The 54,144-nt window shown below is 43.1% G+C and overlaps 6 protein-coding genes across 17 annotated transcripts; all 6 read right to left on the bottom strand.

The window, feature by feature from the left end:
* Positions 1-3,127: 3,127 nt before the first annotated feature.
* Positions 3,128-4,311, bottom strand: mipb (major intrinsic protein of lens fiber b; the record flags this gene model as incomplete). The annotated part of the gene is made up of 4 exons (XM_079273735.1): positions 3,128-3,313; positions 3,403-3,483; positions 3,573-3,737; positions 3,952-4,311. 4 exons carry the CDS (start codon positions 4,309-4,311, stop codon positions 3,128-3,130), a joined length of 792 nt encoding a protein of 263 aa, XP_079129861.1.
* Positions 4,312-7,187: 2,876 nt separating this feature from the next.
* On the bottom strand, positions 7,188-10,357 carry LOC306781178 (aquaporin-4; the record flags this gene model as incomplete). Its single annotated transcript, XM_079273921.1, has 6 exons — positions 7,188-7,400; positions 7,899-7,979; positions 8,782-8,946; positions 9,037-9,198; positions 9,987-10,178; positions 10,343-10,357. 6 exons carry the CDS (start codon positions 10,355-10,357, stop codon positions 7,188-7,190), a joined length of 828 nt encoding a protein of 275 aa, XP_079130047.1.
* A 3,134-nt stretch (positions 10,358-13,491) lies between these two features.
* On the bottom strand, positions 13,492-28,812 carry baz2a (bromodomain adjacent to zinc finger domain, 2A). Of its 2 annotated transcripts, none has more exons than XM_079273709.1 (30): positions 28,712-28,812; positions 27,434-27,557; positions 26,444-27,322; positions 24,463-25,725; positions 24,065-24,340; positions 23,594-23,971; positions 23,412-23,475; positions 22,898-23,006; positions 22,690-22,791; positions 22,322-22,544; positions 22,119-22,180; positions 21,976-22,041; positions 21,486-21,878; positions 21,137-21,391; positions 20,825-21,039; positions 20,643-20,717; positions 20,377-20,551; positions 20,218-20,280; positions 19,989-20,133; positions 19,285-19,886; positions 18,905-19,199; positions 18,544-18,699; positions 18,231-18,388; positions 17,497-17,562; positions 17,107-17,390; positions 16,877-17,012; positions 16,590-16,736; positions 16,021-16,256; positions 15,769-15,912; positions 13,492-15,297 (listed from the first exon to the last, which is right to left on the bottom strand). In XM_079273709.1, exons 2-30 carry the CDS (start codon positions 27,555-27,557, stop codon positions 15,138-15,140), a joined length of 7,251 nt encoding a protein of 2,416 aa, XP_079129835.1. In that variant the 5' UTR covers positions 28,712-28,812; the 3' UTR covers positions 13,492-15,137. The 2 variants fall into 2 exon arrangements, with proteins under 2 accessions (XP_079129835.1, XP_079129836.1); XM_079273710.1 differs by having other exon boundaries at positions 26,444-27,319.
* A 1,492-nt stretch (positions 28,813-30,304) lies between these two features.
* On the bottom strand, positions 30,305-35,122 carry LOC306781072 (prostaglandin E synthase 3-like). Its single transcript, XM_079273738.1, has 8 exons — positions 34,975-35,122; positions 33,566-33,679; positions 33,387-33,456; positions 33,195-33,293; positions 32,984-33,073; positions 31,609-31,665; positions 31,448-31,475; positions 30,305-31,356 (listed from the first exon to the last, which is right to left on the bottom strand). Coding segments are annotated over exons 1-8 (480 nt in total). The 5' UTR covers positions 34,977-35,122; the 3' UTR covers positions 30,305-31,336.
* A 1,646-nt stretch (positions 35,123-36,768) lies between these two features.
* On the bottom strand, positions 36,769-45,657 carry naca (nascent polypeptide associated complex subunit alpha). Of its 11 annotated transcripts, none has more exons than XM_079273721.1 (10): positions 45,598-45,657; positions 44,936-45,010; positions 40,171-41,708; positions 38,925-40,020; positions 38,256-38,341; positions 37,924-38,001; positions 37,676-37,822; positions 37,348-37,476; positions 37,136-37,258; positions 36,769-36,888 (listed from the first exon to the last, which is right to left on the bottom strand). In XM_079273721.1, exons 2-10 carry the CDS (start codon positions 45,003-45,005, stop codon positions 36,874-36,876), a joined length of 3,282 nt encoding a protein of 1,093 aa, XP_079129847.1. In that variant the 5' UTR covers positions 45,006-45,010; positions 45,598-45,657; the 3' UTR covers positions 36,769-36,873. The 11 variants fall into 11 exon arrangements, with proteins under 11 accessions (XP_079129847.1, XP_079129848.1, XP_079129850.1 ...); XM_079273722.1 differs by having other exon boundaries at positions 40,195-41,708; XM_079273724.1 differs by having other exon boundaries at positions 38,925-40,194; positions 40,513-41,708.
* A 972-nt stretch (positions 45,658-46,629) lies between these two features.
* prim1 (DNA primase subunit 1) lies at positions 46,630-51,222 on the bottom strand. Its single transcript, XM_079273730.1, has 13 exons — positions 50,999-51,222; positions 50,107-50,264; positions 49,895-50,001; positions 49,742-49,815; positions 49,516-49,652; positions 49,030-49,088; positions 48,763-48,872; positions 48,522-48,613; positions 48,269-48,401; positions 48,105-48,174; positions 47,906-48,018; positions 46,958-47,056; positions 46,630-46,872 (listed from the first exon to the last, which is right to left on the bottom strand). The coding sequence occupies exons 1-13, from the start codon at positions 51,105-51,107 to the stop codon at positions 46,853-46,855; spliced, it is 1,281 nt and encodes a 426-aa protein (XP_079129856.1). The 5' UTR covers positions 51,108-51,222; the 3' UTR covers positions 46,630-46,852.
* Positions 51,223-54,144: the final 2,922 nt, after the last annotated feature.

Raw genomic sequence — 54,144 nt, 5'->3', positions numbered from 1 at the left:
CTGTTTCCAGGTCCTGTTTTGTTTTTTTTATGCTTTGCTAAGACATTTTATAACGTGGTGTACTATGACTTTTTATGACAAACTACCGGTACTCATACTTTGTTTTTTGACATACCATACCAGGATTTCTTCATGACTTTTTAAGACATTTGTATGAGATGCTATGCAATGACTTTTAACATAAATGTTTTTTACACACGATACTATGTCTTTTATTTTTTAACATTTTATGCAAACATTATTTTGACTAGTTCATGATATGTTTGACTTAATATATGACTATTTAGACTTACAATATGACTTTTCTTACATATTATATCATGGCTTTTTATGATCTGCCATATTGTGGCTTTTCATGAATTCATAATGACATGTTATACTACGACGTTTTATGACTTTTATAACCTGCTATATTTATATTATTTAGTCATGTTAGGACGTTACATGATGTTTTTATGACATTTTCACTATTTTTGACATGTTTATGACATGTTACACTGTTTTATATTTTTTGACGTACTTTACTATGACTTTTTGACATGTTCATGATATCCTATAACTTTTTTGTGACTTGTCCAGACATACAATACTTAGACTTTTTTTTTAACTTTATGACATTATTTATCATATTATGCTCCGATTACTTATTATATTTATTTAGGTCTTTTTTTGTATTCCATGTTTATGACATGCTACACACTGACTTTACATGACCTGTTAATGACATGCTGTATTATGACTTTTGACCTGCCATTTCTTTATAACATACATACAATGACGCTTTTATGACGTATCATACATTGACATTTTTCTATTCTATACGATGACTTTAAATGACATTTTTATTCAATGATTATTGGGACATGTTTTGGTATGCTTTACTTTGACATATTATACTTTGACTTATCAATATATTATACATAATTAAGAATTTTTTATGATATTTATTTTCATGATATATTGATGACATGCTTTACGATATCCTTTTCATGATTTTGACATATTTTACTTTGACTTTTCATGACATGCTATACTATGACCTGTTAATGACAAACTATACTTTGACATTTTTAAGGTATTTCACCACACAGTAGGCTACGTCTGTTTCTCTCCCACCTGCCATTAAACTTATATGATAAGGCCTGTGACATTTTATATGTTTGTTATTACCAACAAAATTCCATAAAAAGTCCTATTATTCCTATTATTCTGTGCCTCAATTCTTTGTTAATTGACCCGATTTTCTCTGGCTCTCAGCTCGTTCAAGACGTTCATTTAAAAAAAAACAGTTTGGCCATTTCACCCACAGCAGCAGTATGGCTCATTGTTTTCTTTTTATTATAGTGTTTACACAACAATGGAACTCTATGGAACAAAGGAATGAGGCTTTGGCTACACAGACAACACATTATAGCGGAAGCAATTCATTGTTGTTTTTCATGGGAATTGTTGACCATAAGGAAAATGTTGACTTATTCTTTAACTGTCCTTTTTGCTCGGGCTCTGGAGGTGGAGCCATGCTGTAGTTTATCAGCTGTGGTGCAGAAGAACAGAAGACGGTGGAAGATAAATGAGGGTGTTTCTTATCAAACACAAGCAATAGTCCACTTTTGGGTGAACCCTGTGTTACTCATACAACCCTTCCCTTATCTACATCTCAATATACACCTCAAACGTGTCTAACCTATTACAACATTGATTTTCTAAAAGCACACTGAACTATTTATCATCTATGATTCATTTTTGTCAAAAAAAAAATCATTTATGTTGCCTTAACTAGTTCAAATTTTAAAGGTGAGAGTCTGGCATGGGATCTTTTCGCCCTCTACCGGCCGAAATAATGTATTGCACTTCACATTTTCCACAAAGCCCAGAACCTCACAATATGATAAATTGAAAGGAACAAAAATGACTCCAACATTGTATCACGTTTTTTTATGTTTATTATCATTGAAATGTTTATTGAAACGCCTCGTGCTCCCAGTGAGACTCAATGTAAAGCTTGCACAGCCGATCTGCAGTGAACAGACCTACTGTCAAAGTCTGGGATACAACATTTCCTTTGGATTACGCTGGTTCAGAACAAAAAAAGCAGATGGTTTATGTAAAAATGAATATCATAGCAAATACCATAGTGAGGGGAGGAGAAATGATCATGTCTTAAAAAGTGATGACAAAATGAGCACAGTTATTGGTACGAAACAGGAGAGGGGTAATGCAAATAAAATGAAATAAAAAGTACTGTATCTGTATCTCACACACACATAAACACCTATACACACTAACTTGTAAACACACTTATACTCACAGGCAGGTACACACACATGCACACACTCACTCTCACGCACACACTTGCACACACACAAACACACACACACATGCTGCAGAGGTATCCACACACACACACAAACACAAACCCACAGATAAAATGTAGTGGTTGAAAATGATGAAACCTTGGTAAAATGTAATGGTATCATACATCCACATCTTGTGTCTGAAGTGCAGAAAACAAAATGAACTTAAAAAAAAAGAAGAAAATAGAACTAAAATGGAGATAAATTCAGATGAATATTGAAAAGCATGCCCATCTTCACTGGTCTAACCCAACTTGAAACGACCACAAACCCAGAGTGTTGCCCTCTCTACCCAAACCCCAACCCCCACCCCTTTACTCCACCCCCACCCCTTTACTCCACCCTCCACCTGCCCCAAGCCCTCTTACCCTTCTCATATCATACCCACATCCCCGCCTCACCCTCATCCTGCCCTCGGCCTCCCTCCCCCCTTTCCAACAGCTGCTGAGGCGGCTGCTGGTTCAGGCTCTCGTCACCATATATCAAAAACACAATGTCCAGTTCAGAATACAGAGTGAGGACTGGGGGGCAGAGGAGTCTTGTTGTGTGTGTTGAGGTTGAAGGTTGTGAACTTTGTTTGTGTGTGTGTTGTTGTTTTTTTACAGTGGCATTGGAAAAACAATCTTATCATGTTAGTCTAGATGTGAGTGTTTGGGTTAGTATTTTTGCGATGTTGTGTGAAGGCATGGGGGGCAGTGGAGGTGGGGTTGGCGTAGCTCAGGGCCTTGTCCCTCATCCCTCGGCCCCAGTCGGAGAAGGGGGCAGGGGCCGGTTTATAGGGCTTGCGTCTTGAGCTCGATGGGCTCCCCGCGGGTGTCCTGCTGGGTCTCGCTCTCGGGGGGCCGGCTGCCCTTCAGCGTGGCCAGGCGCTCGGACAGACCTCTCATGCGTGGGAAGAGCATGAAATCGTACAGGAGGGCGCCCATTGTACCGCCTATCATTGGCCCAACCCAGTACACCTGCAAGCAGCAAACATCAGTCAACACAGTGTTCATTCGTTTATTGTTCCTGCTCAGATTGTTGTCTTCGGTGAGACTGCAGGTCTTACCCAGTGGTTGATGAAGTTCCTGAAGAGCAAAGCAGGGGCAAAGGACCTGGCAGGGTTCATCCCAGCACCGGTGTAGTACATCTAAAACACAAGACACTTGTTACTACATTGTGGGGTTCTTTTTTTATTTGTCATTGTTATTTGATATCTATGTTTCTCTTGTGTCTCACCCCCATGAGATGTCCAATGGTGACAGAGAAGCCGATGGACAGGGCAGCAGATCCCAGGCGTCCGTTTCTCCTTTCATCAGTCACGGCGAAGATGCACACCACAAGCTGCATGGTGAGGAAAACCTCCACAGTGGTGCCCATTCCCAGACTGACGCCCGGCTGCAGCTGGAGATACACAGGTAGATGGAAAAATATTTGTAGAAGTCAAAGAAATCTCAGAGCTGTATGAAACATATACTGCTGAATTTCTCTTTTATTTAAGAAATATATAACTTACTGGAAATAATTTGTTTGGTTTCAATAGATTACTTAAACTTGTATGCCATGAAATCAACCTCCTCAAAGGACATTGCTGAGTTTGCGTGTGTTGGGTCCTTACCGTGTTCATCGCCATGTTGCCTCTCATGTTGCCGGGCGTGACCCCGTACAGCACAGCGGCCCCAGCCACAGCACCCAGGCACTGGGCGACCATGTAGAAAATGGCGCGGAAAAGAGACAACTGTGAGCCAATAAGGTAGGCAAAGGTGACGGCAGGGTTAATGTGGCCGCCGCTGATGTGGCCGATGGACTGAATGAGAGTGGCAGCTGCCAGCCCGAAGCACAGGGCCACATGAAGGACATGGTGAGGCCCGGTGGTCCAGCGCAGGGCAGCACCCATGCCGAAAAATACAAAGAACATGGTCCCGAAGAACTCTGCGAAGACTGCCCGCCAAAAATTCATGGACCGGAACTCCCACATGGTGACTGTTCACTTGAGGCTCGCCACCAGATGAAGAAGATTCTTTCAAGAAAAATCAGCCAAAAAAAGTCAGCTAACTCGGCTGACTCAAAAAAAAACACTCAAAACAGGATTTCAGAACGTCAACAGACGAATCCACCCAATGGATCTTTGCCAAGCCGTGAACTGGGTTGGTTAAGTCAACTCAGCTGCGCTCGCTTGCCACCTCTGTCCACCTGTCGCAAAGACATAGGTGTGAGATAATGTGGGAGTGTGGGCACAGAGATCTCAGGTGGGAAGAGTTGTCAAGAGGAGGTGGGCATCAATGCTAAAGGGATGTTTCGAGAGTAGAGACGGGGATAGACAGAGTGTCCGGTGGACCTTTTAGCCTCTCTGACGGAGGGGAGAGGGCCAGACAGGGGCTTTATAATACCCCCCCCGGGGGCCCCAGGTGACGCCATAATCCCCCTGTAGGGCCAAGGGCGGGGGGCGGCATTGCTGGTCATCCTAAATCAAACAAACTTAACCCCTCTGTCGCCCCCCCGAAAACAGAACGAGGCCAAAAGCGAGGCAGAGTCCCCGAGAAGAGAAACGGATAAAGCGAGAATGAGTGGAAATCAATGAAAGACATTTAGCGGGAGGTAGAGAGTGTTTTGGCTGAAGACAATACAGGAAGTGCTGTATCTTATATTCAAGGGGGGAGGGAGTGAAAAACCAAGAGGAACAGCCGCGATGAAGAGCAGCTTGTGAAGAGCGGAGAACGTTTTCTTTGGGGCGTATGTCATCTGTTGACATTTCATAACTGTCATAATCAGGGGACTCAAATGCTGATGGACAGACGTGAAAAAACACAAACATGCACACACACACGCACACACATAGACATATACACACACATGCAGATAATACAGTTGGGGCCCCGGACGGAAGTGCCCAAAGCTAACAGCGCTGAACTGACCCATACACTGAAATGCCTGACCCTGTGAAACCATTGTCTGTATGGACAGAGACAAGAAAAAAAATGATATATTAAACTAAAGAACAGAAGTTACAGCTAACTACGCGTTTCCTTAAACGCCAGAGTTTGTGATTTATCGCTTCTGTTTATTGTTCTTGAGATAATCCCACCACCAAGCACTGCCTTGAAGAGGAGTTAAGATGGCAGCAGTCAGTGCCGAGGCCTGTGGTTGTGAACACTGAGACCTGAACTTGACATTGCCTCAGAGCTCAACGTCCTCACTGGCACTGCTCCACAGCCAATGGCAGTGCAGTGGAGACGTGAGAGGGTGAAGAAAAACACGAGCAATGAACCAACAGTGATTCACATAACACAGCAGATTGTGTCTTCTGTTGTGACAAAGGCTTCTAAGAGGCAGAGCTTTGCATTATGTGTGTGTGTGTGTGTGAGTGTCTGTGTTGCAGGACGACGTTCGACCAGAGCCGTGAAATTTCTGTGCGTGTGCATGTGTAGCTGGGGTAAAGTGAGAGGTGCAGCAGGGTAGCAGGGATGAGTGGGGCACAGTGGGGTTACTGTGCCATGAATGCAGAATGCTGTGCTTGCCGTTTTGACTCCCTTTTATACATGTTAGAAAAAACACACAATGCAAAATGCTGGCGGCACTGTGGCAGTTATAGCCATTGTGCACGGGGTGTGTGTGTGCGTGTGTGTGTAAATAGTTTATATGTGTGTGTGTGTGTGTGTTCAAATTACACTGCCATAATGATTGCTCACATGGTTTATTTTAGATTTGCAGTCAAATCCAGATAGTACAGTATGTTTTACCTAAATTATGAATATTCATGTGTAATAAATATATTTTTTATTATATTCATTTTAAAGATACAGTTCATACAATAAAAAAAACATTTCCTCACTTATAACAAGTAATTAAGGAGACGGATATTGAAAAACCCATATGAAAGCCAATCTCTCTGCATGGTTAAATACCACTTGAAGTTATTGAGAAAATGTGTTTTTTTGTGGGGAATTTGAGTGAACTGACTCTTTAAATTACATATTTTAAGACGAGACAAATACGGCAATGATACTAAAATCATATTCATTTCATATTACAAAGCTTATTTCCACTGAACATGGTCTTTATTTAGAGCCATTTCAGTGGTAAAAAGGTCCATTTGATTGTGAAAGGGAGGCCGAAGAGAAGAGACGGACGCAAACAGGCACAGACATGAGAGACGTGATTGAGAGCATCATTGAACCCACAATGCAGCGCAAGGACCTCTTTAGCATTTCAAAGCATTCACAGACGCAGGATGAAACTGAAAATGGCCAACATAAGGGGGGTTTTCAACAGGGTTTCAATGAATCTCCATTATACATTTTAATGACGTGCAAATTTGAAAGTAACAAAATTGAATCTCTCGACCTTTACATCCACTAATGACAGCCAACGGGGACCGCAAATGGAACATTCATCGCCTTCAGAATGCAGCTTTCTCTTCACATGTGCAACAAAAAGCAGCGAGGAAAATATTCATTCTGGCCAAAATGTGTAGCCTCCATAATGTGGTGATGATGTTTCAGTGGAGGGACATTGAAAGGATAACTCACTGAACTGTGCAGGTAAACACAGTTATCACAGTAACCTTCCCTTTCTTACTGGATGTATTGACACCTGACCAACAACCCGGTCAACACCCGGTCAACAACCCCAAATCACCCGAAATTATTAAAAATGTGAAAGTGAGACGAAGAAGATATGACCAATTTACAAGCATAAAACATGTGATTGCTGAACATGATAAGCTTGAAGATGAAGGGTTCTTAGTTTGGTATGAATGATCCTATGGTGGCTAATGTGAGCTAGCAGCAGATATTACCAAGAGACGGATATTGCAGAATGCTTGTGTGTTTCTTTGGGTTCTTGCATGTGTCCTCAGCTGTTTTCTGGTTTGTTGGTCTGCTTGGCTCTCGCGCTCTGTGTGACTGTGGACAGAGATGATCCCGTCATGCTGGTCGCCTCCACAATCTCGATGTCCTTGCAGGTCAGACATGCCACCAGCTTCTGGCGAGAGGCGCTGCGTGCAAAAAAGAACTCATGGGACACTCCGCCCAGTATAGCACCGATCACTGGTCCGATCCAATAAACCTGGAGGTTGGAAAAAGAGATTGAGATTCAAGAGATGTGTTGCGACGGAAGAATGCTTTTAAATGATCTGGATGGTCCGAGACGAGTAGACATCTTAGAATCACCTGGATATGAACTGAGCTTTACAATTGAGGCAATATTGATACTTTTACAGTGTTGGAGGTAATTAATAGGTCATAATTTAGTGTGGCATAAGAATGTTGGGTAACATGTCACAGTATAGGCCACTAAGAATGGCAGTGTAGGATGCAAAAAAAAGTATTGCAGAACATAAAGAATCATAAAAATAGCACAGCATAGCAACTCATAAACATGTCAAAAATAACGACATAGTACAGTAGGCTATGCCATACAAAAGTGATAGAAACGTCTTTAAAAATGGCAGAGTATAGGATGCTGTGAAATACTAGTATAGTTTGCTATAACGAAGACATAAAAAAAAGTCGGAGTACAGTATGCCATGTTGTTTTAGTGTTTTTATAGAGACTGATCTCTCACCCAGTGGTCTTCCCAGAATCCAGTGACGATGGCTGGACCTAGAGAACGTGCAGGGTTCATACTCGCACCGGAGAATCGTGCCTGACAGAAAAACAATACACACACACATTTAAAAAATAAGTTTTCAAGTTTTCTTGTCATTGATTGTTTTCTGTCTTTAATCGAATATTTTTGCAGGGTATCTTTCTCTACATTGTATGGCTTCCTCAGTGTTACCTGGTTACATCACAGAACAGTTCTTATGGTAAATATACCACAGTGTGTCTTGTCTTATGGTTGCATTGTCCCTGAAAGGCTTTAGTTTAGTGCAACTCCAGAAAACTCCAGAGCCTCCAACATGGTTTCAGTTTGCGTTTGAAGAACCAGGTTAGATCACTGTTGCTGAAATCTCTCCATACTCTAGTACACCAATCTTCTTCAAACGTTTCAATATTCAGCTCTGATTCCTATTTTTTTTACATACAGCTTTGTCCAATTTTTCATGTGTCATAATTCTACACAACTAAAAGTTTTCTGAAATGTATGTCTTTGGATTGTGAGATAAAAAACATGAAAAGTTAAAGTAAACGTCAATTCCACAGAAAACGACGTGAGACTGACGTTTTACAAAAATAAAATATGGAATTTATATTCTTTTACATAAAGACGGATGTCACATTGTTAAGACTTAGAAAAATATATGATCAGTATTTGACTTAAAACCTTCACTTCCTTTTATCTTTTGGTTTTATAAAAACAGGTCCAGATAACTTCAAATGTTTAGCTGTTTTAACAAAGTGAGAAATTTCTGTAAACTTGCATTTTTTAGTTGTGGAACCATTTCAGAACTTGTACAAATTATGAGTTGAGTAAACTACTAATTCAGCATGAAAGCTCCTCTTACCCCTATTAGCACTCCAGCAGTGTGTGCTACTCCAATGGCCATGGTTCCTGCTTCTGGGCTTTCCCTCCGTCGCTGATCCTCCACTGAGAACACAGTGAAGACCATCTGGTAGGTGCACAAAACCTCCATGCCCAGAGCCTGGGCTGCATTCACCTCTATAGGAACCTGAGTGAGGTAAAACGGGAGTATTCTCAAAACATGTAAAGTCTCTCAAGCTTTAAAAGGTAATAGCCATCTGAAACTCTGAGGACTGACCCTGTTGACGAAGTGGTCTGCAGTGGTTTTGACCGGCAGGGCCAGGTAAAGGGCCCCGGCTGCTAAAAAGGCCCCCAAACACTGTGCAGCGACATAAACGACGGCCCTGAGAACCTCCAGCCTCCGCGTGGCCAACAGAGCCAGAGTCAAAGCAGGGTTCAGCTGATCAGAGTGCACAAACACACACTTACATATCAACAATGTTACAAATATGGAATGACAACAATAATAATATAAACTCAACAACTGGCAGTGGTGGAAAGCAATCTGGGTACCCATCGGCTATCACACAAATAGGTTTATTTACTATTCTATTTTATGATCATTTATAATTCTACTGAACTACAAAGGGACATTTCTTCATTATCTTTATCTGACAGCTGTAGTTAAGTGTTACGATTTTACATTTAGGAAGAAGATACAATTATAAAATACAGTCACAGATGCAACCTTTTTTTCACCACGGACAAAAAAGTAGTGTCTGATTTTAGGTTATATGGTTTCATCATATCACTGTTGGAGACCTAAAGAGGTAAACGTATCCATTATATGTGTATTTTTAAAGGCAAAGATTATAGAAAATACCAAAAAATATAACGCAGATTCATGCTGCAGAACTTTGTTTGAATTTAAACTTTGTTAAGATATAAAGCAGTTGAAGCTGACAGTCAAAGAATACAATATTAACAATTTAATAATGTCATATGTATATGATAATATCTCACAGAGGCAATAATGATTACTTCCATTTTGGATACTTAAAGGCCTCACATTAAGCTCATAATACTTCTGAACTGCTCTACTTTTGGGGGTATTTTTACATCGTGGTATTGGTATTTATACTCAAGTAAATCATATGAGTACAATTGCTCTGTCACCGCCAGCAAAGAAAAACCAATCAGGGAAAGAAATATACAATTTAATTAAATTTGTGACTGTGAGACATTCACCTGTGCACCGCTTATTTCTCCAAAACAGTGTCCCAGCGCAACAAGCGACACACCTACTGCCACTGCCGGGTACAGGGGTCCCGGGGGGGCCTCTCCAGGGCCTGGCAATGAGGCACCCAGTATGGCGCTCACCAAGACCAGGGTGCCGAGCAGCTCGGCAAGAATGGCGCGCCAGAACTGCCGACTACGTATCTCCACGAAAGAAAGGGGACACAAACAAAGGTGGACGTCTTTTCAATCATTCGTCAATCTACTGCTTAAGAGAGCCCTTCTACTGCTGTCAAAGGATGTGAGAAACGATGGCACAAGAGGTATTAAAAACATTAATATTAATTACTATAATGTAAGATTCTTACCTCCCGCCACGTCATTTTCACCTCAGAATGTTTTTTCTGTATATCCGTCTGTGTCTCTGTCCGTCCGTCCGTGTTCAGCTCTCAGGGTCTGAGGGCTTCAGGGTTTCTGTGACGACCCTCATTAACTTGTAGTCTGAGAGATCCTTTGATGGGAGCAGCCTCCCCTCCTCTCACCCTCTCCTCACCCTCTCCTCACCCCCCACACACCTCAGGCCCTGAGTCTTCTTGTGCACAAACACTTGCCAGTGCAAGCCCTCGAAACAATGTCTCTCCAAGGTTGCACGTGTAACACCCGTACCATCCCAGTGTTCCTCCAACACATTCTACCGACCTTGAGCAATTGAATGCGTCTTCAGGAAACTACGGAGTCGGCCTTTCACTTATCTTCCAGCTGAAGTGATTGTGGCCTCTTCAGAGGGTGCAGTGAGGACATAAAATGATGGAACCATCATGGAAACGGACTGAAATCACAATTACAGGCATTGCCGCAAAAGTGGGTAATTTCAAGTTGCATTCGTTGTTTGTCAGTTTGTGTTTAAAAAATCCAAAGCTTGAAAGAGGCCAATTTCAAATTCCAGTCGTTTTTGCTAAAATCAAATTAATAAAAATACAGTGCCCACCTTTATGAAAACTACATGCAAAAATAATAACATTCACATCAGCTTCGGCTGCACTTAGTGTTCAGTGCTAATTAGCAAGCAAATAATTAGCATTCTTCAAATAAGATGGTAAACATTACACATGCTGGACAGCATGTTAGCATTGTCATTGTGTGCGCATGTTAGCATTCAGCTAAGTGCAGCCTCACAGAGCTGCAAGCATGGCTGTAGACTGTTACTTAAATATGTCCTTCTTTTCATGGAATTCCTTCAAAGTAAGAAGAATATAAACAGCCGTATCCTTTAAAAACATCACGTAAGCTACAGGAGCAGGCTATGACGTGTTCGTAACCTAAAGGTGTTGGTAGCGTGCATGGCCTGTTGTCTCGTGCGTTGGAGCACCTGGCACCCTTTGCTCAGCCTGATTTTCATATCAATTATAGGAGAAAGGGGCCATTAGTGAGCGCGGGGGGGGGGGGGGGGGGGTCTTTCATGATGCTGTTGCCATAGAGCCGATTGTGATGCAGCATCTGTACAGGCTTTTTATAATTCACTCTTTGATACCAAACAAACACGCACCTTGAGTTCCACAGTTTGGCTAAAAGCTGAGAACATTCACCTCTGCAATGTGGCCGGTGCAACACGCCACGGCCGCTTCGCACAGCCTGAATTGTGTGTCACTGAATTATTGTTTTTCCATTTATTACAATGTGGAGAAGTCCGAACGGACTCTCCTGACCCTCCAGGCATCAGGGGGCCCGAGTCCAGAATGAACTGGTTGGTTGGTTGGTTGGTTGGTGGAGGGGGTGTTGAGGGTGCTGCCCCATTATGCCGTGGATTACCCCCTCCTCTCCAGGGCAACTGTTAAACTGTGATCCCCCCTTTTGTGGGGCTAAGCCCAACTGTGTGGAGTCGGGGCGAGCAGAGGGGTGGAGAGGGGGGGGGGGCACACTGGAACCCGCTGGCGTGGGGAGTTTTCAGCCCTCACCGCCCAGAGTGCTGACACTGACACAATTTCACACACAAATATACACACACTCACGTAAAGTGCCAGCTCAGGGATTTGAGGGAGCGACAGAGGGCAAAGAAAGAGGGAGAGATGCACCAAAAGACACACAAAGAACACGTTTGATATGTCTGAGCTACATACCCATTTGTTTGTTGTTGTTTTTAGATGCTTTGTGGATTTACGTGTTAGAACGCAAGTGCGTGTGGGTGTGTTGCACTGGAGCCTCTGCCACTGTAGAGCAGCTGGGAGTGATGGCAAGACGTTGCCAGCAGCATGTGCCTCGGACAGAACTCTCCATGGAGCTGCAGAGCCCCGCCCAAACACTTCAGCATTATTTAAGGCCTCTTTTATTTTAATGTGACAAATGTGACGTATTGCGGTGGGCTTGCCTCGGGATATACAGTGAGTTCCAGTAGAGTTTGTAAAAAGGGTGTGTGTGACTATTTGGAAAATGTTCATCTGCCAACAGTTCCAGCGGCGTTTTAACTGTGTCACCTTCTTTTCTGGGTTGCTCATGTCACTCTTTAGTATTTATAAATACTCGTGTTTCACATGAGTAAATGGTACTTTTTTCTCCCCTTGGTCTAATTTATCTAAGGCTGCTTTGTTTTTGACGAATCAATTTTTAGATAATTACATTATTAATCCCGCAAGGGGACATTCTTTCACGACAGCAGCATTTATAGATACAAAAAAAAGACACTTTAATGCGTAAAAACAAGGAGGAATCGATCTATCGACGAATCGTTTCAGCTCTATCTTTATGCAGCCATTTCGACATGTCATAGCAGGGTAAACACAGGTGTAATGGATACGAATACATCATGCTCCCTTTCTATTTAGTGTGTCGCAGCCATTCCAGTGAGCCAGAATGCACAATACAAATCAAACAGGGCAATAGTTAACGTTATTAATTACACCAGTGTTCACTCTTCAGTGACATATCAAAATGGCTGCTGTGAAAAGGCCTAAAGAAGCGTTGAAATATACATTTTAATTATGACAATAATTGATTAGGATGAAAGGGCTTCACAGTACACAAGACTATTATAGTACACAACACATTTGACAAATGCATTAGTAAATTCTGGGTTTTAAATACTGCAGTTTAGTAAAGACTTGTTTAATGAATGTGGCTTTAATATGAGGTGCATTGAGTTAAAAGTGTGTGTTTACAATAAGACAGCCGGCCGGGCCTTCATCGTCTATGTACGGATGGTCTGAGGCATTTCTAAATGAGTTTGCAGAGTAGAACAGTTGTATCCTCGGTTTAAGCAGATTCGTGCGTACTGAATTTGTGAATGAGGCCCATTGGCACTAGAGCTGTTCCTGATAGTTTATTACCCATGTGCAGTACATCCTTCTCTCCAATACTGTTCAGTCAGGAAGGGCTGAAGCCTATCCCAGCATGCACTGGGCCCGAACAGGTCCCCAGTCTATTGCAAACACACAGGTAGATATGATGGCAGGAAACAGGAACCCCAAGAAACATGCAGAACACACAGAAGAGATTCAGATACAAGGCCAAAGAGAGAGAATACTCAACTAGATGTGGTTTTTATTCAACTCACAGTACAGTCTACAGATGCACACGTGTTACATCACCTTAATACAACAGTCTTGCAATACCTCCTCTTAAAAATGATGATTTGGTCCTAAAAATATAAAGGAACAAATTTAAAGTCACCAAAACTGTACATTATTAAAAATTCACATAACACCACGTTTGGTTTTCATATCTATTTTTTTTTTCTTTTTTGAAAAAACATCTGTCCCTTTAAAGTGTAACAAGGAACATCAACGTCTATTTTCCTATCAACGGATTTGAGTTCAGTGTAAGAAACACATTTAAATAAAACCCAGATTGTGGAGTCGTCACGTCGCCTTCACAGCAGACCAACCGCACCACGCAACAGCGTCAATTGGCCCTTGAAAAGCAACAAAAAACAACAATAAAAGGGAATGTAAGACAGAAACCCAGGCAGGAATGTGCCCAGTACCTCAACATCAGAGCTCCTTTATAATTCTAGTCTTTAAAATGGGAGGGTCTTAGCCTTGCACTTAACCACCGTTAAGCTGTTCCTGCCTGCTATAAAAGGAGCAAAATTTCAGTGTGAGCCATGGAATCCATTCAGTCGTATACAGAGCAGGTGTAACTAGCTGATAATTTACTTTTAACAAGAGGGACAGAGAAATATAAGTCTAAGCCTAGACCGACTGACCAACACCAAATAAATCCTCCAGTGTCTTTCACACAGCAGCAGACGGTGTGGGTGTGTGCGTGTCAAATCGTGTGCATGTTTATGTGTGTTTAGGTGAAAAGTGTGTATGTGTGGCGTGCAAGACTTTAAGTGGAGGTTATACAACATCTACTCGTGACGGTCCAAGAACAGATTATTTTTAGTTGAACTGGCCTTTTCAGAAATCGTCTGGCCATCTCTATAAGGTAATCTGTACACATCCACTACACGCTATTGCTATTAAATAATCCCAGCTATTGTAATCTTCATATATATTTATGTATAGAATATATAATAAAAATATATTGAGCAAAAAAATTACTTCTAGGCATAAGACCACATTACATTACGTTTCCATTGAACAGGTAAGAAATGGCCCGAGCCGTGTGAAGCCTTTTTGATCCATTTTGTCGCCGAGCGGTGCTGAGCAGGTCCAGTGCGCAGCAGCTAGGCTGCAATAGTGTGATCAGTCTCCGACCTCCAGTACGAGTCTGAGAACCAAAATACTCAGAGGGGGGGGGGGGGGGGGGGGGCCTGAGACCGTGTCATCACCTCACAAGCAGGGCTTGACCGAAGGCCGTGCTAGGACATGGGGGCTTGTGAAGGGACGTGAAAGGGAGAATGCAAACTGGAGATGAGGTGAAGATGAGGAGACACGAAAGGAGGACTGAAAAGTGAAGCGAGAGACGTGTTCTCACTCTCTGTGACGAGGAATGGGTACAAGTTCAAGCCAGTTCAGCTGTTGGGCCTGGAAAAGAGTCGCCCGGTAGAGGAAACAATAACAGACAAATAGCCAAAATCTATACATATATACCTATACACGAAGCTGGAAGAACATCCAGACAGTCTTAGCAGTAATGGAGAGAGTGTGCCTGGGACGGTGACAGCACCAACAGTATACAGCGCCACCATCAGGGGGGGGGGGGGGGGGGGGACGTCACAAGATTCTATTTGTCCTTATTCGAGTAGAACTCCGCCCAGCGGCTCTCAAAGAAACGCCTCATGGCATGTCCGGCCGTTCCCACCTCCGACGTGTCCTCGTTGAACAGCTCACAGTTGTTGAAGACGAGCTGAGCGTCTGCTGCAAACTCCTCACAGTTGCAGTACCTGAGAAGAGGAAAGGACAGATGTTTAAAAAAAAAAAAAAAGTATTCCTGAAGAGCTTCCGTTTCAGAGACTGGATGGTAGAGTTAGGAAAGGTTGCTGCATCTGAAAGAACGTCATGAGTCAACTGAAGAACCAGCTCAGTGTCGCAAACTCTCTTCCATTGAAAGTCGCTAGCAACACCAGCTCCAAAAGTCACTAAATCTAGCGAGAAAGTCGCCAACACTTCCCGTCACTGCAGGCCTCCCTCCAAAGCCACTCGCCCAATATTATCATTATGAACAATAACAACAAACATGGATATTGTTTCGTAATCCCAGCTGTCAACCGAGCAGTTTGTAAAAGACTCTGTGCTATATTCGGTCTCCATTGCTCATGTTCGCTGTGCTTATTGTTAAAAAAAAAAAACGTGAATAAATATGGATTGACGCAGAATATTTTGTTGGATAACATTGTTTTAAAATGTGCTCTTACCCTCCCTGTAGCAGTTTCTCTCTCATGGTGAGGAAGTCCATGGGGGTTTTGACGATGCGGCGGTAGCCTGTCACCAGCCGGGGGTTGACGGGTTCAAGGAACGGCCAGGCGGCTGTGTGAGCCTCCATCTCCATTAGAATGATCCTGGCAGGAAACAACATGATTAAACACAGATCCACCAACTATCTATAAATCCTGTCGTGTAACATTAATACGATGATTCTGCTCAACGGGGACAAAGGCAGGACTCACTCGCAGAAGGTGAGGTCAGGCTGGTTGCGGGTCGTCATGCGGCGACGTTTAGCGGCGCTTCCTTCTCCAGAGTGACGGGAAGACGAGGGAGGCGGCACGGTCTCCTTGTACCGCGTGGCCATGCCGCCGCCGCTACTTCGCCGCGTTGACGTCTCCTCTTCGGAGCTGTCGTCTTCATATCTTCTCTTCCTCACCCTGGTCCTCTTTTTGGACGAGCGCGGCGTATCACAGGCGTCCTGAGAGACGGAGCGAGTAAGGAAGCAGGTTGAGCTGAACCGCTCTTTTTAAATTTACAAACAGATTTGTTTCACTTATTTCTTTCATATACTCTCTTGTATTTCTTGACTTTTGTAGTACTTTCTTTGAGCACCAAAATACAAATTCCTTGCATGTGAAAACCTACTTGGCCATGACCCAGTTTCTGGTTCTGATATAGCAGAGAACTCATTATTTGGAGGGAACGATCGCCACAAAATGCTCAATTCAAAACGGCCCTAATTTATCCTGCAAGCTTTGTTAATTATGAATTATAATTTTTCTTTGTCGGGAATCACAGGACGGGTTCTGACCTGGGCGACGCAGGTAGGACAAAACCAGTCTCCCTCTGGCACCTGGGTGATTTTGGGCCTCAGGCAGTACATGTGGCAGCCACGATCACAGCCGTCACACAGCAAGAGGCAATCATCGTTGTCTCCCTTCCTGCAAACCTGGCAATTCTGGATACAAAGCAGAGAAGAAGTCCTTACTGTCAAGATGACAGCCAATGGGAATTTGGTGATATTTCTGTGTTAGTTTGTGCAGTGTGTTCGTAAAACAAAAAGGTCCAACAACAATCTTGAGAGGTGAAGTTACGTACCACTTTAGTCACAGATCTCTCCCAAGCAATGGCCTTCTCCAGCTGAAGTAAACACAGACAGACCTGGGGAGCGCTGCGGCAGCGATCCAGAGCTTGTCGCCATGTTCGTAGTCGCGACGTGATCTCGCTTTCCAGACTGGAACGGAAGAAAATTTAAAAAGGAAAATAAGTTAAAAAATATATATAAAAACAGAACTAAATTTCTTCCAAAGACAGAAAGTCCATCTCACCTGAAGACATCCATGGGATGCTCTTCTCCCGGGGTCGGCGTGAGAGGAGCGAGGCGCAGCACTTCGGCCGGGTTCCACAGCGGCTCCTTCAGGTAGCGTCTCTCGATGTTTCGCTCGAGGTTGGCCAACCGCAGCACCGCCAAGTCCACCGGGTGTGTGGCCACACGTGGCAGGTTGGACCACTCCTTCTTAGTTCGCACAATCCAGTCATCACGCGGGTCGGCGTCATGTTCATAGTACTGGAGGTCGTCACGTGTGGAGTCTGGATCTGGGATTGTGTAGGGCTTGAAAAAGGAGGCAGGGACAGTTTAAGTATCAGTGAGGGAGGAAAGTAAACAGATGGTATTTGTTTTTTTTTCTTAACTGGAGGAATCGTGTTTAAATAGTTACCTGAAATTCTGCCATTGGTGTCTCTGTGTTGGCTTCAGCATCAGTCACTGCACTCTGAGGTGCCGCCTTGTAGAAACACAAAAAGCGGACATGTGTTTTTACTACAACTCAGATGTTTTCACTGTGTTGTGAATGGGACACACACACACACACACACACACACACACACACCTCTCAGCATATGGCCGCAGCACAAGCCAAATATGTCAGTAAATGTTGCAAATTATATTCATGGGAAGTGTGGAATGACCGACGTTGTGGTTCGTGTACGTGTTTCATTAACTTTTCCCAATAGTATCTGTTCTGCTCTCATCTCTTAGAATCTCATTAAAAACCACTCATCCTCAATCGTGTTATGAACTACAATTACTGCCTTGTGATTGTATTCCTTACATCCGCGTCTCTCCAAAATCACTTCATCATTTTACATTACCGGTACATTAGATCTTTGTGTGAAGTGAGAATAGGAATTCTCAATATGAGGTCACAGACCGTTGACCACTATATTATAACCTGCTAATCATTGAGTCCAAGTGGACGTTTGTGTCAAACTTGAAGAGAATCACTTCAGGTGTTCCTGAGATATCGAGTTCAGGAGAATGGACGGACGGAAAACTGGAAGAACCTGATGCTTCTCTTCCCTCTTAATTTGACTTTGTTAACTCAACTGCAGTTGTAACTGTTGATTAATCAGACGATGCAGGATAGGAAAATAATAAGAGGCAGTTTCTTACCTTGAGATGGAGGTCAGCTGCAATGACCCGCTGCTCCAGATCCTCCACCCACTGCAGGGCGCAGATGTCAGTCTCCATTGCTTTCTCCTGCACTTGCCAGGGCTGCTGCAGAGCCTCCAGCAGCACCTTCTCCTCCAACTTCGACTCAAATATAGGATCTAGACCGGCAAGAGCAGTTGTAACAGGGCGACAGGGGGAAAGACACAGAAGGGAAACAAAAGGATGATGTCAAATACAAATAGATCAGATTTAAAATGCAAAATGACAAACTCCACGAAACAACTGAGAGGATCCATTTATGACCAACGCTCACCGTTGACAGGTTTGGTGCATATCTCAGCTAAACTCTCCATGTGTTTGGCCAAATGCTTATGGAGCACCTTCTCCCTGATGCCCCTTGGATGGAGGGCCTGTAAGGTGCTGTACAGCTCCTCTGGCTCCTTGATCCACCACCAGCCACGCACCATAGCTGGAAAAGAAACGTAGGCGTTAAAAATAAGAAAGACACAATAAATAACCATGATTTATATGGTTCCTGTATATATTTGTAAACTAAATGTCGGCAGTGTGGATTCCTACATCTTTGGATCAGTCGCTAAAGTAGTACCAGTTAAAACTATTTAAAAAAAGGAAACAATCACATCTCTCAGACTTTTAATCCAAACACAACTTACATGCTGGAGTCGGTTTGACCACCAGTTGAGTGAAGTACAGCTGCTCGAGCTCCTGGAACACGGAGTTGGGAGGGCGGCCATGTCGCTTGGCCGCAGCTCCTCTTGGCCCTCTGCGAGCAGGACTGCTGCCTCGGCTACCTCTCCTCCGCCTGCGCCCCGGCTTGGCGGGGGTAGTCGGAGCCGGCGCGGCAGCAGGAACGGGAGCAGCGGAAGCAGGTAGTGTAGAGGGAACGTCCTGTGGTGTTGCTGCGGTCAAGACGTCAGCAGGAGTCAGGCTAGGCAAGAGCGGGTCCGGCTGCAGGGTGGGAAGAGATCATTTATTTATACGTGCATTATTAAAGCACAACTAAATGTATTTATAGTTCTGACTGTTAGCAAACCTGCGTGAGTGGAGCAGCGAGAGCGGGCAGAGCACTCGTGATCTGAGGGAGGAGTTTAGGGGGCGAGCTGGGAATCTGACACTCGGTGAGAGAGTTATCGTCACACGGTTGTTTTGGGAGCAGGTTGAACCACTGTCCCCGTTTCTCTGCCATCTCCTTCACGCTCTCCTCTGGTCGATTACCCTCTGGAGCGTCCCCTGCTGCTGAGCACGTGCCATTGGTCACTGCATCCTGCGATTGGCTGAGCCAGCTCTGGAAGGCAGCCTGCGTGAGGTTTTGTGTGCCACTGTTCGGCGAGCCGGGCCCTTCTTCGCCCCCCGACCTGGCGCTACTCCGACGCCGGCGGCGAATCTTCGCCGTGCGGAGGTGAAGCTCCACTTCTGGTTTGATTTTTCGGGGGCGTCCTCGTCCTCTCGGCCTGCTCATGAGGGACGCAGTGCCGGGGAGGTTGTCCTCCTCTGGAGGAAAGGTGTGGGGCTGTGCAGAGGAAGGAGAGGAAGGCAGAGTAGGAGGGGGACTGGTAGGCATGGGGGTCTCCTCCACTTTGGGCTCCTTTTTCAGGAAGGTGACGGGAACCTCTGCTACAAGGACTTCTCCAGAAGCTGCGTGATAGAAATGTTCAGATGACGGTGGATAAGCCAAGGAGTTTTAAAGTCTAACAATGAGAGAAATCACATTTCTTTCAAATTCATTCTCAGACTCACTCAAAAGCTCCTCCGGCCCCTCGACCAGAACTCCTCCGAGGTGAGGAAGGGCCAAGTATCTGCGCTGGTAACGGTCCTGGCCCAGCAGTATGGCCCGCATGGAATGAGATGACTGCAGCAGCTTTTTACGGAAAAACGCTTGGCGCTGTGGAGATCCAAAAGCAGAGGAACATTGAATATAAAGCAGCATAAATGTATAAAAAGCTGAGTCCGTGTAACCATGACTTACCTTGGCTAGCTTATCGATCTGCCTTTCAAGCTCTGGAACGCTGGCAGTCGTGGGGCTCTCACTCTGTAACAGAAACGATCAAAAGAAAATGTAGGAAAAATGAGTCTCTAATAGAGGAAAAAAAATCTAAAAATAAAAATCACAACACCAGATATTTACATCACTGAGTTTGGGCTCTTCTTTGCGTGCCCGGCGGTTGCCTCTCTCAGAGGCCAGGCCGCCCTCCTCCAGACTGAGGTTCTCCTCATCTGCCACTCTGGCGCTGCGCCTCCTCTCCTCAAAACACAGCTCTTCCTCCGAGCGTCCTGTACGGCGCGCTAGTGCCGCCTTCAGTCTGCAGGAGAGAAAACAATCAGGATCAACGCGCCCTACGGCTCTGTGTTTTTGTTACAAAAAAAAAAAAAGGAGAAAAAACGTGATCTTACTTGCGCAACTTCCCCTCAATGAGCCACTTGTTCTTCCTGTAAGTTGCCATGTTTTCTAATGTGTTGTCAATGTCACTGAAATATGAAATGCAGACATTAATAAAGTAAAAGAGTAGCAGTAGTAACAATCCTTTAGGTTCAAGAGTAACCTAAAGGATGAATAACTGATTTCCCTTTCTGACCTCGTCACAGCATTGCTGCTGTTGAGCTCGTCCACCAGGAAACCCAGGATGGCGGCCTTGGTGTCCGGAGGCAGAGCATGAAATGTTTTGGTCCTCAGTGTGATGCACACGTCTGTTTCGTAACCGTGAGATTCCAAAAAGACGCGAAGCACTTCTGAGACTGTGCTGCGAGTCAGCTCTGACTCAACCAGCTTGTCCCCGAGGATCTTTACTGACTGAAGGTTGGGATGAGGAGAAAAACGTAGAATATTAGCCACACTTTATCAGGACTTGCGTGAATGGAAAAAAAAATGTTCAAACTGTATCACACACCTGATAAAATGAGGGCAGGCCTGGATCATGGAGTGCAGCCTCCACCAGCTTCATCAGAAGGTCCTGGACCGCTCCTTGGCCGTCGCCCAGGCCTAAGAGACCCTCCTGCAGTGTGGCGAGGCTGGGCACGTCCTTGGGTATATTGAGACCAATCATCTTTCCATAGCCGTGTAGGAACTCGACCACAGCCAGACAGTGTGCAAAAGCTTTGCCAGAAAGAACCACACCGGGGATACGGGACAGCTCTGGCAGAGGCTGATGGAGACAACGTTTTAAAAAGGTCATGATTAAAACCCTCTAATCAGAGCTAACGTAGACTTAAAGAAACCGTTTTAACAACACAACTCACTTTGTGGTCAGTGAGACACATGTCCTCTAAGGGCTTCTTCAGTTCCTCTGCGATCAACTGCTGCCTCTTCCGCTCCTCCATGCGTCTCTGGGTCTGCGCTCTCCTCTCTGCCGCCCGCTTAGCTGTTATAGCCGCCTGAGCTGCCGCCTCTGCCTCTGCCTGGGCTTTAGCCAGAGCCTTGGCTTTACTGCGAGCACCCAGCACCCTCTTACCCTGGGCTATCCTCTCCTCGTCGGTCTGCTGTACTGCCGGAGGAGCCTCGGCCTTGACCGACCTCCTGCGGCCGGGCTTCTTGGGCTCTGGGGCAGACCCCGGTGCCGGCTGCGGGGCCTGGGGGGCAGTCGGGTCGCTTGGTTCAGCCTTCAGATCCAGATCCTTGGCCTCTTGCTCAAGCTGAACGCACAGAGGAAAGAAAGAACAGGTGGAGGTGAGGAAGGGGTGGTGCCGAGGAAGACGCCGACGAATGATTTAGTGTCGATTACATCTGTACCTTGGCTTTCTTTTTCTCCACTTTCATCTTCTTAATCTTCGCATCCTCCCTTCTCTTCATTCTTGCCTAAATAATAAAACTAAAAAATCAGGACGAGATGCCAACAGCTAAAAACCACAAACTACATGAACTGAACTAGATACCTTTCTCTTCATTTTCTTTTTGATTTTCACAAGTTTCTCCTTGTCCTCCTCCGTGAGAGCTTCTGTAAAAAGGAAATAAAAACAATTAGCTTCAGTGCGACGGTCTCGAGGTTATGTGCAAGTCTTCTGTTTGCCAAGTCTTTAATACTAGCTATAAACACATCCCTGTACAGTCATGCCTCCTCCAGTCTAAATACACTCACCCTTGGCCTCAAGTCGCTTCAAAAGCTTGGCGTCAACTTTGCTAAGGAGGTCAATCATCTGGGGTTTGGGAGGTCTACCAGGGCGGCGGACCTGCCCTCCCTTCAGGACACGGACCCTGCGAGGTTTCTCTTTATCCGGGTTTGGAGGTCGACCTCGCCGGCCGGTGATTGCCATGATCATAGAGGGAACCTCCTCATTGGCCAGGAGGATCCACTGCTTACCCTGTAACATACAGTGGAGAAGGATGAGTCCCCAAAACGTCTACTCAACAGGTTTGCGTCACCACGAGTTTAAGCTGTGAAAATGATTATACTTTCTTCTAGCGTAGGAAAAGTAAACAGAGCAGCATTCAGAAAAATAAACAGACCTCAGGAGTTTCCCTTTCTTCATAAAAATCGCCAACAGGCATGCGTGGGCTGAAGCTGAAATGTTCTCTGCTGACCACACTGTCCGTGTGCTTCTTCAAGTACTGGAGGAAGCAATTAGGAAAAACGGGCAAGAGAGAGAAAATAACAGTCATTGTCTTGACATATGTCAACACATCATCATGTGTTCAAGTTGCCAGTAAAACGTACCTTGATTATTTCCGGGAACTGCTTCATCCTCCTTCCACAGGGTGTGTAGTACCAGGTTTCGCCCTTCATGCGGTACTCCATTTTCTTCACGCGAATCTCCCTCTTCCAACTACAGTTGACAGAGTTCATGATTACAGGATTATTATTACAAATCGAGTTATAATACATCAACACTGCACACACCTTTGTAAACTTGTCGAAAGTAAATACAACACGGTTTTGAGACCTCAAACAGGTTGTGTTACAGAAGGAAGTCATTTACAAGTTCATTATTGTTGGCATTTAAATATTTTTTTAACTAGAATGAACTGACGGCTGAACCAGGACTGCGCGCCAAGACTTCAATGCAGAAAACATTATGCAAAAATAAATGTATTTAGTTACAGTGAAGGATTTCTGACTTATCTGAAAACTGGGGTTTAGTCATTTAGCAGTTATCCAGCGAACTCGGATATATTGAATATTATAGAAACTAGAATAATACAAGGAACAAAACTCCACAAGGGAACATTACCCATGTCCCATCGGGAACTGAACCTGCTCCTCAGTTGCAACCCTCCTCTGTCTGTTGGATTCCCCTGTTCAAGAAAACGCACACAAACACATTTAGCATTAGACTGTTAAACTGTGAGATAAACTCTCAGCAAAATGATATCTACAGTGGAACCCCCCCCTCTAACTAACCGCCTGCATTACCTGCAGTGGAGCTGTCGTCATCATTTTCGTCAACATCATTAGCAACTGTTTCGGCTTCTTGTTTCGGTGTTTTCGCCACATTTCCTTCCTGGTCTTGTTTCTTGGCCCTTTTCGCCTTCTTGGGTTTCACGACTGCTGTGGTGTACGCTGAAGCGGTGGCCAGAACAGCTTCAATTGTGGCTGTGATGGTATCAACCTCTCCCGTGGGAGGCCCAGCCTCTCCACATGCACCCGATGTTTCTTTAACATCCACCTTGAGAGACTTCTTCCTCTTTCTGCCCTTGGCTACCTCCTCTTTAACGCCTCCGTCTTCTTCAGTCTTTATCTTCTCCACTTTAGGGGTTCGAGCCCGAGGCTTCCGCTTGGCCTCCTCAGGAGCTGAACACAAAAGAGGGGGGGAAAAAAAGTGTTTTAAATCAAATCTAACATTTACTTTTTAACATTTTTTTCTGAAATCAGAATGTTCTATACCTGGGATTTTAATCCATAATGTCTTTGGAGCGCGAGGTTTGCGTGGTTTCCCTGGAGTGTTCTGAGGTCCTCCAGCAGCTAACACAACAGGAACGGTTACTGGTTGGAGTGGGTGCACAGCAAGGCTCTCTGCTGGGGTACTGAAGGCGATGAAGTTCTCATCTCTCATCTCAAAACTCGGGGGAGTCATGTTCTCACTGGCAGTGGTCTTGATGCCAACGCGTCCAGCTGAGTCTGATGTGTCGTGTCCTCGCGGACCCCACTCTGCTTCAGGTCCTGAGATGAAACAACAAGAACATTAAGCTGTTGGCAGAATTCAGAAATACGGGATGACGACGTACAAAACAGAATCGGTTGACCTGGCTGAGACGGCACAAATGAGTGCGAGTTGGACTCACTTGAGTTATCAGAAGGCTCTTCTATCTGAGAGAGAGACTCCAGCATGGATTCTCCTGTGATTTGACACCTGTCCTTGGTCTCTTCTGCCTCAGACGCTTCCCTGGTGGAGTCCAACGTGTCATCTCTGGAGTCTTCCACAGAATAGCTGCTAACTCCAGTGGTGTCAAACCCAGTAGATGGTTCCTCTTCTGCATGGGAAGTGCTGTCAAACTGAGACGTGTCCTTCATCAGGTGAAAGCTGCTGTCAAAGTGAGTGGAGTCGTCTACGCGCGAGCTCTCGCCGTCTAGAAACGAGGTATTTTCAAAGGCAGAGCTGACATCAATTGTAGAGGGGCTGTCAAATGTTGAATTGCCATCAAAGTGAGACGCTGTGTGTGAAGAGTTAAAACTTTCTTCTTCTTCATCAGTCAGATCTTCTAATCTTGTGCTGTGGAGATGTAAAGACTTTCTGAGTGGAGTCTGCTCCCCCATGGAGTCCTCTGCCTCACAGATGCTGCTTTGCAGGTGGTGCTTTTCAGAGGCTGATGGTGTATTCTTGGAAGCGACCGTGGTCTGCAGGAGTTTTCCAGGAAGATCAGTGAGGAATTTCGGTGATCGAATTTCAGATTTGTTAGTCTCAGTAGCTTCCACCTTCTGTGATGGCTTGATTTGTGGACGATGAGGACGAGGTGGGTGTTCTTCTGAAGAAGAGACTGAAGAAACTGCAGGTTTAGACATACTATCAGTTGAAGCATGAGGTGTAGACAACTTTTGAGGTGATGCAGGCAGGGAGGAGGACGAGGACCCCATTGACAGATGCTTGGATCCAGCAGGGGGTGTCTCAGTCGCAGCAGTAGTGGCAGGCCTGAGGCCTTGCTTCATTAGAGGCGATGAGGAAAGTCTGGGAGGAGCAGCTGGAGACAGAGTAGAGGACACATTGGGGGGCGTTGAGATTTGTGGTGGAGTAGATTCTACATCAGGGGGTGATACAAGAGGAGGCCCGGGGGCAGACGAGGGAGACTCAGAGACCCGAGGAGGTGTTGAGGCCTTGGTAGATGCAGAGAGCAGCGATGACACCGACAGGGTAGGTGTATTAACGGTATTAACGGCTGTCTCTCTGACAGGGGAAGCCATTTCTGGTTGCTGAGCTGCCGGCTGTTCCGAATGCGGATGGTAATCAGGTCCCACGTGAGCTGAACTTTTGGGTAGCCTATGGGCAACAGGTGCCCTTTCCATGCCGTTATAACTGCTATCTTCCTCCTTGACAGCTTCTCTTGTGTGCCCTGAGAAAGAAATAAACAAAATAATCAATAAGGCTGTTAAGTGTTTTTTACATAATGAATTCACAGTGAGTGTATCATGTACTGAAGAGTCAGATGGTCAATGTTTTGCATGATCAAACACTGTCACCTGCTGGTTGAATCTTAGCACGAACACACCGCTGAGCACCGGCATGAATCCTGGCCCAATACTAGACATTCATGTGCAAGAAATAACTAGCAGGGTACTATAAAAGACTAAATATATACATAAAACAACAATGTTAACAATAATATAAATAAAAATCCTTCACATTTGGGAAGCTGAAACCCCCAAAAATGGCTAAAATGATTAACCAACAACAAACAATTCTCTTCTATACAGATGCCATAGAAAGCAAATGCAACCAGGGAGTGCCGTGTCTTAATATGACCAGCAGCCGGGAAGACGAGGCCAAGTATGTACAAAGAGGAAGAGGACCATATGACTGCATGCATATCACTCAACTGGTGACATCTAAGGAGGAAATGTGAAGTAGAGGAGACTATTTCATTTATGAGGAAATAGAAGTTTTATAGATACCAGTAGTGTCAACATGTAGAACGAACCAATTCCAGGCACAAATGTAATATCACTAACTTTTTGTGGAAAATAGAGAAACACAAAAAAAAAAGGACAGACGTGATAAAATTAGACAAAGTTCCACAAACACATCTGTGATGTAAAAGTGTAAATGGTCACCTTGCATGACGGTAGATATTCCCACATTGCTAGCATGGGGGCTGCGCTCCCGGCTGTGACCCTTGGGCGATCCACTATCCTGCACTGTTGACGGTGACATCATTGGTGTTGTGGATATTCCCACAGGGAGTGGACTGCCAGTGCCCCCTCTGCCTAAGCTGTGGTGCTGTGGGCTGACCTGTGTGGGAGTAAAATTCTGGGCAGCTGGGGGCATCATCGGAGCCTGGCTTTGGGGCTGAGACTGCTGCGATGGCTGTTGCTGGGGAGACGGAAGGGACTGATGCTGGTAGTAGGGCATCCCATTAGGCATCAGGCCATAATGCTGTGGTTGCTGGTGCTGCTGGTGGTGGTGCTGTGGGTGACGGTGGGAGTGGAGGTGCTGCTGTGATGGCTGATGCGGGGTGGGTTGTAAGGACTGCTGCTGGTGATGTTGTGACGGTGTTATTCCAGGATGTGCCTGACTCGGGTATGTCCCGTACATACTGTGGGAGTTATAACTTATCTGCTGTGGGCCAGGGTTACTCCTGTTCCAGTACTGACTCCCAGTAAGAGGCATGCTTGGTGGGCCTGCCACGGGGGGCTGGTGGGAGCTTTCAACACCCCCGTTCAGCTGGTACTGTCCGTGACCCTGGAAGTGGTGCTGTGACTGAGGCTGCACCATCCCGGGTGTAGGCTGCTTCTGGTGCATCCCGTGCCCAGGAGAGCTGCCCATGGCTGGACCGTACTGTGGGTGACCTCCCCACAAGTAGTCATAGCCCATGCTGCTCTGGTGGTGGTTGCTCATGTGTGGGTAGGGAGCTGTTGGTGGGTGGGAACCAGGCACCCCAGACCCGAGTACAGTAGTGACGCCATTCACATTAATTTCGCCATTCATATCTGCTAGACAGAAGAACATTAAGCAAGTTAGAAAGAGAAGTCTGGCTCTATGAAAGCACACAAACAGACCTTTACAGACTGCATATTGATACAGTGCAGGCCAAAACTACTCACTCTTCCCCTGCTGAGGAAAACTCATAGAGGACCCATTAGTATAAAGAGAATCCCCTGAGGAGAGTTTCAGTCCTGAGTTTGCTGAGGAGTGGCTGTCATAGTTGAAATGATTATTTGACTCCATCTGGAAAACAACAAAAATACACAGATTTACACTCCTAATACCCAACCGTCCATTCAGTAAAACATATAGAAGTGGAAGTCAATGCTTAGCGGGGCTAAGACGCATGTGTATCACAAAAAAAAGAGAATGATTGAATTAATTCCCATGCAGCTCTGAATACGATACGTAAATATGTACGAAATGTCTATCCTCGATGATTTTGGCAGTTGAAACTTGTGACAGCACCATTTCGTTCCAACGGTAACCGTCAAAAATGTCGCAGCCAGCAACAAGCAGATGCCAGGCCTGTAATGGACAACCGGGATATTACGATATAGAGGCTCTTCATTACCGCTGAGGCGCCTCGCTAATATAAACTCAAATCTACCATGATACATGTACGGCCACACACGCACTGTATATCCGAAGAACAGGCGTCCTCAGCCACAGTAACAACGGAGGGATTACCGATCATATTATTATACAGCCACTCCCGAGGCCTGAAGCAGTTACAGGTACTCAGTTACACACACGCGCAATACAGAAAGTAGCCCTCTGTGGATACTCGATTTCCTAATTCAGCAAAGGCCGTTGCAAAAAAGCAGGCGCCGCGTTAGCACAAGTCGCGCTAGCTGCGTTTCTCAAACGCAACAATTCACTTTAAAGCGCCGCTAGTCAGCCGAGCTAACAACGGACACCGTGTACGTTACACACGTAACGTTAGTTCGGCTCATTAATAGGTTTGAACATACAGTTTACTTTAATGCGAAACATCTGATACAAAAATATCCCCAACAGCTCCAAGGTTATTTAGCTAAATCATCACAATAGAGCCGAGCTAAGAGACGCTAGCTATAGATAGGCTAACTGATAGCATCATCAACGTGAGTACGCACGGTCCTTTAACACTGCGATGTTAGCTAATAGCCAGGTAGAAGGTGAGGATCCATGACGCCCATCAGCGGATGAAAATAAAAAACATTCTGTTGATAGCGGCTAACTCACTCGTGCGCCCCCTTTTGTTCACGTTAGCTAACGTTAGCTAGCAGCCAGATGAAGTTACATTGTTTACGCTGCACGCACACAAGACACATTTTTTTGTTGCAGAGCATCATCCTCCCACAACTGCCACCATCAAAAGTTACGCTCATATTTTCAGGTAAAAGCGATCCAACCTTTTTCAAGTCCTTCGGATTAGATGCCTCTAAACCCTTTCGTCTAAAACACGGATGTGCGGGTGAAGATAACACAAGCGGTTTAAATAATAAAACAACTATTCCCAACCTTTGGGTTTTAAATTAGCAAAACATGGCTGGTGTGGTCCATTGCAGCCATGATCACAGAACAGAGCGAAGAGGAGCGGCGTCAACGTCCCAACAACAACCGCGTACACATCCGGTCACGTGTCCGCACGAGACTTCACAAGAAAATCCGTACAGTATTAGTACATGTATTAGTATTATTAATAATAATAATAATGACCCTATATTACGTTTTTTGGTATGACTAAAAGTGTCCACTGTAAAAATGTGTCTATATCAAAGTAAAGTAATTAATGAAACAGGAATAGCCCCTTTGTTTTATTGTTTATTACATTACTATTACTGATGAATTAATGTAATGTGGTGCCTGTGTGTGTATAAAATAATACAGAACTTCATTAATCCCGAAGGAAATCCTTGTGCCCCAGTTTGAACAGAAATTACGACAGAACGAGAAAAAAAACAATAAATATAAACATTTATGAATAATAGAGTAATAAGAAGTAGCAAAAGTAAGTAAATATAGTAAACATTCAACGAACAAAGCAGACGTATATTACAACATACTATATATACATATATAAAATATACGTAGGTATCAATTGTCACATAAATGAGGTGGAGTAACAAGTACAATCTGAAATGTGGAGTATAATTATTTAGCCGCAGGACATTTAAGTTAAATATAAAAGTAAGGTAGCCTACTACAGTACATCAGTAGGTGTACTTATATAGATACTTTCCACTGCTGTTTAACCCTAACAAAAGTGATTAATGGCCAATGTAAATACTGATGTGAGTTTGAATACATACGTAAAATCTAGGCTTTTATTTTAATGTGCTCCAGGGTAAAAACAGGAAACTAGTATTGCAAATTACAGTCACTTTCTCGGAAATGACAGTGAGGAAATCAGGCCTGCGGAGGAAGTATGCTAATATTCTGGGCCGAAGAGCCAGAAGGTTTCTGGGTCCTAGCACCGAAAGAGGTACAAATATAAGTTAGATACACAGAAAGGTACTCAAGTAGAAATACTGCATTTTAAGTAGGACTAGTAGTCCATTAGGTTAGACATGTCTAAAAAGTACTTGAGTTTAGAACATAAAAGGGACATTGTCACTTAAAACCAATTTCATAATCAATGTTCCACACAACACGTCTACAATCCAGTGCTGAGCGCTAAACGTGAGGAATCTTAAAAACAGTATTAAATTATAAAAAACAAAGCTTAATTCAGATGTCATTACTGCCCGACAGCCTGCTGTAGTTTTCTTTGCAATAAAATACTTTATCCAAAATATATTTCAGTGAAAAAACATTTCTTGACTTTAGGATGTTCACATGAAATATAAATTACATCTGTAACCAGGTTAGATGGTCAGCTTGCTCCCACTACTCCCCAATAATGACGTATGCAGTCCAAAACTACCATTTGGAAAAAGGCACTTTATATTAAGGAAAAATTAATAATGTAAATGTAATTTAAGAAAAAGAAAAGCGCTTTAAGATGATTCTTAAACAGTTTATTAGAAAGATGTAGACAATAAAAAAAGAATTTCCACTGTAATTCAACACTATTTGTCTCCCCGTACACTTTATTGACAGTGCAAATAGAATTTGGTCATTACACGTCGCCGTATCGGTCCGACACGCCCCCTCGCGGAGAAGGGAGGATCATTCTAGATGAACAAACGGAAAGAACCTGGAGAAAAGCAACACACCACATGATGCCGAGGCCCAATTAAGCTTCGAGCCTCGTTATCAGTTGTAAAACATTTCACCTTGCTTCTGCAGTCTAACATGTGTGTGTGTGTGTGTGTGTTAGGTGGGTATGGAAAGAGGAACTGTTAAGATACTAAATATGTGGAATCTATTCCGATTACCAAAGTAGGTGACAAACTGGGAAGATGCTGCAATGGTTTCAGAATATTCTAATTTTTCAAACAATAAACAAGAAGTAAAGGGAAACATGTAAGCTGAAAGGTTAAATCACGGAAACAAAAACTGGCTTCCTGGACATCTAATTTACGGCAAATGGAAGGCTTTAGAGGAACCCAATCAAAAAAATGCATCTAGTTCTTCTGATGTACATAGCTAGTGTCTTCTGAAATCATGACAAACTACACGGGTCGACTTAAAAACCACAACATTGGGAATGGGTGGACCTAAGAATTTTAAACCACAAGTAATCCGGAAACAAATTATAAATCTGTTATCACATATTGCTCGGTTGAGAACAACTACACAGCTTTTCCAACAAATGATGTGTGCTTACTTGTAATAGTTAACAGTAAAACAAGATGCCCAAAAGGTGCAGTACAGCAAATGGAAGTGGAGATAGCTGCTCTGTACAATACCATGCATATCAACCTTCAGTGTACTGATCGGTCAAGAGTTTGGAGCTGAGGCTATGGATTTAAATATGGCTACTGACTCATATGTACAGTTGTTTGTCACCGCCTTCAGTTTCAAGATATACATTTGTTATGATTCCTCTTGCCCTCTGTTCTTCCATTTTCTTTCCAGAGTCTCACAGCCAACTATTCCAGATCTGGCATTTCTGAAAGTGAAGTGGAGCAGAAATAACATTAATCACAACACACATGACAGCCATCATTTACAGATTGATATAAAGTCTCATAAATACGTACTCTCGTCATCGCTATCTGCAGACTCCTCCTAAAAAAGGACCGAAGAAGAAAGGATTAGGTTGGAAAATGTTACACATAAAACATGTAACTATAATAACATAAAGTCTGATTCATGACCAGTTTTTATTTCTGATTATGAGCTTAATGCTTAAGATTCTTACCTCTTCTGGAGCGTCTAGATCAGCCAGGTCATCCTCGCCTCCCATGTCGTTCATGATCTGTAATATTAAACCAAAATGATTAACTATTAAAAGTGCTCATCATTAAGCAAATGCTGCAACAGCTAAAAGACAATGGACAATCAGTTTAAGTCAAACTGGCACGCAGAATGATTCAATTACAAAAATGTAGAGATGAATTGTCTCCCAATATGGATCATTGTATCTATATTATTGGCCAATATAAACTAACAATTCAACAGCAGGCTCTTTATTTTTGTTGTTGTTATTATTATTATTATTATTAGGGGGGAATTTAATGCCTTTATTATATAGTGACAGTGGAAATAGGAGCGAAAGGTCGGGAATGACATGCAACCGTCAACACAAACCGGTGACGCTGTCGTTCTTTGTTTACCAACTGACATTTTACACAAAGTGGGATACATTCAGTTGTTGTATTGAAAAATACAAATTGGGATTCTCTATCGAGTGATATTAAATAAGTAATTAAAAGAACATTTATAGGAAGCAAAGGGGGGAAAACTAAGATTAAAACCATTATATTTCATGATAGTCTTCTAGCCTCACTCTTTGGTGCTTGGCTGGATGCCGTGTGTAGGTGTTTTGAGTGGTTAAATAAGGACGGGCACCGAAACACGGTAATAAACGGGATCCGTCCCTAAATTATTAAAAATGAGTATTGATAAGCTCCGACGTTATCAGTCCTTTAATCTGTGACGCTATATTTCAATCTGCTGTCTTTCATCCATCGCCACTAATACCTACACAAGCACAGCGCGCAAGCTCAGCTGACACCCAATCGGTACAATCAAAGCAAAAACAAAAGCTGGCTGTATGTAGTCTAACAGTTTTATTTAGTTTGCCTCGTGGCTTAAAATTCTTGTGAAATTTGATGTGCTGGCTGAGACAAAGCATTCCTTCCTTCCTCCCTCTACCAGCGGTACATCATGCAGTAAATCACCAGGAGAGTGAGGAGGACAGGATGAATGAAGTACACTGACTGACATCTGTGTACTTCATTCCTTCTGAACATGACTCAGGTGTTGTGATGTTATTGATTTCATAGTGACTTTGGTGTTGTAAACATTACTGTTGCTGCTCTAATAAACAACATTTAGTTATAATGAAAATACTAAAAATATAATCCTATTTTGAATTAGTTTTGTTGAAAATGTATTAAACGCAATTATTTAGGAATGGAAAATAACTGATGAGAACCGTTATAAAGAACCAAACCGATAAGAATTGATAATAGTATCAATAAAATCGTAATGATCTCTTAAGTGAGTCAAACGTCGACCTCTTTGATGATTATGAATGACTTCACTTGTACTAATCGATGCATAGTTCTTACATTTGAGAATTGATCGAAGTTCCCCATCTCCTCATCTGAGTCGTCCTCCCAGTCTTTCCAGTTGTTGAAGTCGACACTGAGCCAACTCAGCTGTGAAAACACAAAATAGCGATCTCTCAATTATGTAGTGCATAAATTAATTGTATCGTACCGCTAACTGTAAGCTTTCTAAATGTTTGATACGCGCTGTCCTTTGCAGTCCATTACTGACCTTAGCCTTCTCTTTTGTTAGCCTCGGCCATGGCTTCCCTGGCTGGGCTTTTCGTATATAGACCAACACTGAGCGATCTGTGCGATTATGTTTGCACTCCTGCGTTGAGGTGGAACGGAAAAAATAAAAATTTTGCGGTCAGTTTCTGTCTGCATTTTGTACAATGCAATCTACAATACAGTCTAAACTTACCTTTTCGTCGATGGCTTCAAAGAGATCCATTTCATTCTCATGCTTGACGTTGTCAGTTCCTCCAAAACAACTGTGGAAATAAAATAATTGACACCAAACTCATTTCTGGGAAAAATCAAAACAAATACATTTAACAAGAAATGCATGTTTAAATACAACTTGACATGAAACAAACGTACCTGAAACCAAACTTTGCTTTGTCAAAACTGACTTTAACATCTTTGCTGTCTGCTACACAGAACTCTATAAAAACGGAGTCCCTCCTATCGTACCACTTGGCTGTTGCTGGATGCCTGTGAAGAAACAGAGGACATCTAAACATCAACACATGTACAGCCAAATGTCAATCACCAAACCCTTTCAAAGTAAAGGCTTTGGTACACATAGACAGTTTTAAACACCATAAAAAATGCATAATACAGGGATCAGTATTGGTGACAGGTGGGTGAGCCTGAAGGCAGCAAACTGCCTATGCATCAGGTTGCTGCTCAGCATCCAGTTACACAACGCACTCCTGTATCAATAACCCTCAAAAGTAAAACACCTGTGAATGCTAAAACATGACAAGTTATATTAACAGTTTTGGGTGGGGTGGGCTCACGCTTCCCTTTACATTGTTGTAATCTTTTTCTTTACCTTATAGCTGCAAAATCATGCTAAATGTACACTGTATGAAGTACTGGGTGATGTCCCAAGGTTTACCATCACATTAAAATCAAATGAAGCTCAGGCGATCAATCCAACTTTACAGGAGAATTTAGAAGAGAAGGCCGTGAATTAAAAATAAAAACCTGTTTTTATCAAATGATATTGAAAGATAAGAGTTCCAGTAGAATTAAGTCACATGCCAGTGGTTACATGAATCAATAACTACTCAGTGACATATGTTAATAACATTAATTATTATGTTATGTATTTATTTTATGTGAACTAACATGAGTAGTGGCTGTATGTTCTGTATGTTTACAGATACAATATCGCTCTTGGCATTAACATGGAATAATAAGCCAAAACCTCTTACACATGAACATTGGGTAGCTTTAGCTAGCGTTATATACAACCGTTGATTAAACGATGGTCACTTTGCGTTCAAGCCGCAACGTTTTCACGGGCTTTGAATTTAAAAGACACAAGTCCCAGATTTTAGGAACGTGATTAAAAATTACGGACTTCTCACCCCCACACACACAGACCATGATGATAATCTGATGATAGCCTGCTATAGGGCGAAGTCGTTCAATTAACGCAGTTATGCTAAGCTAACAACGCTGACTGTAACGTTAGCCGCTACGTTAGTAGAGCCATGCGGTGCACCTGGCCAAAGCTATCGGACAAAAAACGCGGCCGTTTTTTCAGTAAATGCTATTACACACCTGGTCTGCTATAATAACTGCAAAGGTGTTTTTTTCCTCAGTCTACGAGGTTGAAGCGAGGTAACGTTATCTTAAAATCCATTGAGGCAAGGCCAACCTCCCGCCTTTGCAAAAAACGCATGTTGTCAGGCGGCTAACGTTAGCTAGCTAAGCAGGTTGTACCATCGCACTTTCCCTTCCATTGTTACACCCCGCGTTAACTCTCCACAACTTACATGTCTCAGTGCGAAGTGAGCTTCTTTTTCGTAGGTAGAACAGTCTGGTGAAAAGAAAAATGTGAATGTCTGCGAAAAATTAAGGAATGCTGCCCACAAACAACCAACGCAGACGCCTCTTGCTCTATGGACTCTACTTGCGGATCTTATTGCGTGTCACAAGATGAAGAATGTCAGCGCTGACGCAGTGGACGTTTCTAACGTAGTAGACGTTTCTAGCGTAGTAGACGTTTCTACTAGAAGTTTCTAGAGTGTTCCGCCACAGCTGTCTCCGAGTGATGCGTAGTATAATCGGATGTGGGACGAATCTAATGCGATTTGCTGTGGTTTTGCGTACCACCCAGTATGATAGCCTCAATATAACCTTAATCATGAATCATTAACAATATTATAAAAAAATATCTCAAATAAATAACAAAATATGAGATAAGCCTTTTGATTTCCAGAGGAGAAATTCGACACGGAAGGACAGAAATATAAATTCAGATAAATAGGTGTATAAAAGAGAAATACAAATATACAAGAGCCATAAATACGGCTTGAGATTATATATATATATATATATATTTTTTTTCTGGATGGTTCATTTGGTCTATAATTTAGTCAAAAATCGGAAGAGATTAAATTAACCATCATTGACGATATACATATTTATAAAACATGGTGCGGTGCCAATTAATCGATCCATAAATAAAATAATTTTACATCCACTTGTGTACCAGTAATTGTAAAAAAAAAAAAAAGGCATTACTAATATGTTACACATTTTAATGGCCTAATGGGAGTGATTAATCATCAAAATGATACCTATACTGATTATTTTATAAAGTGAGGTCCAATGAGTGAAGTTAGAAATGTTCTGGTTCATGAATGCAATGAGCATTTGACAGCCTCCCTGTTTATGTCACCCCCAAAATGGTTAAATATCCCCTCAAGACATCCTTTAAGACAAAGGCTACTGTGCTTGTGGTAATTTATATGTATATTAGTCATAAATGATCCTCCTGAGGGAATTGAGCCTTGGTATTTATTTGAATCTCGACAAATTGGCATCAGTGCTGCTGCCTTCTTAACCCAATTAACGTGAACAAACTGGTCGTCTGTGGTGAAACATTTAAAAATAATTTTCAATCCAGCATTGACTTTCTTTATGTTCCCAGTTTACAGCTTTCTTCCTCGTCTTTATTGGCACATCGCTGTTCATCTGTTGAGCAGTGGGATAGTGTCACACCATTGGTAGGACCATGTATGCATCACATGGTCCTCATGTGCATGATAAACAAGACAGGGACCCACTCATAAAAACAGCTCCATGAGCCACTAGAGGTATATAAAAAAAATAAAATTAAAAAAAACTACACCGCAAACCATTTCGTAGGCATTTGTACTCAACTTAAGTATTTGAAATGGACACTACTTACACCTTTACATTTATCTGAAAGCTGTATTTACTGATTACTTTTCAGATCAGAATTACAAACAATACAAAACTTAAACCTGTGGTTCCCATTGTCTTACCTTTATTGGCTTGTGACATTTTTCATATATATTCTTTTACTAAATCCAGAGAGGTCCAATTATAAAATAAATCAGTGGGACTTATGAACTGGTGTCTGCTCAATGCAATGTTGGGATTGATCCAGCTCCTCATGACCCATAAGTACTTATTTGTGAGAATAGAAAAGTGAAGAATCCATATAAAAAGGTTATCATTTGTCATGTTTAGGGTTACCTGCTAAACCAACAGTCAATCATGCAACCAGACCACAATAAAAAAAAGTCTCCAAACCAAAACAATTTCAATTTATCATCCACAACTTTATTTCCATAATGGGTATAAATTGTATAAATGAGCTTAAATCAGCAACCTGTCTTCAACCCTTTGTTGCCAGGGTCCCATTACATCGTCAACTCCTGCAAAAGGGAACAAAAAAAGATGAATTGTCATATGTGTTGATTAGCCATTTTCCACAATATGAAGAGATTAAAGAGATACTCTCTTCTCAGGACAGAAATGTTGGCTTCAGTAAAATCAGAAGAACGAAAGTCACTGTGTTAATCATCACTGAAGAGTTCTCCTTGCTCACTCACAAAGCTCTTAGTGAGCAATTTAAATGGCTTTTTCTATAACGACTCAGCCACTTTACTACCATAATCTTACCATAATAGCATTGACAATGTCGTTGTTGTTGTTTTTCAGGGCGCGTACAGCCTTCGCTCGCGACACGTTGGCTTGTGACATAACGAGTTCGATGTCCTTGACCTCAACTCCGGTCTCATCCACCTGTAAAAATGACCCGAGTAATTATTCGTTACACGTCATGTAAAAACTGTATATTCGTTTATCTTCACTTGAATAAAACAGCATCTTACCTCTTCTTCTTCGCTTTCCTCCTGTACTGTTGGCGTCTGTGTGTTTTCCTGGATGTTTGATACAGCTTCTCCCTGGACCTTGAATTTTTCTGCGGCAGCCAGCTGGGCTTGCTGGGAAAGATCTTCGATCTAGAGAACACAAAGAGTAAAATTAAAGCTTAAGACGACATTATTTGGCAGGACACTTTCAGCAGAGAGCTTTTTGCACCATTCTGACCAACTCGGTGGATCTTTCAATCAGTATTCTGCAGCTCGAAAGGATAGTAGGATAATCAGCTCTACAAGGGATGAAGACTAAAGGTGGCTAGTATGGATGTTGGCCACATACCTTAGCTTCACCGAAGACGATGTATGTGTCTGATGCTGGGCTCTTGTAGACGTCTGGTTTGGTGATTACAAACAAGATGTTCTTTGACTTGCGAATGGTGACCCTGGTGACCCCAGTTACCTGCCTGAGACCAAGCTTTGACATTGCCTGCAAGAAACAAGTCATTTTACAAATGTGGCCAATTTAGACCGTCACAAAGGAAGAAGAGTGCAAATTAGAGTGTTTAAAACACTAAGAGCCCTCATTACCTTTCGTGCCTTCTTTTCACTACGGCTCTGTTTGGCTTTGCTGACCGGTTCCTCGTCTATTTCAGCAGCAGCCGCAAGCTGCGAGAGACACAAGATTCATCCATAGTTTACGTCCACAAAGTAAATGCATAGCGAGGAATAAGGAGTTTGATGTAACGCAAGTCATTGTGTAAACACTTTCTCTTCTCAGGACAGAAAGGGTGGCTTCAGGAGGCTCAGAAGAACGAAAGTCACTGTGTTAATCATCACTGAAGAGTAAAGGACAAACATCCGTTCTTTTCCGTTTAGGTTCATGTCAACAGAGGACATGAGATTTAAGACCAGACTCTCACCTGAGCCTGCTGCGTCTGTGTCTGTGCAGAATCCTGTTCCTCCAAATCAGGGACTGAGTCATCGCTGTCCGACTCTGTACCGGATCCTACAAACAAAAAACATTTAGCCACAATATGCCAACCATTACATACATGTATATTTGAAAGTCATAAAATATGCTGCATTAATCCTGGGGAATGAAAATAGGTTAATAGGGTTTCAAAACAGGATTTGTCTTCACCCAGGATGATCATACACCCACCTAACATTTAAATAAAATGTAAAACTGCAACAACAACCAATTGATGTTGCAAATGGGTGACTGTGACTTCAGCTATTTAACTTCAAACAGTAACCAACCGTCCTACCCAATACCACATTCAGACAATACCAGACATCCTCTTTGAGAAAATAAAGAATTTTAGACGTCCTATGATCGCACACAAAACGGCACAACATGGCAGACAGAATGCAACACAAACTGCCCGTTTCCAACAACAGAGGCCTCCATGTCAGCAACTACGTAGCATCTTCGAGAAAGGACAACATAAAATATAAAACAAAGCTGATGTACACTTCACAACCATTACTTTTTAAGAGAACAGCATATCTAAGCATCTGAGCAGTTCCCAGTTTGCAGAAGCAGTTGGAAAAACAGATGGCACAAAAGAAGAGAAAGAAGAAAATACCCTTGTCGTTCTTGATCACAGGCTCCACCTTGACTGGGGTTTTAGCAGGTGTAGGGGCAGGTTTGGGTGATGAGATGGATTCTGAAGGAGTCTTACCAATTACCTCACATTCTGGCTTAACTGGGGCCGGTTTAGCAACTGCCTCGGCAAATGTGAGTTTATGGGAAACTGGGGTAGAAACAACAGGCGCAACTGGAGTGGGTTTTAAGGGAGCAGATAAAGGCTCAGCTACTGGTTTGGCAGCGGGCTTAACAGCGTCAACGGGAGCGGGTTTAGCCTCTGCAGCTGGCTTAGCAGCCTTAACGGGAGCGGGTTTGGGCGTAGCAGCCTCAACGGGAGCGGGCTTGGCTACAACAGCTGGCTTGGCAGCCTCAACCGGAGCGGGCTTGGCAACCTCAACCGGAGCGGGCTTGGCAGCCTCAACCGGAGCGGGCTTGGCAGCCTCAACCGGAGCGGGCTTGGCAGCCTCAACCGGAGCGGGCTTGGCAGCCTCAACCGGAGCGGGCTTGGCAGCCTCAACCGGAGCGGGCGTAGCAGCCTCAACGGGAGCGGGCGTAGCAACCTCAACGGGAGCGGGCGTGGCAACCTCAACCGGAGCGGGCGTGGCAACCTCAACCGGAGCGGGCTTGGCAACCTCAACCGGAGCGGGCTTGGCAACCTCAACCGGAGCGGGCTTGGCAACCTCAACCGGAGCGGGCTTGGCAACCTCAACCGGAGCGGGCTTGGCAACCTCAACCGGAGCGGGCTTGGCAACCTCAACCGGAGCGGGCTTGGCAACCTCAACCGGAGCGGGCTTGGCAACCTCAACCGGAGCGGGCTTGGCAACCTCAACCGGAGCGGGCTTGGCAACCTCAACCGGAGCGGGCTTGGCAACCTCAACGGGAGCGGGCTTGGCAACCTCAACGGGAGCGGGCTTGGCAACCTCAACGGGAGCGGGCATGGCAACCTCAACCGGAGCGGGCTTGGCAACCTCAACGGGAGCGGGCTTGGCAACCTCAACGGGAGCGGGCTTGGCAACCTCAACGGGAGCAGGCTTGGCAACCTCAACGGGAGCGGGCTTGGCAACCTCAACGGGAGCGGGCTTGGGCTTAGCAACCTCAACGGGAGCAGGCTTGGGCTTAGCAACGGGAGCGGGCTTGGGCTTAGCAACCTCAACGGGAGCGGGCTTGGGCTTAGCAACGGGAGCGGGCGTGGCAACCTCAACGGGAGCGGGCTTGGCAACCTCAACGGGAGCGGGCTTGGCAACCTCAACGGGAGCGGGCTTGGTAACCTCAACGGGAGCGGGCTTGGGCTTAGCAACGGGAGCGGGCGTGGAAACCTCAACGGGAGCGGGCATGGCAATCTCAACGGGGGCGGGCATGGCAACCTCAACGGGGGCGGGCATGGCAACATCAACGGGAGCGGGCTTGGCAACCTCAACGGGAGCGGGCTTGGCAACCTCAACGGGAGCGGGCTTGGCAACCTCAACGGGAGCGGGCTTGGCAACCTCAACGGGAGCGGGCTTGGCAACCTCAACGGGAGCGGGCTTGGCAACCTCAACGGGAGCGGGCTTGGCAACCTCAACGGGAGCGGGCTTGGGCTTGGCAACCTCAACGGGAGCGGGCTTGGGCTTAGCAACCTCAACGGGAGCGGGCTTAGCAACGGGAGCGGGCGTGGAAACCTCAACGGGAGCGGGCTTGGCAACCTCAATGGGAGCAGGCTTGGCAACCTCAACGGGAGCAGGCTTGGCAACCTCAACGGGAGCAGGCTTGGCAACCTCAACGGGAGCGGGCTTGGCAACCTCAACGGGAGTGGGCTTGGGCTTAGCAACGGGAGCGGGCGTGGAAACCTCAACGGGAGCGGGCTTGGCAACCTCAACGGGAGCGGGCTTGGGCTTAGCAACCTCAACGGGAGCGGGCTTGGGCTTAGCAACGGGAGCGGGCGTGGAAACCTCAACGGGAGCGGGCTTGGCAACCTCAACGGGAGCGGGCTTGGCAACCTCAACGGGAGCGGGCTTGGCAACCTCAAAGGGAGCGGGCTTGGCAACCTCAACGGGAGCAGGCTTGGCAACCTCAACGGGAGCAGGCTTGGCAACCTCAACGGGAGTGGGCTTGGCAACCTCAACGGGAGCAGGTTTGGGTTGGGTTGCTACCTTAATAACCTCTACAGAGCGTGCAGGTTCTGGCATTTTAATTGTCTTCTCGGGTGGGATAAGTGGAGGGAGATCATCATCAGAAGCTACAATAACAGCAGATTTTGATGAAGCAGTCTTAAACTCAACTGATGTGGGGGGGCTAGATGCAAGAGTATCTAAAAATGAAACCGGAGCTGCCACTGCAGGCTTTGAGGTAACTTTAAAAGCAGCTGGGGCTGCAACCAGCTTTGCAGCAGCTGCAGGTTTAGCATCAACTACAGTTTTCTTGGAGTTAGCCTCTACTGGCTTTTCAATCACTGGTGTCACCTTGCACACCACAGGGGAAGGAACAGGCACAAAGGCCTCTCCTTTCTTAGCTTTTCCTTGTTTGCCAGCCTTGACAATTTTTGGGGTGAAGCTTTTAGCCTGATTAGCAGAAGAGCTGCCAGGTGAGGAAGCTAGGGGAGATTGCACAGCTGACAGGGGGGTAGTGGAAGAAGTGGATTTTGGTGAGGTGGGAGAGGAGGCAGACATAGAGGAGCGTTTTCTTCTGCCAGGGACAGCCTTTGGGGCAGAAAAGCCCGGCGCACTCTTGGCATTTTTGCCTTTGGGCTTTGCAGGGCCAGAAGCTGCCTGAGGTTTCTGGGAGGAAGCTGGGGCAGGAGGTGCAGCTGAATAGAAAAATCAATATTTCAATTTTTGGACGGGAAAAGGGGAGGTCGCACTCATGCGGGTTAAATGATCACAAACCAAGACGCAATCTCTTTGCTTAGGGTTAGGAAAAGAACACACCTGTCTAACTTTAGAGTTTGATGCAAAACACCACTCGATGCACAGTCCATACTACTTACTTCCAAAAAAGAAATCCACATTCTGCATTTAGTCAAGATGCAATTAAGACAAACGGGAAAATCCTATTTGCAATACACATATCACCACATCATGATGATGCATAAACACACCAGCTATTGTTCCACTGAACTGATGCTTCAAGGTAGAACTGACCAACCATTAGATGAAAGTACAGTTAAGTATTTCCTCTCAAATAAAACATACCACAATGGATACAAATGTAACTACAGTCAAAAAAAGAAAGCAGTTCCTGACCATGCGTCATAAAAGGGAAATAAAAAGACTGATATCTACACCGTTAGCATAGATATCACTGAGACAAAAATATTGTAAAAAAAATGGACTACACCACCACATAAAAGAAGAAAACCAGAAGGAATCAGACGCATTGAACCTTTGTCCATTTGAACTTGTAACGCTCATGTTACCACCTGGAAAAAAGATCTGCCTAACCCGATCAAAAAAAGCTCATTGAAATGATCGCGACAAAAAGTAGGGAGAGGGGAGTGCTTGCTTATCAGGACAAACCAACCTGACAGGTGGCAAGTGGAATGAGGTGGTCGTTCACGTTTGGAGGACTCCTTTGACTGAATGGCCATGGGGAGAATTGTTACAGCTTCTTTCTTCTCAAGATCCTCTTTCTGAGTAGCCACGTTGACATTCACTTTAATAGGCAATACTTTATCTTCAGCGGCATCCGGGCAAAGATTCATCGACTCTTCTACCTCAGTCACTGGGGCATCCGTTGCCTTCACACCGTTTGCAATGACATCTTCAGGAGCAGATGGTTTTGGATCATCAGGAATTTCTTCTGCCACTGCACTAGGCTCGTCCTCAGGGACTTTTGGTTCAACAGAAATCTGCTCCGGCTCTTGGCTGGCCGATTCTTCAGCAGCAACAACAGACTCCTGACTTTGTACCTCTACAGTTGGAGCGGCAGCATGTGGCTCCTCTGAGGAAACAATGGGAGTATCAGCAAAAGGCACAGGCTCTTCAGGAACTGGCAGGTCAGCCGAGGCCCCTGCTGGGTCAGCAGTTTTGGGTTGTTGTGGGTCAAGCGTTGCCGCCAACTCAGTCCCTTCAGTAAGCTCAGTCTTTTCTTCAGTTGCAGCTACGCCATTTGCTTGATCACCAGTAGTCTGAACACTAGCTTCTTCTGGGGAGTCCGCCTCTTGAGCAGGAACAGAGGTTTCTGGAGGATTCTCCAGTGGGATTGTTTTGCTCACAGGAATGGCCATCTCAGGAGGAGCAGAACTCAATACTCCTACAGCTGATTAAGGAAAAGCAACAGGAGTAACAGGGGGAAGGGGCAATCACAGTAAGTGTTCGGGGAGCAATTCTAATTCAACGGAAATTTTAAAGAGCTTCAGGAATACACCATGAAGTGAGAAAGAAATCGTGCTCCACATGGACAGAAACGATGAGTTTGTGAAAAGTTAATCGACGTGTTATCGGCTCTTGGTTTGACAAAGTTGAAAAGGTGGGGGGTGTTAGGTGCAGTTAAGAAAAACCCCCATGCAGCGTCCATGTGAGATAAACACCAGAAGATCAATGCACAACTTTGCATGAAAATAAGCTATGCATATATTTACTAAAGCCTTGAATTGTTTAGACAGCACAGTGTGTGTCCCATTATTGTAATGCTCCATAACAAAGTCTACGAAGCCAAAACGTAACATCCAAAATCCCTTTGAAATCCATTTCAAAAACCCTTTCATTCTAAGATGAGAGCATTGTAATGGTGTTGTGAAAAGATGCTGGCAAAAACACAATCCCTATGAAATAATGCCCCATCATGTGACCTTATTTTAAGTAGTGTCCAGTAATGACCATCCCAGGTTAAAGAAGGGCTATAACATTATGGCCAAAATGACGATAAAGACTCTTTCGACTGTCACGCCGGGAGCACCATTTCTTCCCACAGGGAGAGCGGGCAGAGCAGGCACAAGTCCACAGCCCCGGCGCACAGCCAGGTCCAGACGAGGGGCGCTGTAAAGCTTAGTCTGGGGCACGAACGTCAACATCGCAGGCCATCGTGCTCATTTAATTGTGGGAAGCCAAAATTGTGATCGCTATTAATATTAGATCAACTGTGCAGCCCTAAGTTGACGCTGCATCAGTATTTTTCCTAACCATTGTTATTTAGGACAAGCATTTATTGAAATGAGAAATCTGTGATCCGAGTCTTTTGTTGCAATGGAGTTTGCATTTCCAAACAATAACGTGATGTTATGTCCACAGTCTCCAGTGCGAGCACAAAAATGTATCAAAACAATGAGAAGTATGCGGAAATCTTTTTTTAACCAGCACGCTAACCTGATACTCAAACATCCAGGATTACAGATGTGTTTGAGTATCAGGCAAATACATTGATCACTTTTAACCAGTTAATACCTAATTTTGGTGAAAAAGGGAACAATTTACAATATTCTGACTTTCAAAAGATGTCCACCATTATGCAAAGTATGCTTTGGTGCCAGTTTATCACTTTAAAAAATAACTTGAACACATTTACCATACTAATAACAATATACGTTGAGTTTATTTGAATAGCTCAAAGTAAATAGGCAACTTTTAATCAATGCAAAGTGGGTTGACGGCATTTTTTTGTGCACAGGGAAAACAATACACACAACACCATGCATTGTGTGCTAAATCCAGTTGTCAGTGCAAGTCACCAAACACCATTGTGAGTTTGAGTACATACAAAGAGGGGTCCTGGATTACTCTTTTCAAACCAAGGCAAACAATATTACCACTGCCGATCCCTCAGTGGGCAAACTACTGTTACAAATATCTCAACACATGGCCGGTGACAGTCAAAATAACAGTCACCTGTTACATCAGCTCAGTGTCTGGCCAGCTGAGTCAACTCCATGAACCAAATAACCGTCCAATCATCCATTATTGTTCCCCTTACTCAACAAATAACCTCCCATAGACGGCCATTTGTTGAACATGTCACCCCGTTCGTTGAGTTCCAGGACCCCATTGTTTTAATTTGCATGTTACATGCACGTTGAAGAGAAGTTTTAGATATACGAACCGGTCTCCACTTGAGGCTGCTGCATCTCCTGCTCGGTAACTGGGACCGTTTCTGTGGCTTCACCAGGCATGGTTGCTAGAGAGGAAATTAACAGTTTATTAGCTCAAAGCTAAAATCATTGTAAACTACTAGTTGTGCAAAAGAAAACGTAGGCAAGATAACGTATGTGACATTTAGCGGATTAGCACGGAGTAGTGAGCCCATTCAGACTGACTTGCAGCTGGTTGAACAGGTGACTGAGCCCATGCTTTAGCTCCCTACCCTCTATTGGAGCAACATTTAGCTAACGTTAGCTTCTGTTAGCTAACTGCTATAAACAGGCTTAACGAGCGGGGGAAGCTAACGACAAGTAACACAACCTACCATTACATTTTACCAAGATTTAAAGTTGTCACACAATTGAACCCTCACACAAAGTCTCACAGCTCACTGAGGCCCTGAACAGCCTGCTAGTAAACTGGGAAGTCATCATGTTCCCCCCATTTTGAGCAGGTAATCAGCGGTACAACGGGACTTATATCAGAGAACCGAGGGACGAAAGTGGACACATATCTGTACGGGCCTGATGACACTACTTTACTTTAACGTATGAAACATTAAATACAGACGGGAATATATGAAAAACGGCTGGATGATGTTGGATTATCAGCGGAGATACTCACCAACTCAGGAAGCTATATCCAAGATGGCTGTGAGAGAGAACGTCTGACCTCAGCTTCACGGTAATATCCGGTTTAGAGGAGCACTTTCTACTTCCGGGTTATTTAAAAGGCAAAGTCAGTCTTTTTTTTTACCATAGAAAAATTCTAATCACATCCATATACAGTAATATTAAAGACGTTGGCTTCTTGAAAAAAACGACATTTTACTAAACTACAATACATTACATTTTGAGTGTTTGTACTTGCCTATTTTATGCTACTTTATAGTTTATCTTCTACGAATGTCAGTCAAGCCAACTGTTACTACAAAACAGGCGACAGCTGGTTTGAGTAAAAGCAGTAATAAAACAATGTAAAAACACACCACAGCAAGTAAAACAAGCAGACATTAAAAACATCTACATTTGTACAGAATGCAAAATGTACTTTTCATAACAGCGTAATTGATCAATCTGGAGGTCATTTAAACTACTTTATATACATACCGTTGGGAAGATTAGTCTATACAGTGTATCACTGTCCATAAGAAGATTTTATGTTTCATATGTAAAACCTATATCTGAAAGTCACTATATTATTAGATAAATTGTAGTAAATTTGCTGAGTAACATTGCAGCACTGTATACAGAGAACATTAGTGGAAGTTTAAACAGAGATTCCAATTAAAAGCACACCCATGCTGGGAATACAAGACATAAAGCTTTACACTGTTGTTTGTGGCAAAACCTCAATAACATTAGTATTTACAGGCCAGATACAAACAATGTACACTAGATGCCTCAACGAAACCTGGATGACTGCAGTTAAGGAGCAAATTAACCCCACTAACACTGGAGAACTAAAACCCTAATTTATGAATAATATATTACAACTATAAACAGACTCCATCAGCCACATATTTATCAGTGAGAAATATTATTTATCAAATGAACAAACTAACCTAGCTGCTTGCTATTCCAGTTAACAAAACGTAAATCTGCAAAACGTCTTGTGGTCTTAATAAAAGTCACTTGATTACAAGATTTCGAAAAAGTTGAAATATCAAATTTATTTTCACAAATGACTGTACAATAGAAAAAGAACAGGCAAACAACATGACATTGGTATTCTTGAGTAAGGAGATCGTTTGCATATATTTTGTTTATGAATGCATTATTACAGAGTCTCTGATGAGTGAAATTAAACACATTAGATTAAGTAATAAGGAGCTATTAACAATGTGTCTTCTGCATCACGTCCTGATTGTTGATCCAGTTCAGAAGTCTTTCTGAAGATCTAAAAATAAAATAAAATGCATTACATGAAAGAACTTCTTAAAAGTCTCTCTGCCCTCATTTCATCCACTGCGAATAATACGGACCACTTTTTTTGAGAAGTTCTCCTTTCCACGAGCGAGCCAACCCATCCAGAAACTGTTCAAAGTATTTCACATACTTCGCCAGGCTGGTTCGTTTGTAATCTGTCAAGAAAAGAACAATCAGTGAGCTTTAGAATAAACTAAAGATCCCTGGGTTCTCATTGGTAGTTAGGGTACAAATTAAATCATCCTGCTTTTAACGACTAATTATTACAATAAAACATGAATTTGATGAGTCCTATCCTATCTCACAATTGGAAGAGAAGCACATGATGCCTCACACATTTGTACAGTAACGGCAGTGTATTTTCATATTGAATTAAGGCTCATGATGGTGAGAACCGAATTCAGTTTTCTGTTAAATATTGTCTTGTATTTACATGTTTAACTTTAAGCATATCTGTTTCTACTTTGAATGTTACAAGGATGTTGTTGTTATTTGTTGTAGTAAGAAATGCACGTAAGTGACAGACTGCCGTCACTTTAAGGACACTTTGCGACAGTTAGTTACGGTTGTGAGTAATATCTGAAGCAGAATGGCGCGGCACAGTTTTCCGAATGTGTTATGAAACGTCTCATATGGAACGATCTACGTGGATTAAGTTGTGGATAACCTGTGGATCCTTAAAGTATGTCCAGGTAATCGGCGCGCCTTTAGGAAGAAAGGAAGTTGTTTGACTACCGTAACTTGTACGAAGGAAATTGGATCAATAAAAACACGTATTGCTTTTCGGTGTCGGTGTGAGCTACGTGCTTAGGACCAGAAACACGCGTCAACTTAAGGTTTACATTCTGCTAAAGGTTTGGACGCTACAATGATGTCACAGTTGATGGACCACGTTTGCCTCATTTTGAGACAGAAATTCTTTTTCCAGATTACCTCGTGTTGACCTACTTATAAGCGCTTCTGTGTGATACAATGAGCCTGAAATTTAGCTTTCACAATCTCACCTCTGATCTTTCGTCTCTCGGCTGCGTCCTTCTCGTTTTCCTTCTCCTTGGTGTCCTCGGACTTCTCTTCGTCTTCGCCTGTCCTCGGTCGATCCAGCTCCTCACAGATCTGACTGGAAAATAAATTAAAAAAAGTAACAACATCATCTCTGACGACCATCAAACGCTGCACACAGCAGAGCATTCAATTATTGCTCACCTGATTGTGGGCACAGCAAAAGGATCAAACGTCTCTAATTCTTTGAGGTCCATGGGAACAGAAATGCGCCCTGGCCAGGGTTGAAACGAGAGAAGCCACAGTAAGACCGTCTGTGGTGTATCCACCACGCCATCTTGATCAAATCCCATTAGATCTACGCTCACCTGTTTTGGGGTGGACACTGAAGGGGCTCTTCAGCAAATGGTTCACCCCTTTACTGACGTTCACGTCGAGCCGCGGGTAACAATACTGCAGCATGATTTCTTTCTCAAAGTATTGGCCCTTTTTGGAAGTGCCCTGGGGGAAGAGAGATTACATCATTGTGCGTGTGTTCATTATAAGCAGTCTAGCTGTAATATTAAAAAAATTAATTCAGGGTTAAACAACTCATCATGCGATGCGAGCAGAATTACCAACCTGTTTCCTTTTGGCTTGATCCTTCACCAGCTTCCAACGGTTCTCTGGTTTCTTCTCGTTTTGGAAGTCCTGCTGTAATTCTTTTCTTACATGTAAAAGCTGGAGTTAAGGTCAAGTCTACTTAGTTTCACAAAGGTTTTAACCAAACAGAAAAAGAGATCATGCTCTCTTATTTCAGAATCACATTTCAGAGAAAGAAAACTATTTTTTTCTCTCCACCCTTTAGCTAAAAAAAGGATATCTTCCGGCATGAGCGCCAACACTTTGTCTACAGATTCCTTGCAGCCCAGTATGTCCTGTTCCTGTAGTGCGTACCGGGGAAAGTATCGCTCCACCAACGTCAGTGACTCCCTGTTGACATCACAGGTACAAGACTCTTAAACTCATGAAGCTGCAAGATCTCAGAGGAGGCAACCTCAATGACAGTTGTCACATTTAGAGACAAACAGAACAAACTCAGCTACAGCTTCAAAAGTGACCGTCACTCTGAAAAGGGTCGGATTCTTACCTGATGAAAGGATGAATTGGATCTGTGAGCACAACTTTCTTCACCGTCTCGTCACCCCCCTAAAAAACAGCAGTTAATAGAACATCACAAAAAATTAACTTAGCGGTTATGTGAAGAGAATAAAAAAATAAATATCAGACATATCTAGTCAGAGAAAAAGCAGTTTTTGAATATTCTTGTCACGTGTGTGTATGTATGTATGTATGTATGTATGTATGTATGTATGTATGTATGTATGTATGTATGTATGTATATATATATATATATTCTTTCATTACCTCGAAAATATTAATTTTTTTAAACTGTAATTTTGTGTTACTTATCGGCCGTCAAATGTGCAAGTTTATCTGAAATAAGACTAATGTTTTGGTTGGGCACTGTTTTACCTGAGACAAACACTCTGATACACACAATGCTGAATGCAAAACTCTGTTGCTAATAACTAGATCTGTTATAATCATCTATAAAAAGGTAAAATACTGTTACCTTAACCAGGCTAAGGTATTCTGCAACTGCAGAGCGCGCTGCTACAGAGAGCTTCCTGGCAGCTTCATCACACACCCAGCAATGCACTCCTCTTCTGCCGGAATAAACCCACAGCAGCTGCTGGAAACCAAAGTCATCTAGAAAATTGAAAAATTGAAAAAAAATTGAAATGTGTTTGATGATAATTCAGCAGAAAATCGAAGATAACGTGCCACAAGAAACCAACCTCGAAGAGCTCTGTCTAGGATGCGGATGGCGATGGTCATCAGGATCCAGCACTTGCAGCAAATGTCTGCAGCACTAATATGATAGTTTATGTTAGCTCAGTCACTGTCATGACACGCTGAATTGAACAAAATAAACCACGTGAAGAACTCACCTGCAGCAGCTTCTGACATCATCATAATCAGTCATATCGATATCAAACACCAGCTCCTTCTCCAGTGCATGGAAGGTTCCTGACTTCACTGTGTTGTGTTGATTGGGCTGTGGGTGACAAACAGATTTATCCATGATCGGTCTCTGCTGATATACACACACACACAAACACACTCGCGTGTGCGCGCAACAGAAGATGCATACAAGTCTCACCCTGTGACTGTAAATGGCTCCGATGTCAATCTTGTACGGGTTCATCTTCAGCATTTCCTTCTCCAGTTCGGCCTGCGTGCTGAACGACTGGTAGCGGACATAGATGTCATCTTTGAGTGTGAAGGAGAACTCTCGATTCTGAAAGTAGTTCTTCTGCACTGAGGTTGTAGAAGAAAACACAATATATATACACACATATATACATATACATATATATACACACATATATATACATATACATACATACATACATACATACATACATATATATACACATGTATATATACATATATACATATACACATATATATACATACATACATACATACACATACATACATACATACATATATAGCGGAAGAATATACACATATATACACATATACATATACATACACATACATATATATACATACATATATATATATATACATATACATACATATACATACATATATATATATATACATATACATACATATATATATATATATATATATATATATATATATACATACATACATACATACATACACATACATACATACATACATATATAGCGGAAGAATATACACATATATACACATATACATATACATACATATACATATACATACACATACATATATATACATACATATATATATATATACATACATACATATACATACATATATATATATATATATACATACATACATATATACATATATACATACATACATACACACTAGCCGAAAGAGGACACCATGTTGGACAAGACAGACAGTAAAGTACACAATGTTACTAACATATGCAGCCAGCTATATCACAGATAACAAACCACTGGTTAACGCTGCAGTCTTTTAACTAATAACGTTACTACTTTAGCTAGCTTAACCAGGATACTCACCTCCTCCATAGTTCAGCCAGCGATAATACTGGGAGAAGGGGAACAGCCGTCGGTAGTAAAGCGGCAATAAATCCGGTAAACAGGCTGAGTCGTAATTCGGGGATGACATTATTTGACAATAAAGCACAGTTAGCCCTTGTATAAGTACGTTAAACTGCCAAAAATAAGATAGCTTTCTACTGCTACACGCTTACAGTTCTGTGTGTTGTTTAACGCCAAGTGTCGCGCGGGAAACCTCTCAAGCAGAGGAGAGAGAACAAATGAAAATGAGGATGATCCCATGACGTCATCGATAACCGGAAGTGAAGCCGGAAGTCTCGCCGACTGAAGGTTATGGGACGTGTAGTCATTTGACTCTGTTTCGACGCAATGAAATTAATGCAACAAATACAAATAAATGGGAGAAAAAAATAACGTTAGAGAGAGATAAATATAAATAAAATGGGGAGGGCAAGTTATATGTTTACACTTTAAAATAAAATCTCAATTAATTTCAAAAAAGAGGAAAACAATGGACTTACTGTCTATATATGTATGTAGAACTTAGCTATTATCACAACATTGTTACATAAATACCAACCCAAAATTGGCATTGCCTTGAAATCAAGAAAATATATTTTGAATGACCATGTCAACTACCGTACTAGGCTGCAAGTTACATCAGCCATCCAGTCTACACTGTAAACGAGACAATATAATTCATACAATGATAAAATAAATTAATAAAATATAATACAACTATGGGGAAATCTTATAATATAAGCTTCATCACAAAGATAAACTACAGTGAGTACATTTTTTTGTGTTAAAAAAAATACATCCATATATAAATAATTAAACGTATTGATCTGCTGTGAATTTGGGGGAAACCTTCAAGACTCATGACACCTGCTAAATACTGTCAGCACCTCAGATCTTTCTTTTTAGAAATCTGTTTCAGAGAAGTATTCTACAATCTCTCCAGCAACAACAACAAAAATACTGTATCCTATTAAATGTGTTGTGATTTCTTTGTTAAGACTGTAATTTATTCTATTCACCTTTAGAGGGCAGTATAGTTTCATTAGAATATTTACAGAGTTGCCACACTGAGCCCTGTTGCAGGGAAAGTGATGGTAATTTCCATCATGGCAGATAAATGGTACTGAAACACTCATGAACATTTATTTTCTTAAGCCGACGGGAAGAAAATACAGTCAAAATAAAAGATGAGTGAAGATTACACAGGAAAGATGTGAAAAACAAAATAGGACACCTCCCTGGTTTTAGAGATGACCGGATGCAGCGCCAGATGTGCTTACGTTTTCACACAACTGTCTATTATTGTTTCTTTTTGGCTAAATTGATCAAATTTATGCCATTCCCTCTTCATTCAGATACACTTGTATGCAATGCACAATGACACCCTTTGCTCTGACATTTGAAAAGGGCACTTTGGCAGTAGTGGTACCCCTTTTTGTCCTATACCCACTAGTCACACAGTCCAGTGGCAACACTGATTGCTTAATAATGAGGTGTCTTTTTTTACTGTTGTATTTCCAACCAACCAGAGTATCAAACTCCATCTGACTGAAGTGGCGCTGTTCACACTGAAGGTTGAGGTCTGAGCAGCGATAAGAGCTCTTCTCAGTTGTACTTCTGATTTAAAATACCAGTCGCCCTTTGTACCGTGTCTTTACATTAAATGTGAGTTGTGTACTCATTGTATTCATTCTGGCTCATCTCCTAACTTGTTCATTGTTGTCATTAAATCGTCTCTCTATAAATTCTTAATTTCACACAAATGGAAATCTTTAAAATGGCAAGACATTTCGTATATAAAACTTTTTTTATCTTCTATTTTCTACATCTTAACTTGCAGCATGTGAAATGTAAGTATGTAGCTTTTAACAACAAAACTATATTAATGTTCCAAAAAATATATTTTTCTAGCACAACTGACGAACCTTGACACTTCCATTCTCATGCACTCCAGTTAATCCATTTAGTTTTTTTTACTGTTGTCAGACAGGATGCTGACAGTGAGTACTGTCTTTCCAATTACCCAACCGTGAATGTGAAATACCTGTGTTCACAAACTACTTTCCCCTCTGCAGCGTCGCTGAACTGTGTTATGTTCAAGAGCAATTAATGGACAAGCATGCCAATACATTTCCACTTGATGATTGCACTTGTGTTTATGGTAATATTCTTTAATCATACCATGATTTACATAATGAAAAAGCTCTCAACCACGTCTTTCTTGAATGATGCAAATTATTTCGCTGCAAGCCAAAGGGGGGATGTGGTTAGACCTTTCTTTGAAATTATCTGAAATGGAATATGGGATTAACACTGACTCAGCCACACTGTTTGCAATTTTGGTGCAAATGAATGCACATGGCGTGCAGTAGAGTAGCTCCTAAACTACGGTTGTACTTGAGCTTTCCTGGCATAACAGATACTGCTTACAAACATCCACTGACACACACACACACACACACACACAGAGTCGGGTTTCTGTCACTTCAGATCACATTTAATGACTAGCATTAATTTCCTGGAGACTTACTCTAACCATAACCACTTGCCTCAACCTAACCTTACCCAAACCTTCAACCAAGTCTTCATCCTAAAATTAAATAACATTATGGGGATTTGCATTTTGTCCCCAAAAGGAAGTAGAGGCCCCAGATGTATGTCCTCACAACATGAGTAACACACACACACACACACACACACACACACGAACACTAAATGTCAGTTAGGTAAGGTGAAACACGGGGTGAAAATGTAACTTTCAGCAGTGTCTGACAAATGTATAGGTCAGACAGTCCTCAGGTGTCCATGGAGCATGTAGGCCAGCACTATAGGTCATCATGTTCGCTGTACAGGAGGAGTTTGAGGATGATATAAAAGTCACTGCATTTTCAAATTACCAAAGTGTGCCACCATCTCAGAGTTTTCTCGTCTTTAATCAAGAAACCACTTGTGGATACAGTAAAACATCCTCTCAACCTCAGTCTGCAAGGATCAAATAACCAAACACTGTTGGATGGTGCAGATGAATGATAAAGTCTATCAGGAATGTCCTTATGGTGTTAAATTATCTTTAAAGAAATAGTTTGTCAATTTTCATGAAAATATGCTGAATTACATTCTTTCCA

The sequence above is a fragment of the Melanostigma gelatinosum genome (assembly GCF_949748355.1).
Source record: "Melanostigma gelatinosum genome assembly, chromosome: 8".
Classification (NCBI taxonomy): Eukaryota; Metazoa; Chordata; class Actinopteri; order Perciformes; family Zoarcidae; genus Melanostigma; species Melanostigma gelatinosum.
The sequence above is the reverse complement of the archived record's forward strand: the minus strand, read 5'-3'. Positions and strand labels throughout refer to the sequence as shown.

Coding starts and splice junctions, on each gene's coding strand:
- baz2a (XM_079273709.1), bottom strand. CDS start 27,557: ATGGAGTCAAATAATCATTTCAACTATGACAGCCACTCCTCAGCAAAC. Junction 27,323..27,433: donor TTTTCCTCAGCAGGGGAAGA/GTGAGTAGTTTT, acceptor TCTTCTGTCTAG/CAGATATGAATGGCGAAATT. Junction 20,281..20,376: donor AAGAGCCCAAACTCAGTGAT/GTAAATATCTGG, acceptor TTTCTGTTACAG/AGTGAGAGCCCCACGACTGC.
- prim1 (XM_079273730.1), bottom strand. CDS start 51,107: ATGTCATCCCCGAATTACGACTCAGCCTGTTTACCGGATTTATTGCCG. Junction 49,816..49,894: donor GATGTCAGAAGCTGCTGCAG/GTGAGTTCTTCA, acceptor CTATCATATTAG/TGCTGCAGACATTTGCTGCA. Junction 47,057..47,905: donor CGAGAGACGAAAGATCAGAG/GTGAGATTGTGA, acceptor TTTTCTTGACAG/ATTACAAACGAACCAGCCTG.
- LOC306781072 (XM_079273738.1), bottom strand. Junction 33,457..33,565: donor AAAGCAAAGTTTGGTTTCAG/GTACGTTTGTTT, acceptor TTATTTCCACAG/TTGTTTTGGAGGAACTGACA. Junction 31,666..32,983: donor ACTTCGATCAATTCTCAAAT/GTAAGAACTATG, acceptor TTAATATTACAG/ATCATGAACGACATGGGAGG.
- naca (XM_079273716.1), bottom strand. CDS start 45,005: ATGCCTGGTGAAGCCACAGAAACGGTCCCAGTTACCGAGCAGGAGATG. Junction 38,002..38,255: donor CACAGACGCAGCAGGCTCAG/GTGAGAGTCTGG, acceptor TGTCTCTCGCAG/CTTGCGGCTGCTGCTGAAAT. Junction 37,259..37,347: donor AGGAAAGCGAAGAAGAAGAG/GTAAGATGCTGT, acceptor TCATTTTTACAG/GTGGATGAGACCGGAGTTGA.